This window comes from Carassius gibelio, chromosome A24 (assembly GCF_023724105.1).
Source record: "Carassius gibelio isolate Cgi1373 ecotype wild population from Czech Republic chromosome A24, carGib1.2-hapl.c, whole genome shotgun sequence".
In the NCBI taxonomy this organism is placed as follows: Eukaryota; Metazoa; Chordata; class Actinopteri; order Cypriniformes; family Cyprinidae; genus Carassius; species Carassius gibelio.
The window spans coordinates 1,854,343-1,915,290 of NC_068394.1; the positions used below are offsets into that span (position 1 = coordinate 1,854,343).

The 60,948-nt window shown below is 37.7% G+C and overlaps 3 protein-coding genes and 4 gene segments (V, D, J or C); 4 read left to right on the forward strand and 3 right to left on the reverse strand.

Moving 5' to 3' along the window:
* Positions 1–1,387, reverse strand: part of LOC127946234 (receptor-type tyrosine-protein phosphatase eta-like) — a 9,911-nt gene extending 8,524 nt beyond the window's left edge. Inside the window, exon 1 of the mRNA XM_052542668.1 lies at positions 1,170–1,387. Within this exon, the coding sequence (XP_052398628.1) occupies positions 1,170–1,200 (31 nt within the window). The 5' untranslated portion in view covers positions 1,201–1,387. The remainder of the gene's footprint in view (positions 1–1,169) is intronic.
* Positions 1–17,718, reverse strand: part of LOC127946084 (receptor-type tyrosine-protein phosphatase eta-like) — a 31,494-nt gene extending 13,776 nt beyond the window's left edge. Inside the window, exons 1-7 of the mRNA XM_052542399.1 lie at positions 17,678–17,718; positions 17,493–17,578; positions 12,978–13,712; positions 11,368–11,622; positions 11,023–11,280; positions 9,532–9,825; positions 8,566–8,817 (exon numbers count right to left, since the gene is read on the reverse strand). Of these exons, the coding sequence (XP_052398359.1) occupies positions 8,566–8,817; positions 9,532–9,825; positions 11,023–11,280; positions 11,368–11,622; positions 12,978–13,712; positions 17,493–17,523 (1,825 nt within the window). The 5' untranslated portion in view covers positions 17,524–17,578; positions 17,678–17,718. The remainder of the gene's footprint in view (positions 1–8,565; positions 8,818–9,531; positions 9,826–11,022; positions 11,281–11,367; positions 11,623–12,977; positions 13,713–17,492; positions 17,579–17,677) is intronic.
* A 14,340-nt stretch (positions 17,719–32,058) lies between these two features.
* On the reverse strand, positions 32,059–41,913 carry LOC127946233 (receptor-type tyrosine-protein phosphatase eta). The gene is made up of 11 exons (XM_052542667.1): positions 41,757–41,913; positions 41,571–41,656; positions 38,932–39,570; positions 37,157–37,411; positions 36,812–37,069; positions 35,249–35,611; positions 33,907–34,158; positions 33,526–33,792; positions 33,309–33,406; positions 33,074–33,141; positions 32,059–32,881 (listed from the first exon to the last, which is right to left on the reverse strand). Exons 2-11 carry the CDS (start codon positions 41,599–41,601, stop codon positions 32,866–32,868), a joined length of 2,247 nt encoding a protein of 748 aa, XP_052398627.1. The 5' UTR covers positions 41,602–41,656; positions 41,757–41,913; the 3' UTR covers positions 32,059–32,865.
* Positions 41,914–49,621: 7,708 nt separating this feature from the next.
* On the forward strand, positions 49,622–51,234 carry LOC127945862 (Ig kappa chain V region 4135-like). The segment is given in 2 exon segments: positions 49,622–49,820; positions 49,910–51,234. Coding segments are annotated over 2 exon segments (402 nt in total).
* Positions 51,235–52,620: 1,386 nt separating this feature from the next.
* Positions 52,621–53,627, forward strand: LOC127945871 (immunoglobulin kappa variable 1-8-like). The segment is given in 2 exon segments: positions 52,621–53,212; positions 53,293–53,627. Coding segments are annotated over 2 exon segments (366 nt in total).
* A 2,683-nt stretch (positions 53,628–56,310) lies between these two features.
* LOC127945859 (probable non-functional immunoglobulin kappa variable 6D-41) lies at positions 56,311–56,915 on the forward strand. The segment is given in 2 exon segments: positions 56,311–56,455; positions 56,545–56,915. Coding segments are annotated over 2 exon segments (405 nt in total).
* A 1,855-nt stretch (positions 56,916–58,770) lies between these two features.
* LOC127945866 (immunoglobulin kappa variable 4-1-like) lies at positions 58,771–59,383 on the forward strand. The segment is given in 2 exon segments: positions 58,771–58,935; positions 59,025–59,383. Coding segments are annotated over 2 exon segments (375 nt in total).
* The last annotated feature ends 1,565 nt before the right edge of the window (positions 59,384–60,948 follow it).

A 60,948-nucleotide genomic window follows, 5' to 3' on the forward strand; every position in this document is an offset into this window, starting at 1 on the left:
TGTCAGAAAGAACTAACGTTACTGGTCATCCGCGAACCGATGCAACCGGTTCTTGACTCGTGAACGAGTCATTATCTGGCTCGGCTCGGTGTTCATTTCTCTCTTCACAGCAGTTCAGTCAGCACACGCAGTCTCGCTTGATTCGCTCAATGATGTGCCAGCTTCATCAAACCTGCCATCTACAGTTCTGGCAGTGGTTTGTAATGGAATGATTCGTAACATTATTATAATTGTAACGAGTAACGATGCAGCACATAAAAAATATATCGGAGTAAAAGTATTAAACTCAGCGAAAATATGTACCGAAGTGAAAGTGGAAGTAGGAGAAAAAAATAATACTCTAGTAAAGTACAGATACCGCCTTTTAGTACTTAAGTGCAGTAGTGAAGTAGTTCTACTTCGTTACTATACATCTCTGGCTGTGGGAGTTTCACTTTTTATTTCTCGTGAGTGTTTACATTCCTCTGCAAGCACACATGAGCCTGGCTTTACAGAAACTCGCTGAAAAACCTTCTGGAAAAATTTAGTATCTCAGTACCTGGAAATACTAAGATTTGCATAACCAAGCCTAAATGATGAGCAATATTCCATATATTTGCATTGATTTTACAGTAACTTTCCTATTTTAAACGTTCATATTTTATATTCCTGGTATAAATACACTACCAGCAAAAAGTTTGAAAATGATTAAGATTTGTTAATGTTTTTGAAAATCTCTTCTGCATTTATTTGGTCCACGAATACTGTAAAACTGTAATAATGTGAAATATTAATATTGATTTGAAGTAGATGATTTCTATTGTAGTATATTTTAAAAAATAGTTTATTTCTGTGACCAAAGCTGAATTTTCAGCATCATTACTCCACTCTTCAGTGTCATATGATCTTCAGAAATCATTCTAATATGCTTATTCGCTGCTCAAGAAACATTATGATTAATCTCAATGTTGAAAATTATTGTGCTGCTTTATATTTTTGTGGAAACCATGATAATGTTTTTTCAGGACTCTTTGATTAATCAAAAGTTTAAAAGAACAGCATGTACTGATCCATCTTCATTCATCCTTGCTAAATAGAAGGATTCTTTTTTCTCTTTTTTGAATGGTAGTGTATAACTGTTTCCACAAAAGTATGAAGCATATAAACCTCTGTCAGGTTTACAGACTTACCCAGGAGAAGCGGCAGCCACAGTGTATTCATCTCACATCTGCTGCTTGTTGATTCGCTGGTTGTCGATCTTAGGTCCGGTCGAGAACTTTTGGATGAATAAAAAACATCATCAATTAACAACAGGGAAAGAACCAGAAAGACAAACTAGACTCTTCAGATAAATCAACTGAAATACTCACTGCACACAATACTCTCCTGTCCACTGATGCTCCTGATCTGATCCTGAGCTCTACAGTCTGACCTCTAACAACAACTTATTCACAGAGTGACTTTGCATAAAAATTCCTAAACATTCCCAGTTGAGCCTGCAATTGCAAATAACTGGAGTTTGATGCTTCATTTGGACTCTTGAATTTGAGATTTGGTTACTGTAACAGCCCTGAAAGACAGCGGAGACCAGGACAACTAGATGAGCCCCAGATACAGATCCCCTGTAAAGACCTCGTCTCAGAGGAGCACCAGGACAAGACCACAGGAAACAGATGATTCTTCTGCACAATCTGACTTTGCTGCAGCCTGGAATTGAACTACTGGTTTTGTCTGGTCAGAGGAGAACTGAATCCGGGTGCAGTGACCCTCTGATCTGGATACAGACTGGATCTGGTGTCTACGGTGACCTCGGAATAAGAGAGAAACAGACTAATATTAGCGTAAATGACATTTTTCTAATGATGTAGCAAGTACATAGGGTGTTATGGGATTTGTTTACCTAATTAATGCAGCCTAAAAATCCTTTAATGGATTTGGATATTAGAAACATATTAGTGTGTTATGTGCAACCCAGGTTAAAGAGATGGGTCTTTAATCTAGATTTAAACTGCAAGAGTGTGTCTGGCTTCCGAACAATGTTAGGTAGGGTTGGCTATTCCAGAGTTTATATGAGCTAAATAGAAAAAAGGATCTGCCGCCCATCAATCAGCGTATGAATCTCAACAATGGTGACCATCAAAAAAAAAAGCATGCATTGACCACAATGCATGCTGACTCCCAGCATGCATTGTGGCATGAATAAATCATGCATCTGAATTTTCCTGTTATTGTCATAAACTTTTTTGTTTTGTTTTATGATGTCCAGAAATTATCTGTTTTCTGAATATTTTGTTGATTGTCGCAATTGTTGAGTGTCCAAATGTGCACCTAGTTTAAAACTCTTGCAAAAAAAAAAAAAAAATCACAGACAGATCATTTCTGTATTAATACTTTAGGTGATGTTTCTGTCATATTAGTGTCTTAAAGGGTTAGTTCACCCAGCACAAATATTTATCTTACAAAAATGGATTGGATTCACTACAGGGGGCCTTTATTTAATTCCCTGGAGCCGCGAGAGGGATGTTTTATTACAGATGCGTGCACTTTATTTCATGTCTTATGTCTCATGCTCGGGTGACCTAACCCTTTCAATTTTTACATTTTGATTACTATATTTTTCAGTATCTGGTTTATTCTCTTACCAACATAATACAGACTTTTATCATATCATCGTATCGCATGTGGTTTTCATCAGCCTGTTTTATCTTATTTGCATTCAGCATCCTGTAAGATGAGACCTGAAGCCTCATTTTTGAAATGCTGCATAGAAATCAGGCATGTAGTCAAGAACAGACTTCCAAAACCAAGACCTATCAAGAGTGCAGAAATTGTGATAATTAAGTGATAAATTGAGTGATTAGTAACAAACATCTGATGTTAACCAGCAGAATCACTGAAGGAGGAACAAGAAGAACAGAAAAAAGAGAAAAACAAAGTGACTTCCAGCCAAAGCCTTAGAAATAAAGTAAAAGTAGACCTTAGATCTCTCAAAATCTCAGCAGAGAATAATTAACAACTTCACAAACAGCTTTACCGACTTCATTAATTTCTAGGGATGTAATGATTCACTGATGGATGGCTGTATTTTTAGTCCAGTGCCTGTATATAATTGTTTATTATGATATAATATAATTAGTATTGACCAAGTTCAGAGGCTGTGATATGTGGATCAGCTTACCATTTTGTGTATTTCAATATGAAAAATAACGTTCACATCGATTCAATGGATTTATTGCATTTTGAGAAAAAAAAAAGTGTCATGGATTTATTTCATTTAGGGAAGAAAAATTATAAAATTTTATAATAAATCTTTGAAAACCAAAACCTGGATTGTTTTTTTGTTTTTTTTATTAATTATAACCTAAAGACGCTTTGTGAAAGTTTGAAACAGAAAATAATGGTTTTCTTCTTGCAACTTTTTTTGTAAAGAAAACAAATTTTTACTCAAATTAATCAAAATGGATTTATTGCATTTAAAAACCAAACTCTTCATATATACATTCATTGGCCTACATAAAATTATAGTATTTGACATTTCTGTCACTTTGACTGAAATCGACTGAATCTAAATCTGAAATCAATCGAATTGATTTCTGACATAACCGCGGCACTCCAGAGCAGATGGTGGCAGGATTGCATCATTTGAGAGAGAAGACAAAGCGCTGAAAAGGAGAAATTGAACTAATTGCCACTAATTGTAATGCGGAATGACAAAAACGTGTATGCGCCCTTGCACACAAACACAAATATTCACTAGTTTTTAGCCGCATAAAGGCCACATTATAAATACAGATAAACATTACTTAATCTATCTTAGTTCTTAATAGGCCTACAAGGCTAGTTAAACATTAACCTAAAACAAATTCATGAACTGAAACCGGCTGAAACGGCCTTGATAAACTGAAACTGAAAAGGGCTCAGGCTCACATATAGCATTCCTTTCTTATTCTGCACCAAACCACAAATGTTTCCATATTCATGATGTATTTGAATGGTATTATGCTTTGAACTTCACTGCATGCAATTCATCCTTCGCATGTACAATGTTTGGAGAGTGAATGCAAAATGGATTGTATTTCGGAATGTGTTTGGTTGACTTATTTTATTTTGATAATGAACAGGCTGCAACAAACAATAACAACAAAACACTGTGTTTTACAAAATAAAGAAAACAAACAGATGTCTCTTTCTGCCATAAGCTATTGATTTCGTTTCCGTTAACATGTTACACTTGAACAATAGTCAAAGACTCTGCATATAGAACTTTTTGCAGTTTTCCTTTCATTTCTGTGAATTAAGTCAATTATATTTTGCAAATAGGACTAGGCCTATTTATTTATTTTATACATGGTATTTTATTCCATTTTTCTCCATATAATTGCTTATATTTGTTATTTTAAATCAGCTTTATAAGATAAATATATTTTGTTTCAATTAACTTTAAAAACCTTCCCTAAATGGCAAAACATCCACAGAGCTAAAGTACACATTCAATTTTTCAGCTGTCTCTTTTTTGTGTGAATAATTTAAATATTTCTCAATAGGCCTTTGTTAATAGGGCTTATTTCCATACATTTACCTACATTTGTTTGCTTTGTGCAGGTTATGAATGAACTGCATCAGTGAGCATGTTTTAATGCACGTTTAAGCCGATTATGCTTAATAAGCCGAAAACACACTTGTTCATATAAATGCGGTAACCTGTTTTCTTTTATCAAAGTAAGGTCATAAATTACTTAAACCTAAGCCGGTCACAACAGGTAGTTTTTTGCCTCTTACTTCAATTTCACATGGCATTTAAATGCAATAATCTGCTTTCTGTTGGCTTATTGAAGTGTGCATGTGTGATGTGCATGTGTCGTTAGTGGAGATTTAACCGCAACTAGACCGAGCAAACGTCTTGCAGTTAAAAAAGAAGGAAATATATCACGAAAGCAGATTTTTTTCATGACTCAGAAAATGATAAAGATGTGTTCTCATCTCGTGCTGCATTTATAACTTCACGAGAGAATACAAGCTGTAAGTTTCCCGACATGTTGCAAGTTGACATGTTGATAGCTTAATTTAACATCACAACTGACAAATGCAGAATCATTGATCAAATTGAATTTATTTGTGAATTTAATTGAATCATTATTAATTTGCAAACAAATCGTTCTTATATCGAATTGAAAATATGAATCATGAATCAAATTAAATAGCTGTCTAGCCAAAGATTCACAGCCCTACTAATTACTAACCAGATTGACATTATTTTTTTTATTTAATTTCATGTTTACAAAATGTTTCATTTGAAGTCACCATTATGGTGATTAGTGCTTAATAGTTAGTAATTAGTAATTGGCCTTTGACTTTTCAACCTTAGTTTTTCTTAAACTGGGGTGACTTTGGGTTCATAAAGCACATTAGTTATGGCAGAACTAAGAGAAAATATGAGTAGGTGATGATGGCTGTGTATTCATCATTAGAATCATATAATCTGACTCTGTAAACTAATCCAGTGTTTAATATTGGACTGATTAGATTATCTTTCATTAATTTAACATGATGATCTAAATTAATTTAGAAACACTTTGTGCTTTGAAAGTTTTAAACGACTGTATTATTAAAACACACAGAAATCAATAATTGACAAAAGAATAACAGTAACTCAATCAATCAATCAATCACCTTTATTTATATAGTGCTTTAAACAAAATACATTGCGTCAAAGCAACTGAACAACATTCATTAGGAAAACAATGTCTCAATAATGCAAAATGATAGTTAAAGGCAGTTTATCGTTGAATTCAGTGATTTCATCTCTGTTCAGTTAAATAGTGTCTGTGCATTTATTTGCAATCAAGTCAATGATATCACTGTAGATGAAGTGACCCCAACTAAGCAAGCCAGAGGCGACAGCGGCAAGGAACCGAAACTCCATCGGTGACAGAATGGAGAAAAAAACCTTGGGAGAAACCAGGCTCAGTTGGGGGTCAGTTCTCCTCTGACCAGACGAAAACCAGTAGTTCAATTCCAGGCTGCAGCAAAGTCAGATTGTGCAGAAGAATTATCTGTTTCCTGTGGTCTTGTCCTGGTGGTCCTCTGAGACGAGGTCTTTACAGGGGATCTGTATCTGGGGCTCTAGTTGTCCTGGTCTCCGCTGTCTTTCAGGGCAGTAGAGGTCCTTTCTAGGTGCTGATCCACCATCTGGTCTGGATACGTACTGGATCCGGGTGACTGCAGTGACCCTCTGATCTGGACACAGACTGGATCTGGTGACCTCGGAATAAGAGAGAAACAGACTAATATTAGCGTAGATGCCATTCTTCTAATGATGTAGCAAGTAAAACAACCACATAGACCTGCAGCACTACACTGAAACAGTGACTGCTTATATCAAAAAGTGCACTGAAGATGTGACAGTCCCCAAGACCATCGCCACATGTGCGAACCAGAAGCTGTGGATGACAGAAGATGTTTGTGGGCTGCTACAGACCAGAGATGAGGCATTCAGATCAGGAGATAAAGTAACCCTCAAAACAGCAAGAGCCAATCTGTCCTGTAGCATCAAAAATGCAAAACGGTCATATACCTAAAAAAAATTCACTTTAAGGACAGCAAAGACACACGGAGCCTGTGGCAAGCCATTCAGACCATCTTCTGACTACAAGCCCCAGCCACAGGCCAGTGATAAGAAAGTAATTATACTGAAAACTTGCATAAAGTAGTGAAATAAAGTGAACAAACCCATGTGTAATATCTTTATTTATAATGAAACCGATCCCCAAAGTTAATCCAGTAGTAATCCATCATGCAAATTAAAACTGGAATTCACATGAAGCTACAGCAAATGTCTTTAAGAAAAAGTTATTCATGTTACAGTTTTGGAGATGAATTATAGCTCCCACAACTATGGCAAATATCATCACACCACTCAATTTATAGTAAATATGTCAATATGCAATTTGTCAGAAGAAAAAAATACCATACAGATCCAAATACGAGCACTTAACAGCCTCTTAACAACCAATGCACTTTCCAAAAACATAATGATTTCATACTGTATATTAACTGTATAGTCTATACCCTCATCCCATAACTCACAAAAAAAAAAAAATTGTATGATTTATAAGCTGTTTTTCTAATGGGGTCCAAAATAAATTACCCCCCAAGGTCAAACATATCAGGTTTTGCTATCCCTGTGAGTACATTTGGTTCCCGTTATCAAGGGTTTAGCAAAAACTTATATTTATTCTCTAAATGTTTCCTCTTCTCTCACTTGTTTCCTAATCTAAGCTAATAAAATTGTCTTTGACATCTATTGTTGGCTCTTTGACAAACTGCTTTTGTTCCTCTTTTGTAAAATGCATTAATGGAAATGTAAGAAAATAAATTTCTGAATTCACCAGGCATGAAAACACACAAAATTTCAGTATGTGATCTTTTTTCTTGATTGAAGGCCACGTCAGAGATTCAAAGGATGTCTTTGCTGTGAAATGAGAGTCAGAGTTAAATTGAAATTGAAATAATAATTTTACATTTTGAAAATACTAATATGTAAAAAAAAAAATACCCTTGACAACAAATGTGACTTTTTAGAGATTCAGCTATTTTTACAAAGTAGTTTTTGCTTTAAGCTCCCAGTGGACCAAGTCTTCAAACTCTTCATAAAAAAATGTTTTCAGCTGAAAGACAGAATGAAAATGTTGTTTCAGTTAACTTTTCCAGCTATTTGCACAAAGCTGTTTTAGAATGTTTCTTAAAAAATAAAACTTGCATTAAAGATTAAAGGTTTAAATAATAATTAAAAAAATTACTGTTAAATTTTAATGCAAGTTTTTGTAATCAGGATAACAGTGCAAATGCACAAACTTTAACAATTTATGAAATGTAAATGTTGGTCATTGTGGTCTTTATTTCTCGTGTGCATTCATTCTATAATAATTCTGTTACTGTAAAGTTGGAACAAGCTTGATGTAGTCTTTGAACATTTCTTCACCTTTTCAAACAGTTCATTGCGAGTATTAGTTTCATTACAATGAAGTGTGGTTTGAGAGGAACACAACATCGTGAGGACCAGTGTCCTCTTCTCAGGCTCTGGAAACAAAGAAAGACGATTTTTAACACCAGGAAATCTGTCAGAAATAATTACTCAAAATGCTCATGTAGCGCAATAGAAGTAAACAAACTTCATAAACAAACCAAATGTCATCTCTTTACCTGTGTTTGTAGTAGTATTGGCTGGATCGCTTTCCATATTTCCAGCCGAGACCGTGACATTAAACATATATTTTGTTCCTGGTCTTAAATTAGGAATTGTGATATTTGTCTCAGTTGTAGCTATTTCATTAGTTTCATCCCAGAACGAAGTGTTATATTTCACTATATATTGAATCGAGGCACCCTCAGACTGAGCTGGAGCTTTCCAACTTAGCTGTATGCTATTTTTGTTAGCGGTGGCCTTTAGGTCACAAGGTTTAGCAGGCCCTGTGAATTAATTTGTGAGATTTTAAACAGCTGAACTTGAAAGATGATGAAGACAGTGATTTAAACTACTGGAAAAATGATCTGAAAGATTTTGATGGCAATGTATTGATTACTCACGGGTGTAATCTGATTTATTAGCAGGTACACTTCTAAGGTCACCATTAAGAGTGACAACTGAAACAGTGTAAAACACTCCTGCCTTCAGATTACTGAACGTGTACAACTTGTCTGTAGTATTATCTGACTGATTATCCTTTGCATCAGCACTTGTAATTGTCACTTCAAATTTTTCATAATTCCCATCTATTTCCCAGGTGGCATTCATATATTGAAGGGAAGGTATTAAAGTGAGGTCCACAGATTTCGGGCCTGTATGGAGAGGAGTCAAGTCAAGTTATATAGCACTTTTAACAATTTAGCAAAGCACTTTACAGTAGTAAATAGGAAAATAGTGTGTCAATAATGCAAAAGGACAGAAGTAAACACTCAGAGGAGAGGAGAGAGCACAAGTTTGTCAGAAATGCTTAAGAAATGCTAAAACAGTGTTGAACTAAGCAGCAGTCAAACACATAAAAACTTGTTTGTGGAAGCCTGTTTCCATCATGGAATAAAAATTAAAGGGAAAAATCTAAAAGTGGCAATTCTGTGAAATAAAATGAATTGTGATATAAAATATGAATTCTATGAAAAAAAAAAAGTCTAAATTGTGAAGTGTGAGTTGTAGTCAATCTTGTGAGATAACACACAATTCTAGGAAAAAGTCTGAATTGTGAGATATAAACAATTCTCAGTTACAAAGCCTGAACTGTAAAATAAAAATACACAATTCTGAGAACTAAGTCTCAAGCAATTTTGCTAGGAAAAAAATGTCTGAATCGTGAGAGATAATCTCAATTATGAGAAAAAAAAAAGTCTGAAATGTGAACTCACAATTACCTGTTTACTTTTATATTCCATTCTAGAAACAATCTTCCATAATTGTTTGACTGCCAACTTCAGTTTTATCTAATGCGCTAAGCTTAGCATGATACATCAAATGCCTTTAATTAGGGAAGGAATGTAATAACTGAACATGAGACTCACGTGTGTATGTTGGGATTCCAATCATTTCTCCTGACAGAGTGTTGCTCTTTGTTAGCGCTGCCACACAAAGACAAAATTTGCTTCCAGATGTTTTATTACTCTCTGAGATGCTTGTTTCCTCTGTTTCTTCGCATGCACTGTCAGTGATGCTGCAGGTAGTACACAGGCAGCTGGTACTCTGTTCATGAAGACAATAGCAGTATCCTGAATGTCCTCCCTCAGGCTTTTCCCACGAGGCTGTGATTGTGCTATCTGTGTATTGTAATTGTTTTAGGTTCCTGACAATTGAAGGTACTGAAAAGATACACCAACAAAAGTAGTTAGTCTATCAAAATTAGCTTCTCTCAATTGTTGCTTTGACATTAGCTATGTGTCCATCCACCTGTTTTAGCCTATATGAATCTGATTTTATCACAGGCTGGATGGAAGACAACATGCACATAAGCTACAATGAAAACACATTTGCTGAATAAATCCCTTGATGGGCAACAGAGGACGTGATTGGATAACTGGACTAACCAGTAGATGTATCGCATCACACAGCATCTCAAAAAAATCATTAAAGAATAATTAAAGAGTTTATAGTTTTTCATCAGTGCACTCTCCGAGCTCTCAGAAGTTAATAACACTAAAAGATATTTATGATGCATGAAAAAGTGGCTTCCCCTAATGCTATTCCTGATACATGTGTTTTTCGCCACTTTTATTCTCTACAACTAGGGTTAGTCTATTATCATTAATGAAAATCTGAAACAGATTAAAAACATTTATGTTAATAAAATAAAAGCCGAAATAAAATATAAATATTAATTGAAAAACTTAAACAAAATAAAAATGTAAATGTTGCCTTGGCAATAAAATGAAAAAAAGTTAAAGATGAAACACTGAAATTGTTAAATAGGAAAAAAAAAAAAAAAAAAAAAAAAAAATATATATATATATATATATATATATATATATATATATATATATATATATATATATATAAAATAAAAAAAAATAAAACAATAAAAAAAACTAATAAAATGACAACAACCCATACCAAAATGACTAAAACTGTAATTATAAATAATATATAAAAAATAAAAGCTTATTCAAAATGTAAATAAAACTATTAAATGATAAATTAAATGCCTTAAACATAGGGGATGAGGATGGTGCTTTGTTCAAAATTGTTTTATGTGATATTTCAGTTTTTTTTTTTTTTTATGTAGGTACCCTCTCTTCTACATTTGTTCTGTCAACATATACTGTCTTATCCAGTAAAAAAAAAAAAGGCAAAAAAAAATCTTACAAATAAAAATGGCAAAGAACAAAACAAAACTAAAATTAACTGGAATTAACCTAAAAAAAATAAAAATAATAATAATTAAAAGCTCATTTATCAATAAAGCTATACTAAAACTCAAATTAAAACAAACAAATTATGCTTTCTATGTTTAGAGCTTGGGATGGATGAATACAATCAGAAATGAAACTTTCTGCACTTACTGGTGTAATCAGAAACGTTGCTCGGCACACCTCCAATCGTCTCATTCACTACAGCTTTAACTGTAAATTCATACTCGGTTCCTGGAATAAGATCCGTAATAGTGCACCCTTCATTATTACACTTGTGTTCTTTAGTGTTCGATGCATTTATGAATGTTACTGAGTAGAAGTCAAGGTTTCCATCTGGTTTACTCCACTTGAGGTTGACGCTAACATTTGTCACACTCACCACCGTCAGATTTTGCACATCAGAGGGCACTAAAAAGGGACAGCGTGGGTCATTTTGATCATTAGTCGTGTTGAAATCATGTTGCACACAATGAAGTCAAATCCGAGTCTACTTACAAGTGTAGAAGGAGATATTCTGTGGATTGAGATCCCTGTCACATTTCACAGGAAACACCTGAACTTTGTACAGAGTTCCTGCTGTCAGAGTCTCTATGTTCTGAAAGAGTTTAGTCTGGATAAATGTCTGGGTTTTGTCCCCAGTGACCTCCACTCTGTAGTGACTGATGTTCTTAGCACCGGGTCCCTCAGACCAGCTCACATTGCCTGTGCTTGTGGTCACGTCGGAAATGTTTATCTGGCCAAAAAAGCGCTCTATGGACAGATAGATGCAAAGACGAACATTAGCAGAAACTAACAAGTTATTTACACTCTTAAAAATAAAGGTTCAAAAAGGAGGTTTGATTTTGGGTTCCTCGAAGAACTATTCAATGAAGAAGTTCTTAAAAAAAAACAAATTTTGTAGAACATTTTAATAATTAAAGAACTTTTTTTCAGACTTAAAAACAAAAGTTTCTCCATAAAGAACCATTTTGGGTTCCCTAAAGAACCTTTCAGTAAACAGTTCCTAAACAAACAACATTTTATAAGAGGGAGAAGTGTTTTATTAATCTAAAGAACTTTTTTCACTATAAAGAACCTTTTGCTGAATAAAAAGTTTCCATGGATGTTAAAGGTTTTTCATGGAACTATTAAAGCCAATAAAGAACGTGTAGTATTTCCATTCCACAAAAGGTTCTTTTAAAAAAAAAGTTCTTAATGCTAAGATGCTTTCGTGCAGGTGTGCTTCATGTACGTAATCTAATTAAATCGGAAAATGTTTGTGCTCCATGTGTGCAGCATCTTTGTTCGGATCATAATTATAATGCAGTGGTTGACTGTAATTTTAAATGGCTACAGATCTTGGCCTGTAATAGAGCAATAAAGAATAAAATAAAAATAAAATAATAAATTAATCAGTACAATTTGCCTTTAAAAAAAAAAAAAAAAAAAAAAAAAAAATCCTTTTGGAACCTTTCTTTTTAAGATTGTCTGAGTGCTAACAATATGAATCTATGGCTGCATTTACACTGCAGGTCTTGATGCCCAATTTTTTTGACGACCCGCTTACATCATCTTTCAAAAGTGCATTTACACCATACACTGCTGAAACTTCCAAACGTAGATGTTCTGACCCAGAAAAGGAAGTAAAACAGCAGCAAATAAATAAAATAAAATTATACAGTGTTTTGCTTTCCACAATATTTTGAAAAGTCAACCAAAAAATCAGCAAAACATTGGTCTCATACGGCGGAGAAAAAAGAGGAGCCTGGGCGAATTTCGCACCTATAATAATAATAATATGATCTCAGTTGGTGGTTTCCACCACGTCACTTTTTTAATGATGTACGACTTGCATTTACTGGGGAATATCCAATTTGTCTGCTTACATGGCACACACAAATGCACGTATATCCGATTCAAATCCGATTCATTATAACATATGAATGAGGTCTGAATCCGATCTGAGAACATCGGAATCCATTAGTTTTTTTCCTGCTAAAATGTTCACCGGTCATATCCGATCTGTGCCACATGAGAGGAAAAAATCGGAATTGGGTCACTTGAACCATGCAGTGTAAATGGGGACTAACAATACGATGCTGTGCTCTAAAACAAAGGTCTTATACCTTCATAACAGATGAAAGGTAGACTTCTGTTGCAGTCTTCTTCCTTCCACATGCCGAAGCTGAGCAGGACCACACAAGCATCCTCGATGTACTCTTCAGGATCTGGCTCAGGTTCAAAGATGCAGTTGCTGGTGGTGCTGCTCTCAGTTGTTGTGCCATTTGTTTCAGCATTAAAGGTGGTGCTGTATGTTGTAGTCTCAGGGGTATCAGTTGGTGTTCTATTGCATATAGTCATGGAACTTTCAAGATTATCACATGACATATTTAAGCAAAAAAGCATTTTGTAAAGTATGGGGCATGTATTATTTTCTTTGTTTGTTTGAAATTCCGAAGCAGATACCGAAGATAACGAAGCAGAAGTGGCTGTGGAGGTTTGTGTTGAGGTCATTGGGGTAGATTTTGCGGTAGTTATTAGGGTGCTCAGTGGACTTTGTGTAGTTGAGGAACATACAGGAATTAGTTTTTTTTCTTTATTTGGAACAGGATGACCAGGGTACCAATTCTGATATCTAACAGGATCCCCATTGGACCATTTGGCCCATGGGAAGGAGCCATTGTAACTCTTGCGTAGTCCAACCCAGGAGTCGAAAGAGGGGTCCTGGACAATGAGGTGGACGTTTCTGCTGGTGATGGTCGTCAGTTCTTTGAAACAGGATTGACAGTGAAGTCTGCCCTCGTCCCATGTGGCATTGAATGACTGGGGAAAGTACTGCTCCTCTGCCCAAATGACTGAGCCTGAATGTGATCATTTGAGAAACAAGTTGTCGTGATTAAAAATAATTAACTACAAATTCAGCGCTGTACTACGGTAAAGTTAAATTAAATATATAAAGTTAAAGAAAACTAGGAACAAATAATAGATTAATGAGACCACGAATGCCTGTTAAATACAGCCAACCCAAATTGTATCTCATGTTTAATCACTACAGACACACCAGAGTCATCGGAAAATGTCAGAAGGACTAACCAAGCTAAGGCTGCTCTGTGCGGATAAATTTTATTACAATCGGCTATTGTCTGTGTGAAAGTATAAAATTATAAAATACACCTAATAAGCCCAACACCCATGAACAGCAAAGCGGAATGAGTTTATGCCCTTGTATCACGCAAAAGTAACAATTCTAGTCATCCAATCAACATTCTGCTGTGAATTTGGCTCCACCCTTTTGGTACCCTTTGCTGTGCTAGGTACCCCAATGGAAGGGTAGCAAGAAAGAGGTACAGTTCACTATTTTGGTACCTTTCAGAACTTCTGCGTACCATACAGTACTGTACCGAACCGTAACACTCAGTGGAAACGAGCCAAAATTGCCAAAGTCAAATTAATTTAGTTGAGGCTTCATTACATCATAACCATTTTGAAATTTCAATGGTTCACCACTGGGGGCAATGACCTCTGTAAACAGGTGAAACTTACTGAGATCGCCCTCAGTGGCAATCAATTGAACAAGCGTCTATGTAGTTATTACCTGATCCTGGATCGGTTGTACAAATATGTACTGTAGATGTTTTAATGAAACGTTTGTATAATTAAAAGGAATAATAGTAGTTAATAGTATCTCATTTTTCTGTTTAACTGAACCATCAATAGAACAAAGACAACAAGGCCTGAAAAAGAACACACATCTTGCAAACTCTTAATATTTCAGAGAATTAGATGGTTTGTTAATTGCATTTAATACATTAAACTTTCAATGAAACATTTGTAATGTTTTTTTTAAAAGCTTTTTTTATGCATATTTGGCCAGAGTTTTGTTGTATTTACACTGTTTGACCAGCAGTCACCAGTGTGTTGTGTTTCAGACATTTCGAAACAGTGAATCATTTTACGACACAATTAGTTAAACTGATTCGAAGCTTTGAAAAGCATAATTTCTCCCATCTTTAGGTAAAAGTATTCTTAATACATTGGACCTTTTATAGAAAGTAGTTTCATTTTAACTGTTGAGGCATGCTTCACATTTATGTACCTGAAAGAGTCTGTAATGTTTGTGCTGGGCAAGCTTTATTTTCATAGTTCCACTAGGTGAGCTCAGAAACTGCCTAACCTAGCTTTAAAAATGACTGAACACCTCAAATGTAGCTGTTTTTAATTATTTTTTATTAAAATCTCTCCCCACCATCGACAAGTTCTTCTGGCTTTCCGAGGTTACACTGTTAAGGCAGGCGTACACGGTGCGATTTTTGCTGTCGTACGAGTTCGCATGCTATTTTTTTCAATCGTGTGGAAACCGCGTATGCTCGTATGGTCGCAGCTCGTATCATTTCCGATGAATTACGAGCCAAGCAGAGTGGCTTACGAGCACTTCCCGACCTACCTACGCTTTATGTTTTTTTTTTGTAGCAACGTGTTCCAGTGTCTTTTGATTTCTCTCTCTTTCTCTCTCTCTCTCGCTCTCTCTCTCTCACACAAGCATTTGTAGTTTACAGGGACTCTCCATAGACGTAACGGTATTCTATACTGTATGTCCCCATACACTACCTCTATCCATCATGGAAAATGCATGTTTAAAATTTAAAATTTCTATTAAACACCGTATATAATTTTTTTAAGCCATTTGGTTTACGAAGGCATAGGAATCGTCCTCATATGCTTACATTGTAATACCTATTTCAGATATTTATAAACCATATACAAGAACACACACACATAGACCAAACGTCCCGGTTTCCTATTGCTGAAAAATAACCTGTACGTGTAGGAAACAGTCACGGCTCGTATCAATATTTTATATGCAGTTATGAGAGAGGGAGAGCAGTTATATTAGGCGCGTTCCACTTGAAGCAGCGCTGCACAGAATGATCACTGTATGACATCAAAGTACCGCGAGAGCGATTCGAATGCATTGGATATGTGTGCTTTAATGTCATAAAGTGATCCTTCTGTGCGTGCAGCGGTTCTTCAAGTCGAACGCGTCTATCAACTTCGTGCGATTGCTTCTGGAATTCGCAGGTTGTAAAATCGTGTCGTATATCATCTCGTCCGTACGATTTCCAGATAAACTCACTCGTGCCATGTGCGTGGACATACGATCTTCCGACCATCCGAATTCACACCGTGTACGCCCGCCTTTATACAGTAGGGGGTGCTTTTAATACAGCTACAGTACAGCATCTCAGGACCAAGTGCTAAAACATGGGTTCAATATGTGTACCCTGGCACATCTTCATTACGTTGATATAGGTACAGATTGCTGTATTTATATTATGTTGCTTCAGGTAAGTATTGTGGTGGTTCAGAATTCTAATATCTGGGGACTGTCGCTAAAAGTTATTGCTCTATCATGTTGAAAATATGACCTACACCAAAACCAACCCTAAACATACTCTCGATAGTGTTAACAAGTGCAGATGTTTTGTCAAATCGTACTTACACGGGATCTCCCAGCATATTAATTTTGTTTTGAAGTAATTTGATATTAAAGTTATTTTGCAAAAATTATGCTTTATTAATTGAAACTCTGTGAATTTGAGTGAATAGGAATAAAATATATCAGAGTTTTACTGCTTCTAGTGTTCATTTATTTTGGAAACTGCAGCAATATATATATAAATAAATAATTTCTTGGTTCACCTAGAAAGTGTTACAAAATGGCATACCTTTACTTTGACATAAAATTAAATAATGTTACTTACATTACAAGTACGTATGCATACCACTTTATTTGAGGAATAGAAAATATGAAGAGGACGTCTTGCATGTTTGTGCCAAGTAAATATATGCATTTACAGGCATGAGTAGGCAATTGTGTGCCTGAACCTCTTTTATTACATTGTTTTATCTTAAAAATCCTTCTGGAAAAACTCCCTGGCTCACCTGAGGCTTGCATAACCAAGCATAAATGATGAGTGATATTCCATATAGTTGCATTGATTTTACATTAACATCAATAGCTAGTGAAACTTTAACAGTTTTGTAAGTCTAAAATGTGCTCTAATGCAACTGTCTAATGACAGTGTGACAAAATAACACCCACCAGATTATGCCTGTAAATTAATATATTTACTTGGAACTTTACGAAACATGCAAGACATCCTCTTAATCCTATTTTATATTCCTCAAATAAAGTGGTATACATACAATACCATAAATACAGTAAACAGTAATAATTAAAAGTAGCTGATTTCTATTGTAGTATATTTTCTAATATAATTTATTTCTGTGTTAAAAGCTGTATTTTCAGCATCATTACTCCAGTCTTCAGAAATCATTCTAATATGCTGATTTGCAGCTCAAGAAAAATTTCTGATTAATATCAATGTTGAAAATGATTGTGCTGCTTAATATTTTTGTGGAAACCATGATATATATTTTTTTCAGGATGAATAGAAAGTTTAAAAGAACAGCATGCATTGATCCGTCTCCATTCATCCTTGCTAAATAAAAGTATTATTTATTTATTTATCTATTTTTTATAAAAAGAAAATCTTCACCCCCAATTTTTGAATGGTAGTGTATCATTGTTTCCACAAAAGTATGAAGCATATAAACCTCTGTCAAGTTTACAGACTTACTCAGGAGAAGCGGCAGCCACAGTGTATTCATCTCACATCTGCTGCTTGTTGATTTACTGGTTGTCGATCTTAGGTCCGGTTGAGACCTTTTGGATTAATAAAAAACATTATGAATTAACAACAGGGAAAGAACCAGAAAGACAAACTAGACTCTTCAGATAAATCAACTGAAGGTACATACTCACTGCACAAAATACTCTCCTGTCCACTGATGCTCCTGATCTGATCCTGAGCTCTACAGTCTGACCTCTAACAACAACTTATTCACAGACTGACTTTGCATAACAACCATAAATATTTGCAAATAACTGGAGTTTGGTGCTTCATTCGGACTCTTGAGCTTGAGATTTGGTTATTGTAACAGTGTGTTTAATAAAACACAAATGAAGCCAGGATAAAAATCAGATGATTTTGAGTGTCTATTGGTGGATTATAATCAATATATAATCTATATAATAAAGTCAAGTCAAGTCATATACACCTATGATGCTTCGAAGATGAGTAGAAGATGGATGTATTGTATGTATACCACTTTATTTGAGGACCAAGTAAATATATTAATTTACAGGCATGAGTGGGCAATTGTGAATTATTATCTGAAGAGCACCAGAGGTTTAGGTACGTTAAAATATCTAGAAATCTTTAATAAACGTGTGTTATTTTGGCACACTGTCATTGGACAGTTGCATTAGAGCACATTTTAGACTTACAGAACTTTTAAAGTTTGACTAGCTATTGATGTTACTGTAAAATCAATGCAAATATATGGAATATCACTCATCATTTATGCTTGGTTATGCAAACCTCAGGTGAGCCAGGGAGTTTTTTCCAGAAGGTTTTTGAAGATGTAAATGATGAACATATAACAATGTAATAAAAGAGGTTCAGGCACACAATTGCCTACTCATGCCTGTAAATGCATATATTTACTTGAAACTTTACAAACATGCAAGACGTCCTCTTTATATTTTATATTCCTCAAATAAAGTGGTATGCATACTTGTAATGTAAGTAACATTGGACAGATGGATGGACAGATTTTCATTCTTGGGTCAACTAACCCTTTAAGACACTAATATGACAGAAACAGCACCATAAAGTATTAATACAGAAATTATCTCTCTGTGATACTACAAAGGTTTTTTTTTAAACTAGGTAAACATTTAGACACTCAACAATGGTGATAATCAACAAAATGTTCAGATCATGTCTGGACATCATAAAACAAGCTACTAAAAGTCACAACAGAAACAACTTCAAAAATAAAAGCAAATTGTTAAAGTTCATGACAATAATAGGAAAATCCAGATGCATATTTTATTCATGCCACAATGCATGCTGGGAGTTTTGACATTAAATCTCTAACAATCTCAGGGTAAGGATAATTAACAACTTCACAAACAGCATTAATAGTTTTACTAATTACTATATATATATATATAGGCCTTTTTGTTTTTACAAAGTTTATTCTCTTACCAGCACAATTCAAACAGTAATTTTACCATAACATCTTATCGCATGTGGTATCATGGAGCTTGGTTTAGTGCATCTAATTTGCATTTAGCATCCTGTTATATAATTATAATTATGTGATATTGTTGTTCATTTTCTTGTTCATGATGAAATTTTCTTTTATTGCTGTAATTAATGTATAGCATTAACTTGATGACCTGTTGAATTCATTTCAGAAGCGATGACTGATGGATGTATTTTTAGTCCAGTCTCTGTATACAAGTATTGATTATGATATTAAAGGATTAGTATTGACCAAGTTCAGAGGCTGTGATATGTGGATCAACTTATTATGTTGTGTTTTTCATCAGTTTCAATATGAAAAATAATTGTCAAATTGATAAAATTATTGTTTTTGACATTTCTGTCACTTCTGAAATGATGGCTACTCCCCTTGATGTGACAAAAAATTAGCTACACTGAAAAAAAAAAAAAAAAGAATATAGCAGGTCTTTGAAATGAAAGCAAAATTAAACAAAACAATTAATTTATATTTCTGCTGTGAACATGCTTTAATCAAGTAGATTTTAATTTCTCATATTGAGTGTTGTCTGTGCACATTTCTATCACTTTGATTGAAATTGATAGAATCTAAATCTGAAATCAGTCTAATTGATTTCTGACACAACCTGGGCACTCCAGAGCAGATGGTGGCAGTATTGCATCATTTTAGAGAGAAGACAAACTGCTGAAAAGGAGAAATTAAATCAAGCAATAAAATTGTGAAAAAGAGTGTGCATATACACAAAAATCCACTGCAACGTTCATATTTATGAAAACGGTATTTGACGTGTTTAAAAGTACTTATATCCATGTCAGGGTCTACACAGGGTCTAGCAGCTAGATGTTGAACATTTACGCTGCAAAAATAATACAAGTGTTGTATGTGCAAACACCAAATTCATCATAAACAACAAAGATGCAGTGTAAAAGATTAATTTTTGCAGAGTATTCAGATTTTTATTAACGGTTGTTTACATCCATTTTTAAATGAGTCTCTTTCTACCTCTGTGGTTCCCACCTCCTTTAAAAAAATCTGTCCTCATCCCTGTGCCTAAGAACAATAAACCCTCTTGTCTGAATGACTATCATCCAGTTGTCCTCACATCAATGACCCTCTTCAGTTTGCCTATTGCCCAAACAGATCCACTGATGATGCCATCTCTCACATCCACTCTTCTCTTACGCAAATTGACAGCAATAACGGGAACTATGTAAGGCTGTTATTTATCAACTATAGCTCAGCTCAACACTATAATCCCCATAAAGCTAGCTTCTAAACTCATAGACCTCGGCCTGAATTCTTCACTGGCAGACCTCAAGTGGTGAAACTAGGCCAGTACACCTCCAGCTCCATCACCCTGAACATAGGAGCCCCACAAGGCTATGTCCTGAGTCCCCTGCTCTACTCTCTCTACACACATGACTGCGTGTCTTCGCACAGCTCCACATCTATAATCATATATGGCCCTCATTCACAACAATAAGGAGACCACATACTTGGATGAGGTAGAGAAACTAACATCATGGTGCCAGGACAACTGTCTCTCTCTGAATGTGAGCAAAACTAAAGAACTGATTGTGGACTTCAGGAAGAGACAGCAGCAGCCCTATACACCTCTTATGATCAGCGGGACCCCTGTGGAGAGGGTGAGCAGCTTCAAGTACCTTGGTGTAAACATCTCTGAGGACCTGACTTGGACTACACACATTCAAACACATTTTAATAAAGCCAAGCAAAGACTGTACCATTTGCGATAGCTGAGGAAATCCAGGGTCTAACCAGCAATCCTGAAAACTTTCTATTCAGGGGCCATAGAAAGTGTATTGACTCAGTGTATCTCAGCTCCAGTCAAGACTGGAAAGGCCTGCAGAGAGTTTTGCACTTAGCTGAGCACATCTCAGGATCTACTCTCCCCTCTCTGCAGGACATCTACTTCAAACGCTGCAAAAACAGAGCTGTTAAAATCATCAAGGACTCCATCCACCCCAGTAACCATCTTTTCACTTTGCTGCCATCTGGTAAGCGTCAAAAACGTCAAAAACAAAGAGACTCAGGAGAAGTTTCTTTCCCCAGGCCATCAGGCTCCTAAACTCAAAAGCAGCCTCTTAACATCTTCATGTCTCCACTTAATATTCACTTTATCAGTAAGATATTCATCATTCACTACCTTACACTGACATACTGACAGTGTCGACCTGTGTGCAAATTCACCTCTTGTACATCCCTGGGTATTACAGTGTACTTTCATGCACATTATTTTCTATTCTATATTTAATTCTACAGTGTACATATTTTTTATATTTTATTATTATAATTTTATTGTTTACTTTTATTTCATTCTTCATTCATATTTAGGTATATTTTCACCAGTCAGCTGAAGTTTGAAATTTGAGAATCATTTGCAATTTATAAATGTCACATCTGGACGATTGTTTTTTATGCACACGTTCGTTTTCTCTAAATGGCACTTAAGCATTTTTAAGAAATGATCTTACAACAAATTTAGGACAGTTTATATGCAACCTTTTATAAATGAGGCTTCTGGTGTCTAAATTAGTTTTGGTTTGAGTGTATATTAGAAGCTTGAGGACATCTTCTACACAAGCCATCATTAACCTGCAGCTTTCTCCTGCACACACACTGAAGCAGGGTTGAGTATTTGGATGGGAGACTTTCGGGGAAGACCAGGTTGTTGCTGGAAGAGGTGTTAGTGAGGCCAGCAGGTGGAGCTCATCCTGTGCTCAGATTGGGTCCTAATGCTTATAGTGTTAATAAACTGTACTGTAAAAAGACACACATGTAGTTAAAATAAACCCCAGAGTCTTTCTCTGGAAGATAGAGATGTAACCCTGCTGTAAAATAGTCCCTACATCACATTGCCCAACTTCCCCAATCCCCCCGCACACAATCATTACATGGATCTGTCACAGTGTGACAAATGGCGTGTGGAACTTATTCCCGCTGAAGCAGTGTTCCCGGGGGAACGCTTTGAGTGTAACTCTGTTCCCAGGCCTGTGTGTGTGTTTGTTGCTGTGACAACCCCAAATGATGGATTGGCAACAGGTGTGGGGGATTTACTCAGAGTTTGCGTGAGGCCTCATCAACAGTGGAGAGGATAAAAAGCAAGAGAGAGAGGTGGTGCGTGTGGTTTTTCTCCCTTGTGAAAAGTCGTCTTATTGGGTAGTAATAGTTACTGGAGGACGGGTGAATGAAGAGGACAGTGTTGCTTGATGAGGGATTCGAGAACAACAGCAGGAGAGCGAATTACCCTGTTTGCATTGGAGAGGAGCTGAGTAACTGAGAACTGAGTCTTGTAATTGCACACGTTTGACACTGAATTGGATGTGGTTTGGAGTGTTTGGATCACGATCATAAATATCACTGAGTGGATTGTATTGATTCATTACCGATCTCTTACCTCTCCCTCCTCTATAAATGGTGATGTGAACTCTGCCTGTGACTGTGAAGAAAAACATCTCAGAACATCCTCAGTGGCAGTGAGGATTGCGCCCTCCCCCTTCCCTTCGGACAGAAACCCGAATGTGAGTGCTGGCTTTAAATTGCACGTCGTGAAGTGAGTTTGCAGTGGCTAAAATTGATGTTTTCCCCCACAATATATGTTTGAAGTGGAATTGTCGTGTGTGTGTGTAAGCTACATTCCTGTTTGCCATGCACTCTCTATGTGTCATGAGGGCTGACTGTCAATAGTAAGAGTCCTGCGACACTGATTTGTTCCAACTGTCTGGATGTTGAGGATTTATCATCTGGGATGTGAATTAACCCCTCTGTTGTGCTAATAGGAGAAGAGATGCCCTGTTGAAATATTTACTATCTGCCTCAGAAAAGCTCTGTGCAACCTGTTGACTTCGAGTCTGCTGTATCCCTGCCATTCAACTGTATGGTGAGAAGTGTTCGCTCCTTCCACTGCATGGGAACTGTATACTTGCCTGAAACATCCATTCTGTCCGTCTCAGAAGAAGCCCCATTCAGCCTGTTGACTTCGAGTCTGCTGTATCCCTGCTATTCGCCTGTATTGTGAGAAGTATTCGTTCCTTCCAATGCATGTGAACTGTATACTTGCCTGAAACATCCATTCTGTCTGTCTCAGAAGAAGCCCCATTCAGCCTGTTGACTTCGAGTCTGCTGTATCCCTGCCATTCAACTGTATGGTGAGAAGTGTTCGCTCCTTCCAATGCATGTGAACTGTATACTTGCCTGAAACATCCATTCTGTCTGTCTCAGAAGAAGCCCCATTCAGCCTGTTGACTTCGAGCCTGCTGTATCCCTGCTACTCATCTGTATGAGGAAGCCCCATTCAGCCTGTTGACTTCGAGTCTGCTGTATCCCTGCTATTCATCCGTATTGTGAGAAGTGTTCGTTCCTTCCAACGCATGTGAACTGTATACTTTGTCTGAAGCATCCATTCTGTCTGTTTCAGTAGAAACCCTGCACAGCCTGTTGACTTAGAGTTTGTTGCATCCTTGTGGCCCACCTGTGCTGAGAGAGGTGACTGTCCTTTGTCACGAACGTGAGAGGGGCACGCTTTGTCTGGAATATCCACTCTGACGGTGTCAGGAGAAGCCACCTTACTGAAGACCGTGCACCTGCCGTATACGTACTTGACTGATATCATTCGCCTCAAATTCCGTACCTGTGGAAGAAGGAAGGAAGGCTGGAATTACATACTTACCGGAGGAGACTTACCGGACCCCTCACTTGCCAAACACATCCCCACCTCAAGGCTGTGTATCTGCCGTGTACGGACCTGACCGATATCCATCCGTCCCAAATTCTGCATCTGTGAAGAAGGGAAGGGAGTTTGGAAGTATTTAATTACCAGAGGAGACTTACCAGACTGCGGGCTTGCCGATTGTATTCCCACCTGTGAAATACCTACTTGACCACCCATCTGTCCATCTATTGCGGGGCCCGCACAGAGGAAGAGGGCGGGAGAGTCCCCGGTCGCTGCATTGTTTACCTTCAAGCCCTGAGGGTAACAAAGAAGATTTTAGTTTAGGATTCCCAATTTGTTTTTACTTCAAAATAAAACTTGTTAAATTTATTCTCTGTCTCCGACTCTTCCCTCTGATACGCTCCTCGAGGTGGTCCTGGTTTAGGGGAGGGCGCAGTCCAGCTTGGCCCCCCCTGACCTGTGACAGATTGGCGTAGTCGGCAGGGTACTACCTCGAGTTGAGCGACCAGAGGTCGAGATGGCAGAAGAGGAAGTGCTTGGGGCACGGCAACCCGTCGTGCCAATCTTTATGGGGGCTCCGTGGGCTCCGAAGTATGGAGGCCCGGGATCCGAAATGAGCTTGTCGATGTGGAAGGTACAGGTGGAGTACCTGGCAGGGCTCCAAGGTCTGAGTGCCCCGCAGCAGGTTCAGTTTGTTTTAAACTCTTTGGAAGGGGAAGCGAGGAGAGAAGTTCAGGCAGCACCGGCAGCAACTCGAGCGACTGTCCAGGCCATTTTTGACTTCCTCACGGGACAATATGGAGACACCACCCCGGTAGCTGTTCTGAGGACGCAATTTTTCAATTCTCGGCAAGGCCCTCGGCAATCTGTTCGGGCATATACCCTACAATTACGGGAACAGTTTTCTAGACTTACAGGGAGACAGGATCATGGCCTGGGGGGCGAAGAGGTTTTACTACGAGATCAGTTTTTAGTGGGGCTGCGGGAAGGCCCTGTGCGTCAGAGTCTGCGGGTGCAATTTCGACGAACCCCGAACCTGACCTTTGAAGAGCTTCGACAAGAAGCACTGGCCCTTGAGTGTGACCACATGGAGAATGTAGATCCTCCCAGCTGCCTAGCCACGAATGTTGTTAGCACCCCTTCGACTACTACGACATCTGACTGGAAGCAGGCCCTCCGGGAAGAGTTGAAGAGAGATGTGCGGGAACAAATGTCTGACCTATCTAAATCTTTTATGGAGGAGCTTCGGCGAGAGCGCCTCCAGTTGTCCTCTTTACCGCGGGAGCGGGCTTACTCTGATGGGAACCGTCCTCCCGACCGCCGTCCATCCCGACCTTCTGGCTCGCGATTTCAGTGGGATGAGCGTGGGCGTCCCATCTGCAACGGCTGTGGAGAGCCGGGACATTACTTCCGTCAGTGTCCTGCTCGACGTGCATCGCAAGGGGGTTTTTAGAGTTTCCGGCCACTGTGGGTCAAGTGGTCGGGACCCCCTTATCAGACCCCTCTCTGCCTACAACTTCTAGGAGCCGCCTGGTGGGCTGTTGCCCAGTGGTGGTGGTTCAGGTCAATGACCAGAAAGTGCAGTGCCTCTTGGATACAGGCTCCCAAGTGACCCTATTCACCGAAAGCTTGGCCCATGAGTTGTTTGGCACCGAAGGTCGTCCACCTGCGGAAGCCCCCTGGTTGACGCTACGTGGGGCGAATGGTCTTGACATCCCGTATGTGGGATACCTTGTGACTGATCTAAAGATTCAGGGAGTAGTGGTGCCACAGAAAGGAGTGGTGGTCGTACGAGACACATGCCTGGGGTCTCATCGTGCCCTGATTGGGATGAACGTCATTTCGGACTGTTGGGAGGAGCTGTTCCGAAGTAGACCGGCTCGAACAGCTGCAACATCAGCCGGGCAGGAGTGGGACCGCATTAGGGCCGACTGCCGTCGAGTATGTCTGGCCGAACAACAGGGGGATCGGGAAAGCACGGGAAGAGTAGCCTGCCGTTACGCCTTGTCCATTCCAGCTCAGAGTGAGGCTTTGGTCGGGGTCAGGTTGCCTCCTCGACTTTATAGTCCGGAAGATTGGGTCATGGTGGAACCCCATGAAGATGGTCCCAAGGTGGAAGTTGCTCGAGGATTGGCGACTGTTCAGGGGGGCCGGGTCTCAGTGCGAGTCAGGAACACGAATCCTTTCCCTGTTCACTTGTATCGTCACCAGCGTTTGGCCCGGGTGACCTCAGTGAGGCCCCAGCAGGTTCGTGAACAGGGTGAAGTCAACTTCAATCGGGTAGGCCCGACAGTGGTAGAGGTGGCCCTGACACGAGCAGGTTCGGGGGCGGGAGAGATAGGAGGAGGGTTGCCTACCCACCTGATGGGGGAGTCTTTACGGGGTGAAGGACTAGGAGAAGAGCAATTGGGACAACTCCAAGAGTTCTTGATGGAATGGCAGCACTTGTTTTCCACTCACGATGAGGATTACGGCCGCACGGATGTGGTGCGACATCAAATCCCAACTGGGGATGCTGCACCCAGCCGAGAGCGCTATCGACCCGTGCCCCCGACCTTGTATTCAGAGGTCCGCACCCTTTTGCGAGGGATGCTTGACAAGGGGATTATTCGAGAGAGCAGTAGCCCTTGGGCTGCCCCGATAGTACTGGTTCGAAAGAAAACTGGTTCCTGGAGGTTTTGTGTGGATTACCGAAGGCTGAATCAAGTCACCAAGAGGGATGCTTTCCCGTTGCCTCGAGTTGAAGACTCTCTCACGAGCCTCACACAAGCCACCTGGTATTCCACCCTTGACTTGGCCAGCGGTTACTGGCAGGTGCAGATGGACGAGCATGACCGGGAGAAGACTGCATTCACTACCCCCTTTGGCCTATATGAATGGGACCGGATGCCGTTTGGCCTTTGCAACGCCCCAGCCACGTTCCAACGGCTGATGCAGCGTTGTTTAGGCAACCAACTGATGGATTCCACCCTCGTCTATCTAGACGACGTCATTGTCTACTCCCCAGATTTCAAGTCCCATCTCGAGCACCTAGAGCAAGTCTTCCGTTCCCTAGAGCGATATGGGTTGAAGCTCCAGCCAGACAAGTGCCAGCTCTTCCGCAAAGAGGTTAAATTCTTGGGGCATGTGGTGAGTGCAGCGGGGATTTCAGTTGATCCCGAGAAGGTGGTGGCAGTGCAGGAGTGGGCTGCGCCCAAGACGGTGCGCCAGGTTCGTTCATTCCTGGGCTTCGTGGGTTACTATAGGCGATTCATTAAGGATTTCTCTAAAATCGCTAGGCCGATCAACCAGTTGCTGGGAGGTATGGGACGAGTTCGTGGCCGAGGGTCCCCTTCAATCCAATGGGATCCGGCCTGTGAAGCTGCCTTCCAGAAACTCAAGCAGGAACTACTACAGGCCCCGATCCTAGCCTACGCTGACTTCACACAACCCTTCATCCTGTATACCGATGCTAGCCACCTGGGCTTGGGGGCTGTCTTGGCCCAGAAGCAACAGGGAGAGGAAAAGGTAATCGCCTATGCAAGCCGAAGTTTACATCCAACGGAGAAGAACGACGCCAATTACAGTTCTTTTAAGCTTGAGTTACTGGCAGTGAAGTGGGCGTTGTGTGAAAAGTTCAAGGATTACTTGTGGGGAGCCAAGGTACGGGTCGTCACGGACAATAACCCGTTGGTTCATTTGCAGACTGCTAAACTGGGGGCGGTGGAACAACGCTGGGTGGCCCAACTGGCCAATTTTGATTATCAGCTCCAGTACCGGCCAGGAAGAGAACACACTAATGCCGATGTACTATCAAGGTTACCCGGCGAAGGATCGGCAGGTCAGGTACCAGCACCAGAAGCGGGGTCCGATGAGGGACTGATGGTGGGAGTTGTAGAGGCACCAGGGCAAGTATCGGAGGAACCCCCCCCTTGTTGGGGGTGGGACCCACAGCGATGGAGGCGGTGGCAGGGCGAAGACGGAGATGTAGCGTTGGTTCGAACGTGGCTAGAACAGAAGGCCTGGCCTGAGGGTGTGGAACGCCGGACTCAGACTCGGATTGTGCGGGGCCTGCTGGGACAGAGGGGGAGACTCTATTTGAAGGAAGGTGTGCTCTGTAGGGCCCTCCAGGACCCAGGTCGGGGCGATGAGGTCTGTCAAATCGTGGTCCCTGAAGGGCGTTGTCAGGCTTTATTGGAGGCATATCACACCAAGATGGGACATCAGGGGCAGGAGAGGACATTGGCACTGGTGAGGCGACACTTCTACTGGCCCGGAATGGAGGGTGCCACGAGGACTTACCTTCAGAGGTGCCCACGCTGCACGTTGTTTAAGACCAAGAAGGACGTACGGGCACCGCTGGTTCCGATGCAGGCCAAGGCACCGCTACATATGGTGGCCATGGATTATCTGACTTTGGGACGGCCAGTGGATCGGATCCAGAACATCCTTGTGGTAACCGATCTGTTTACTAAGTATGCTTGGGCCATCCCAACTGTGGACCAAACCGCCATTACGACTGCCAACGCCCTTTGGAGGTATGTGATCCAACCATTTGGATGCCCTGAAATTTTCCACTCAGACCAAGGAACCAACTTTGAGTCCAGGGTGATCCATGAGCTGTGCCAACTGTACGGATGCAAGAAGACCCATACGACTCCCTATCACCCCCAAGGGAACGGGGGGTGTGAGAGGTTTAATCAGACCTTGCTGAGTTTATTAGGAACCTTAGAGGAGGAACAGCAAGGCCATTGGGTCGACAGACTCCCGGCGATGGTACAGGCCTATAACAACAGTGTACACAGTACCACTGGTTACGCCCCCACCTACCTGATGTTCGGCAGACATGTGAGACTTCCGATGGATATGCTTCTGGGGACCACTGCAGGGGAAGAGGGAGGTAGTTTGACAGATTGGGTGACGGGACATCATCAACGCCTCCAGTCGGCATACGAACGAGTCTCGGGCCGGATTAACCGAGCAGCGTTGAAGAACAAGAGGTTGTATGACCGGACGGCTCGAGAGGCACCGTTACTACCAGGGGAGAGGGTGCTGGTGCGGGATAATCGCCGACAAGGGAAGGGAAAATTGAGTGACCGGTGGGAGGCTCAGCCGTTTGTCGTTTTGCGACAGCCACACCCAGACCAACCCGTATATGCATTGCGGCCAGAAGGAAAGGCGGGCCCCGAACGGGTGTTACATCGAAATTTGATCCGCCCTTGCCCAAACTACCCAAAACGTGTTGTAGAGAATCCACCGGTTGAAACGTCCGGGATGCCCCCGCTGGTAGGATGGGCGGTGATTCCAGGAGGCCTGGGCCTAGGGCTACGACCTGAAGCACCCATTTCCCCACCTCGACGGTCCCAGCGTGAGAATCGAGGTCAGCCTCCAGCTAGGTTTGGAGACTGGGTGTCTGGAGACCGTTCTCAGGACTAGAACGGTTTGGCGGGGGGGTATGTCACAGTGTGACAAATGGCGTGTGGAACTTATTCCCGCTGAAGCAGTGTTCCCGGGGGAACGCTTTGAGTGTAACTCTGTTCCCAGGCCTGTGTGTGTGTTTGTTGCTGTGACAACCCCAAATGATGGATTGGCAACAGGTGTGGGGGATTTACTCAGAGTTTGCGTGAGGCCTCATCAACAGTGGAGAGGATAAAAAGCAAGAGAGAGAGGTGGTGCGTGTGGTTTTTCTCCCTTGTGAAAAGTCGTCTTATTGGGTGGTAATAGTTACTGGAGGACGGGTGAATGAAGAGGACAGTGTTGCTTGATGAGGGATTCGAGAACAACAGCAGGAGAGCGAATTACCCTGTTTGCATTGGAGAGGAGCTGAGTAACTGAGAACTGAGTCTTGTAATTGCACACGTTTGACACTGAATTGGATGTGGTTTGGAGTGTTTGGATCACGATCATAAATATCACTGAGTGGATTGTATTGATTCATTACCGATCTCTTACCTCTCCCTCCTCTATAAATGGTGATGTGAACTCTGCCTGTGACTGTGAAGAAAAACATCTCAGAACATCCTCAGTGGCAGTGAGGATTGCGCCCTCCCCCTTCCCTTCGGACAGAAACCCGAATGTGAGTGCTGGCTTTAAATTGCACGTCGTGAAGTGAGTTTGCAGTGGCTAAAATTGATGTTTTCCCCCACAATATATGTTTGAAGTGGAATTGTCGTGTGTGTGTGTAAGCTACATTCCTGTTTGCCATGCACTCTCTATGTGTCATGAGGGCTGACTGTCAATAGTAAGAGTCCTGCGACACTGATTTGTTCCAACTGTCTGGATGTTGAGGATTTATCATCTGGGATGTGAATTAACCCCTCTGTTGTGCTAATAGGAGAAGAGATGCCCTGTTGAAATATTTACTATCTGCCTCAGAAAAGCTCTGTGCAACCTGTTGACTTCGAGTCTGCTGTATTCCTGCCATTCAACTGTATGGTGAGAGGTGTTCGCTCCTTCCAATACATGTGAATTGTATACTTGCCTGAAACATCCATTCTGTCTGTCTCAGAAGAAGCCCCATTCAGCCTGTTGACTTCGAGTCTGCTGTATCCCTGCCATTCAACTGTATGAAGAAGCCCATATTCAGCCTGTTGACTTCGAGTCTGCTGTATCCCTGCCATTCAACTGTATGGTGAGAAGTGTTCGCTCCTTCCAATGCATGTGAACTGTATACTTGCCTGAAACATCCATTCTGTCTGTCTCAGAAGAAGCCCCATTCAGCCTGTTGACTTCGAGCCTGCTGTATCCCTGCTACTCATCTGTATGAGGAAGCCCCATTCAGCCTGTTGACTTCGAGTCTGCTGTATCCCTGCTATTCATCCGTATTGTGAGAAGTGTTCGTTCCTTCCAACGCATGTGAACTGTATACTTTGTCTGAAGCATCCATTCTGTCTGTTTCAGTAGAAACCCTGCACAGCCTGTTGACTTAGAGTTTGTTGCATCCTTGTGGCCCACCTGTGCTGAGAGAGGTGACTGTCCTTTGTCACGAACGTGAGAGGGGCACGCTTTGTCTGGAATATCCACTCTGACGGTGTCAGGAGAAGCCACCTTACTGAAGACCGTGCACCTGCCGTATACGTACTTGACTGATATCATTCGCCTCAAATTCCGTACCTGTGGAAGAAGGAAGGAAGGCTGGAATTACATACTTACCGGAGGAGACTTACCGGACCCCTCACTTGCCAAACACATCCCCACCTCAAGGCTGTGTATCTGCCGTGTACGGACCTGACCGATATCCATCCGTCCCAAATTCTGCATCTGTGAAGAAGGGAAGGGAGTTTGGAAGTATTTAATTACCAGAGGAGACTTACCAGACTGCGGGCTTGCCGATTGTATTCCCACCTGTGAAATACCTACTTGACCACCCATCTGTCCATCTATTGCGGGGCCCGCACAGAGGAAGAGGGCGGGAGAGTCCCCGGTCGCTGCATTGTTTACCTTCAAGCCCTGAGGGTAACAAAGAAGATTTTAGTTTAGGATTCCCAATTTGTTTTTACTTCAAAATAAAACTTGTTAAATTTATTCTCTGTCTCCGACTCTTCCCTCTGATACGCTCCTCGAGGTGGTCCTGGTTTAGGGGAGGGCGCAGTCCAGCTTGGCCCCCCCTGACCTGTGACAGATCAGTATTTACACAGCATTAAAAAACTGTGATCAGTTATATTGTGAACACAACAGCACATCTGTCAGTGAAGTTTCCAGTGACCTCAGTTTATTTTCTTCAAACTTCAAACTTGTCACTGCAACGTTTGCATGGAGAGAGTGTTTTACATGAGTGATAAAGCGTGGTACAAAAACCTGTGTCAGTCAGAGTCACAGTGACTGAACTGATGCTGCAGCTGCTCAAACACTATCACTCACTACTGACACACAGAGACCAAACACACAACTACACATGAGCTCACAACTGAGACAGGAGTCAAATACACACAGGTGAGTGGGCCTGTACAAACCACCTGTAGTAACACACTCTCCTCTACGCGCACTAGACACTTTTCACACACACTGTTGTGAACAAAATCCCACAAATAACTCAACATATGTTTTTTCTCATGTACTGCAAATCATCTTGCACTGCTAAGGTTTTAAAACATTTTCGTCTTAATTATTTTATTGCATTAATTATTTGTGTGGTGAAATGTTATGTAATAAGTGGTTTGACTGCAACTTTTCCCTTAAATGTCCGTCTAGTTTGAACTTGCTGCTTGCTAGCAACAGCTGTCTTCAAGGAAGCTTTGCATTCAAGTATTTCAACTCAAATCAATATTTTGTGTCTAATTATTGACTTATGAGTATATTTAGATTATATAGTATATTGTAGGTTAGCTGCATTTAGGTTTATCTGTTTAACTTAAATGGTTTATCTATGCTAGTTTGCATAAAGTAGTGGAATAAAGTGAACAAACCCATGTGTAATATCTTTAATTATAATGAAACAAATCCCCAAAATAATCAGCAGTAATCCATCATGAACATTAAAACTGGATTTCACATAAAGCTATAGCAAATGTCTTTAAAAAAGGGTATTCATGTTACAGTTTTGTAGATAAATTATATCTCCCACAACTATAGCAAATATCATCACACCACTCAATTTACAGTAAATCTCAATATGCAATTTGTAAGAAGAAAAAAATACCACACAGGATCAAAAACGAGTAAGAAACTAAACAAAACCTTCAAGAAGCTAAAAACAATCACTTAACATCCCATTAAACCAATACACTTTCTAAAGACATAATGTTTTTGTACTGTATATTAACTGTATATTATATACCTTCACCCAATAACCCACATAGAAAACTTTTAGCATTTGGTATGATTTATAAGCTGTTTTCCTCATGGGGACCAAAATAATAATAATAATAATAATAATAATAATAATAATAATAATAATAATAATAATAATAATAATAATAAATCCCTGTGAGGTCATTGGTTCCCTTAAGGCAGGGTTTACCAAAAACTTTTCATTCTCAAGATTTCTACTCTTCTCTTACTTGTTTCCTAATCTAGTCTAATAAACCTGCCATTGTAAATAACAAATATTGTCAGCTCTTTGACAAATTAATTTTGTTCCTCTTTTGTAAGATAATTGCATTAATGTAAATGTAAGAAATCACCAGGCATGAAATCACACAAAATTTGAGTATGTGATTTGTCCTCTTAGTCCACGTCATAGAGATTCAAAGGATGTTGTTTCTGTGAAATGAGAGTCAGAGTTAAATATAAATCATACTCATTTGTATTATATATATATATATATATATATATATATATATATATATATATATATATATATATATATATATATATATATATATATATATATACTGTATATACTGTATATGGCAACAAATGTGACTTGTTTGAGATTCAGCTGATTTTACAAACCCAGTTTTTGCCCAACTCATATTCCAGTGAATCAAGTCTTGAAATTTTTCATAAGTTATGTTTTTCAGCTGAAAGACAGAATGGAAATGTTTATTTCAGTCAACTTTTACAGCTATTTGCAAAAAGCTGTTTTATTTTTATTTTATTTATTTTAATTTTTGAGCCTTAAAGGTAAAAGGTAAAACATGTTGTAAAGTTGCAACAAGCTTGATGTAGTCAATGAATATTTCTTCACCTTTTCAAACAGTTCAAACCGAGTTTCAATTTTGCCACAATGAAGTGAGTTTTTAGAGGAACACAACATCGTGAGGACCAGTGTCCTCTTCTCCGGCTCTGGAAATAAAGAAAGAAATACAGTTTTAAACACCAGGATATAGCAGCACAATCATGAAGCACAATAGAAGCAAACAACAAAGCTAAATCTTTGCTTCAGAAATAAAGTAAATGTCTACCTGTTTTTGCATGAACAGTTTCTGGAAGGCTCTCCAAATTTCCAGCCACAACACTTACATTACACTCATATTTTGTTCCTGGATTTAAACCAGTAAAGGGAATGCTTCTATAAGCTGTCTGATTTTCATGAGATTTTTTCCAAAAAGCAGTGTAACATTTGACCGTATATTTAATCGAGGCACCCTCGGACTCAGTTGGAGCTTCCCAGCTTACTTGTATTGTAGTTTTGGTAGTGGTGGCTTTTACCCCACGAGGTTTAGCAGGCCCTGTGAATTGATTTGTGAGATGTTATACAGCTGAACTTAAAAGCTGATGGAGACAGTAATTTAAACTACTTTACAAATGATTTGAAAAATTGTGATTGTAATATAATTACTCACTGGTGAATTCTGATTCATAAGCAGGATTACTTCTCAGTTTACCATTAAGTGTGACAACTGAAACGATGTAACTCACTCCTGCCTTCAGATTATTGAACGAGTAATTCAAGTTTGCAGTAATAATCTGGAGAGAATAACTGTATGCATCCGTTGTAATATTAACTTCAAATTTTTCATACTTCCCTTTTACTGTCCAGTTGGCAAAAATGGTTTGGGAGCTGGGGTTCAAAAAGAGGGTCACAGTTTTTGGTTCTAAGAGAAGACAATAGGAGAGGAGAATACAACAGCGTTGAATGCAGGCTTGAACAAAATCTAAGCAGTCATAAAAAGTTTCTGAATAAAAATTACAAAAGGTAATTGTGAAATTGTTTTAAGAAAAAAAAATTATATGTAAAGAGGCGATTCAATGGAAAAGTCTGAATCGTGAAATGGAAACTAAAGTGTGATTTGTAGCCTAAATTGTGAGAATTTGCAATTGTAAGAAAAAGTTCGAATCTTGAGATATAAATTTGCAATTGGGAGACATATGTAAAAACTAAATTCTGAATTGTAAAATAAAATTCACATTTGTAAGCAAAATCTCTTAATTGGGAGATATTAACTCGTAATTATGAGAAATAAGTCTGATTTTTGAGATATAACCTCAATTCTGAGAAAAACAAAAGTCTTAAATGATAACTCTCTCTAAGTGTACTCTATTATAGAAACGATCTTCCATAATTGCTTGACTGTCAACTCACAACTCACAGCTTTACCTAATTCAATCAGGACCACTTCCGTCAAGTATATTTAATGACAATTATAATTGCATACAGTTATTGTTAGCGGTATGGTTATGTTCTGGGAAATGTGGCTCTGCAGCCATGCTTGGACAGAGCGGGGAGAGCAGCAAGACAAACCCCATTGGGGTACAGAACAGAACCATTATAAGCATATATAATTACAATTCACAATTACATGAGTTGTAAACAAAATGTCATGGAGACTGCTTCCAATGAAGACACTGTAAAAAAAGAACAAGTTAGATTGGATTACAGGTTCAGTTGGTGGAGTTGGTGTTGGAGGAGGGAGTTAATTGCAGGCAGCAATGCGATGGAGAGACACTGAATAATGGGAATTTAAATAGACCGCAGGTGATAGGTGTTAAGACTGGATTGGTACACGTCAGGAACAGCTGACTGTCAGCTGATGCAAGCGTGACTTACGTGGCCTGACTGAACTAACGCGATGCTGGATTTCACTAAGCTGACAGTCAATTAGAAATGGTCAATTAGAATTAACAGTACATGCATGATTTCCCTTTAATTAGGGAAAGAATGTAATAACTGAACATGAGACTCACTTGTGTATGATAAGATTGGGACCATTTCTCCTGACAGATTGTTGCTCTTTGTTAGCGCTGCCACACACAGACAAAACATGCTGCCGTCTGATTTATTAGCCTTTTTGATAAATGTTTCTGTACCATCCACTGTTTCGCAGTCTGTAATACTGAAAGTTGTTGTATTACTGCTGTTTGTGATGTTGTTGTTTGCTGTATTGCTGCTGTCTGATGCGATGTTGCAGTAAGTACACTCGAGGCTGTTATTGACTTCTTTAAGACAATAGCGGTAACCTGAATGATTGCCAGTAGGAGGATCCCAAAAGACCATTATGACTGTACTGTCATTGTCTGCTGATCTTAGGTTCCTGACAGTTGAAGGCTCTGAAAAGTAAATACCAAAAAAAGCAGTCAGTCTATAAAAAAGCATGTAGTTTTATCCAAAATTTGCCTTGTATTCAAGGGAATGCATGTTACTTTGAGAATAGCGAATTTTTCCATCCACCTGTTTAAGCCTATATGAATCTGAGGTTATCACACACTGGATGGAAGTGCCAAGTTGTACATAAATTAGAAAAAAAAAAGCATTTTAATTGAAAAGATGACATGCGCACAAGTTACAATGAAAACACATTTACTAAATAAATCCCGTGTTGCGCAACGGAGGATGTGATTGGATAACTGGACTAACCAGCTGACCAATCGCATCACACAGCATCTCAGATGTGGGTTGCCAAAATCAGTCATCAAAATGATTTGGTATAAGTATTTCATCAGTACACTCTCAGAGCCGCAAGATATTTATGATGCAAGAAGAAAGTGGCTTCCCCCAACGCTATTACTGATACACGTGTTTTGTGCCAGTTTTATTTTCTCCAACTAGTGTTATCTGTTATCATTAACAAAAATCTAAAACATTAATAACAAAAAAAAGCTAAAATAAGATATAAATATTAATTTAAAAACTTAATACAAAATAAACAAAATAAAAATGAAAATGTTGCCTTGGCAATAAAATTAAATCAAGTTAAAGATGAAGCACTGAAATTATTAACTATATAATAAAAAAATAAAACTACCTGAAATTGAAATAAAATAAATTAAATTAAATTAAAACAATTAAAAACAACTAATAAAATGACAATGGCACATAGCAAAATGACTGAAATGTAATTAGAAATAATATATATATAATTTATTCAAAATATTAATAAAACTAATAAATGCTAAAATAACACTGTCTTGTTGTCTTATACAATATTTCAGATTTGTACATAAGTTAAATTGTAAGCTTAATTTATGTAGGTGCCCAACACCCCACCCCACCCCCCACCTTGTTTTCTGACAATATATACTGTATCTTGATCTTAAATTTAAAAAGAAAAACTTGATTAAAAAAAACTACTAATAATAATAAATTAATTAGTTAAAACCTTTTAAATGTATTTATTAGTTAATTTATCAAAAAAGATGTACTAAAATTGTACTCAAATACAATTAAAACCAAGAAGCAATGCTTTATTTGGAAATGTTTAGAGCTTGGGATGGATGAATACAATCAGAAATGAAACTTTCTGCACTTACTGGTGTAATCAGAAACGTTGCTCGGCACACCTCCAATCGTCTTATTCACTACAGCTTTAACTGTAAATTCATACTCTGTTCCTGGAATAAGATCCGTAATAGTGCACCCTTCATTATCACACCTGTGTTCTTCAGCTTCCGATGCATTTGTGAATGTTACTGAGTAGAAGTCATGGTTTCCATCTGGTTTACTCCAGTTGAGGTTGGCGCTAACAGTTGTCACACTCACCACAATCAGATTTTGCACACCAGAGGGCACTAAAAAGGGACAGCATGGATCATATTGGTCATTAGTCGTGTTGAAATCATGTTGCACACAATGAAGTCAAATCCGAGTCTACTTACAAGTGTAGAAGGAGATATTCTGTGGATTGAGATCCCTGTCACATTTCACAGGAAACACCTGAACTTTGTACAGAGTTCCTGCTGTCAGAGTATCTATGTACTGAAAGAGTTTAGTCTGGTTAAATGTCTGGGTTTTGTTCCCAGTGACCTCCACTCTGTAGTGACTGATGTTCTTAGCACCGGGTCCCTCAGACCAGCTCACATTGCCTGTGCTTGTGGTCACGTCGGAAATGTTTATCTGGCCAAAAAAGCGCTCTACGGACAGATAGATGCAAAGATGAATATCAGCAGAAACTAACAAGTTATTTACACTCTTAAAAATAAAGGTTCAAAATGGAGGTTTGATTTTGGGTTCCTCAAAGAACCATTCAGTGAAGAAGTTCTTAAAAAAAATTGTAGAACATTTAAATCAAGAACTTTTTTTCAGTCTTAAAGGAACACTCTGACCTTTTTAGGACTTAAGTTTATTCACAGTATCCCCCAGAGTTAGATAAGTCCATACATACCTTTTTCATTTCTGTGCATTCTGTAAGTGTTATTTGACGCACCCACCGCTAGCCTAGCTTAGCACAAAGACTGGATGTAATTGGATAATGGTAGCATAGTAATCCCAATAAGTGACAAAATAATGCAAACATTTTCCTATTTACATGTTGTGATCTGTATAGTCGCAGCGTGTACAAATAACAAGGCTATATGAGACAGAGACCATTTTTAATCGTATAAATACTGGGAACTATATTCTCACTAGGCGTAGGAGCATAGCTAATGTTACAAGTAGCCATAAGGTTTTTCATGGAAACATCAAAGCCAATAAAGAACGTTTAGCATTTCCAATCATTTCACAAAAGTTTTTTTGTAGTGGAAAAATGATCTTAAGTATTGATGCTAAGATGCTTTCGTGCAGGTGTGCGGATCGTAATTATAATGCAGTGGTTGACTGTAATTTTAAATGGCTACAGATCTTGGCCTGTAATAGAGAAATGAATAATAAAATAAAAATAAAATAATTAATTAATTGGTACCATTTGCCGGAAGAAAAAGTATTAAATCAGAAATGAACAATCAAGATCAGTGCATTTCTAAATTTAAGAATGTTCAAAATAAAGAAATTACAATTACATTACAATAATATAATTAGAATATATTTCTCATAGTTTAACCTTTTTTTTTCAATAACCACATTAAAAATATTCATAATATTCAGTTGTTTAATTTGTTTTTGTTCACTTTATGATAAAAAAACAGTAATACAGTAAATAACAGTAAAAAACAATAACTGTTCAAGTAATGTGTTGTATTTGTTGTATTATTATTATTATTTGATTTCTCAGTAAACTAAATATTGCATTTACTAGGTACCTTTAGAATAGACTAATGCAATTATTTTATTTAAATAGCTATGTACCTGAGTAAATGTCTTTTTTTATGCAATACTCTCATTTACATTGTATGTATCATTTGTTTTATGTTATAAAGCTACGCATCAGCACAAACTAAAACCTTGCCTTGAGCACCAAACTGGTCACCATAACCGGCCCTGTATATAAGGAACAATGTTTTAAATTATTGAATAACACTTCAGCTGTTTTAAGTATTTTACGAGTTGATTAATTCAGTTGATTAATTTATGAATGCCACTGCCCACAACCAAGCTTGTTTTTTAACATTGCTGTGAAAACCTCCTTTTGGAACCTTTCTTTTTAAGATAGTCATAATACCAACAATATGAATCTAACAATATGATGCTGTGCTCTAAAACAAAGGCCTTATACCTTCATAACAGATGAAAGGTAGACTTATGTTGCAGTCTCGTTCCTTCCACATGCCGGAGCTGAGCAGGACCACACAAGCATCCCTGATGTACTGTCCAGAATAGGGTTTGCAGTTGCTGGTGCTCTCAGTTGTTGTTGGGGCATTAAAGGTGGTGCTGTATGTTGTAGTCTTAGGGGTAACAGTGGATGTTCCCTTACACATACCGATGGAAGTTTCAAGATCACCACATGTCATATTTAAGCAAAGAAGCATTTCGGACAGTATGGGGCATGTATCATTTTTTGAGGATACAGAAGCAGACGTGACTGTGGATGCTTGTGTTGAGGTCATTGGGGTGCTCGGTGGACTTTGTGTAGTTGAGGAACATATAGGAGATGGAACAGGATGACCAGGGTACCAATTCTGATATGTAACAGGATCCCCATTTGACCATTTGGACCATTCGCCCATTAGGATGGAACTATTGCTGCGTAGTCCAACCCAGAAGTCCGAAGAGAGGTTCTGGGCAATGAGGTGGACGTTTCTGCTGGTGATGGTCGTCAGATCTTTGAAACATGATCGACAGTAAAGACTGCCGTTTTCCCATGAGGCATTGAATGACTGAGGAAAGTACTGCTCCTCTGCCCAAATGACTGAGCCTGAATGTGATCATTTGAGAAACAAGTTGTCATAATGTTTGCATACATCTTAAATATAATACTTTTCTTAATGCTCTGATGCTCCTCATTTAGGGGTCACACTTATACTCATACTATATGCTGTAGAATATGTATATATATATATATTGTGACGGGAGGAGCACACGACAGACACAGTGGGCGTGGCGTCAGGCCCCGGAGAGGCTTTTATTAACAGAAATCATAAAATGGGATAAACTGTAGCAGGTGGAGTTAGAGAGTGTTTTTCCAGTGTGGAAAAAGAAATTCAGATTCTGTTACAGTAGTGCAAGACAAAATTCGAAGACTTGCCAAATTACACAGAGACAGACAACGGGGTAAAACGAGGGCAAAAATAAACCGTGTTCTTATAAGATGGAAGAATTTAAATGGAATGTTTGAGTTTGAAATACGACAAATGTGTGGAGTTTCTTCTTTACAGCTAAGCTAAACTTCAAGTTAAAAGTAGGAATGGCTGTTTTCGAAACACTGTTTCATGAAGCTTCGGACCTTTATTAAACTTTAGTTTATAATTTCTGGTTTGGAGCGCGTATCAAACTGCCAAAGACACATGATTTCAGTAAATGAGGCTTTGTTACGTAATAACTGTTTTGAACAGTTATTCCTCATTTATTGTGCAAATGTAAATTTGCAATGCAAATATTTACATTATTTTTTTAGTGGTGAAAAAACTGAACCTATTAAATATTGAATTGACTATCAGGTAGTGGTTGGCAACGCAATTAGGGCTAACATTAAAGCAAAGGAAGCTCTGTGAATCAATATGTACCTTCCTATCGTAGAATTGGGTGAGTTATTGTTGGCCCATTTTCTCTCTCTCTCTCTGCCCTCTGTTACCTCTTTTTCATTTTTGATGAACGGACTTCATTTTTGATGATAGTTTACCATCTGATCTTACTTACTGATTAGAATATTCCTGGAAATTCAGAAATAAGCCGTTATTTATTATTTTTTTTAAATTCTTTGGTAGATACATTTATAATTTACATTACTACTAGTACTGTTACTACTCTGGGGGCTCCCAAAGTGTGTTGGACCTTATAATCATCTTAACCCCCCCCCCCCCCCCCCCCCCCCCCCCATTTTTAGTCAAAAGTGACTGAAGAGCACCAGAGGGTTAACTATGTTAAAATATCTAGAAATCTTCCATAAAAATGTATGTTATATTGGTGCACTGGCAATAGACAGTTGCATCAAAGCACATTTTAGCCTTACAGAAATATTAATGGTACAGTAGTTATGGATGTTACCATAAAATCTTTGCAAATATATGTACTATCGCACATTAGCTTGGTTATGCAAATCTCAGGTGAGCCAGGGGATTTTCCAGAAAGTTTTTTTAGGGATGTAAATGCAAAATATATGAAAATGAAATAAAAGAGGAACAGGTGCACAACTGTCCACTCATGCCAGTAAATTAATATTTACTGGAAACTTTAGAAACATTTTTAGAAACATGCAAGATGTCCTCTTAATATGTTATATTCTTCAAATAAAGTGTTATACATACAGTACTAGTGAAAAGTTTGGAATAATTAAGATTAATTAATGTAACTGAAAATCTAATTTGTTCAACAAAGCTGCATTTGGTTAAAAAAATGACTGTAAAAAGGAAATAATGTGAAATATTAATTATGAATTAAAGTAGATAATTTCTATGATTTCTGTGATCACAGCTGTATTTTCAGCATCATTAAGTGTCACATGACCTTCAGAAATCATTCTAATATGATGATTTACTGCTCAAGAAACATTTCTGATCAATATCAGTAAAAAAAAGAAAAAACATTTATTGTTCCATTTGAACGTATCCTTGCTGGATAGAGGTATTACCTTCTTTTCTTTTTTTCTTTTTTTTTGGAATAAAAAGTCTTGCTCACCCCAAACTTTTTAATGGAAGTGTATAATTGTTTCCACAAAAGTATGAAGCAAATAAACCTCTGTCAGGTTTACAGACTTACCCAGGAGAAGTGGCAGCCACAGGGTATTCATCTCACATCTGCTGCTTGTTGATTCGCTGGTTGTCAATCTAAGGTCCCGTCAAGACCTTTTGGATTAATAAAAAAACATGATAAATTAACAACCTTAAAGGAACCAGAAAGACAAACTAGACTCTTCAGAAAAGTCAACTGAAGGTAAATACTCACTGCACACAATACTCTCCTGTCCACTGATGCTCCTGATCTGATCCTGAGCTCTACAGTCTGACCTCTAACAACAACTTATTCACAGAGTGACTTTGCATAACAACCCTTAACATTCCCAATTGAGCCTGCATTTGGAAATAACTGGACTGGGATGAAACATTTGAAAATGTTTGTGAACGTTTTTTAAGCAGTGTACCTAATTGAAAATGAATTTTGATTTAACTTTAATGTATCTCGCTTAAAGTCACCGTTATATGGATTAATGTTTAGTTTGGTGCTTTAGTTGGACTCAATATTTTATTTAGTTTTCTTTGGTTACTGTAACAGTGTGCTTAATAATACACATTTACAACAGAAAGAAACCCAAGATAAATTGAGATCAGATAATACTGGGTATCTATTGATTGTAATATAATCACTAAGTGGTCTGATTTCCTGATAAATTTTCCTGAAAAAACAGTAATATTGTGAAATATTATTACAACTTAAAATAATAGTTTTCTATTTGAATATACTTAAAAAAATTGCTGTGATGCAAAACATCATCACATCATCACATCATCATTCCTCCAGGCTTCAGTGTCACATGTAACATCAGTCTATCACATGATCATTTAGAAATCATTCTAATATTCTGATTTATTATGAGTGTTGGAAACAGTTCTGCTGTCTAATATATTTGATGAATAAAAGGTTAAAAAGAACTGCATTTATTCAAAATAAAAAAATAAAATACAATTCTAATCATATATATTCTAATAATATATTTTCTTTGCTATATCTTTGCTATATTAAGAAAACTCCCAGCATGCATTGTGGCATGAACAAATTACAGTATGCATCTGAATTGTCCTCTTGTTTTCTTAAACTCTTAACTGTTTGCTTTTTTATGTTGTTTCTGTTGTAACTTTTAGTTTTTTAGTAATTTTTTCCATTGTTGTGTGTTGGTATCTAAATGTGTCTAAGGGCCCTATCTTGCACCCAGCGCAATTGACTTTGTACACCGACGCATGTGTCATTCCTATTTTGCACCTGCGCAAAGCGTGCTTTTCCCTCCACAGAAGCACGTCGCTAAACTAGTGAATGAACTTGCGCTCCCTGGGCGGTTCAGCGCAAAAAAGGAGGCGTGTTCCGGTGCAAACAATCCCTGGTGCTATTTTGCTGTTCCATTAAACAATTGCGCCACTGACCAGAAAAAACCTAGTCTAAAGTCAGTGGCGCGTTGCGCGTTGTTCATTATGCTATTTTAAGGGCGCATGCTTGACCATAATGTATAGCGTGCACAATGCGCATACACTTGCTCATGTAATCTACACAGATGCAACAGTTATTTTTGCAAATCATAAATTGTTACACTAAAAAAATATTAACACATGAGATGACGGAAATCATTGTGGTGTGCCACGAAGATGTGAAAAAATAGGCATAAATCTAGCTTACAAATTATTCAGGCTAATTGTAGTAATTAAGGATCAGACCTGTTTGAGGTCATATATGTATATAAGGACATCTGACAAATTGGTTTGTCCGTCAAGAACCAGGAAAAAAAATCGATGAAACAATTGTGGCTATTTCCTCCCACGCCTGTTTAACCGACGCTATTTTGGGTGGGTTTCTCCCATCGCCATACAACACAACTTCTCTGTCTTTCACTGCTCTTACAAGAACATCAGTCTCCTCGGCTGTGAACCGCTCCTGGCGTGCGCCTGGTAAATACGCCATAATAATAGCAATCCATAATGGAACTTGCGCACCTGCTTTTAAAGGGAATGTTGGATGACGCTCTGATTGGTTTATTTCACGTTACGCCCAAACCACACCTATGAATAATGAAGCTACTTCAGACCAACCCATTTTAGATTTGCGCCGGGCGCAAGAGCCATTTATCCCGCCGGGAAAATAGCAACAGCGCCGAGACCCGCCCACAAACTTACTTGCGCTTTGCGCTTTGACACTTGCGTTTCAGATCGTTAAAATAGGGCCCTAAATGTGTCTCAATACCTAGTTTAAAACTCTTGTAAAAAGGCAATCACAAAGATTTGATTTCTGTACTAATACTTTATGGTGATGTTTCTGTCATATTTGCATCCTCGGTGTTTACATTTTGTTTACTCTAGTTTTCAGTTTTCAGTTTTTTTTTTCTCTCTTTTTTTCACCAGCAATGCAAACAGAAACTTTTATCATATCTCATCGCATGTGGTTTCATGGAGCTTGTTTTAGTGCATCTTATTTGCATTCAGCATCCTGGAAGATGACACCTGGCAACTCATTTATAAAAAAAAATAAGAAATCAGGCACGTAGTCAAGACCAGAATTTCAAAACCAAGACCAAAGAAGAAAAATAAGACTAAAAAATGACTTTCAGCCACAGCCTTAGAAATAAACTGAAGTAAATGTAGACACTGAATCTCTCAAGATCTGGGATAATTTACCCTGCGAGGTCTAAGGCTGTTTTGGGGTCCTTGAGAAGTTTTGACATGCCCTGACTTTTTTGCTTATTTCAGTTGCTTATAAACATATACATGGTTAAAGTCTGAAAACACTGTATTCAGTTCAAACTGAGCTACAATATTATGTAAATAGCATGTTCAGGATTGATAGAAAACAAAATTTTTGCGTGGTTAATGAAAAACTACAATTTTGAAGTCACTGAAGTGAGGTCATAAAACACATACAAAACATTTGTTCACTAGACTGTCAAACCTTGAGCATGTAGCTTAGAAGTTTTGCTTCAAAATTATGTGAAAATCATCTTGTTTACGCCATGAACTGACCATGAATGTTAGTGTGATTAGGCCAGTATAATGAGCTGCATAATGAGCCTTTCAGTCAGGTTTAGTTTGGATCGAATATATGCAGGCTTGGTGAGCAGAAGTTAATTTCTTTACAAAAACATGATAAATATTGCTGTTCAAACACTTTTGACTGCTATTGTGTCATGTTGAAATACATAAATGAACATCACATACCTAGCATTTCCAATCTGTGTATTGTTTACGTGCTCTGAAGGGCATAAAACATTTTTAAGAGACACATGGGAGTGTGTGTCTCGCTTGGTCTGTGTTCCAGGTTCCTTATTTGCATTAGCTCGCTTTGCATAAGGTTCTTTTGCAATGTAATCTACACATCTAAAATAAAAAAGTAAATATGCTGTTTACACAAATAAACTACATTATTAATATTATTGTGATGGTCACTAATAGTAGTAGTATTTTATATGGGGGAATAATAAGACATTTACCACATACCACATTTATTATCAGTGATAGTTACAGCTTATTTGATGCATTTATACCTCAGACAAACGCAAACACCAATGAATACATCAGAGCAGATATCCATGAACAGAAGCTTGGTTATATTCATAAACACAAGCATGCTTTGTATGTAGGCCTATACAATATACTGTATATTGTTATAAACAAAAATGGCTATATTCATGAACAGAGAATAGCCTATTACAGGAAAGTTTTGTATAATCATTCTTACTGACATTAACCTGTTAGCCAGCACCCCCCATTATTAGACTCACAGCTGCACCTAACTTAAAAATGTAACAGTTCCTTACTTCAGTGTGTTACACACCTAATGTTGGTGTCTTTGGTGAAAAGAAAACCCTTTGGGCTGTACTTTTTATCAACCAGAGTTTACAATAATCAAAAGTATGAAAAGTTATAGACACTGAAGTGCCTTGAAATTTTTTTTTACCACGCTGAATTTATTTTTTTAAATGATATAAAAATACATTCAATCAGTACTGGAGCAATCTGGAAAATGGATTGAAAGTCAAATGTCTCATGAGTTTATATTTCAAATCTGAAGGAGATACCATGAAAAATTAGATTCCTGCAACCTTTTTCCATAAACTATGTCTAGTACCCCCCCCCCCCCCCAAATGTAAACAATATTGTAATTTATATTGTACAAATGTTGTTTATTGTAATAAATATTGTAAATGTATTGAAGGATTCCACAAACTATTTTATTCATTAAACATACCACTGCATATTTTGAAATTATAAAACACTAGACAGAAACTTAGACATCATATAAGTAATTCATTTGAGCACTAGAAAAATACAATGAGAATAATTTGAGTAGGAAAAATAAACACAATTTAACTTTGAATGCCAATTACAGAACATCCTGAGATTGCTAGAAATGCAGCATTTACAATGAATTACAATGAACAAACGTGCTGACGTGTTGATGGTTAGTTATAGAGATGGTAATGATACAAATGCGTAATAATACACTCTATTCACTTAGATGGTGTTCACATTGATACCCGTGATTACGCAGTAATAGTGAGCTGATTTGCATTCAAACAGATGGTATTAATGCATATACAGTCACATTCAACATAAAACACTCACTCACACACATATGAAAAATGTTTAAAAATAAAACTAATAAAGAAAAAGCTGTGTGACTACAAAACCATGCCATTTTTTACTACCAAGATGCAGTTTTTGAGTGTTAGTTATTCCATAACGGACACAAACAGTTCTGTCGCTGAAGAATTAAAATGTAAACAAAGAAATTATCATCCATATTACAAAGTTATAGCTTCGTTTGACTAAACACGCTCCATGAGATGTCGTTCAGTGGACCCTTACCTTCCTAACTGAACCAGGATTTACAGCTGTGAACGTGTTTATGGCTCTTTATTACGACGAATCTGTTGTGTACTGCATTTTCATTCTTTCATGTTTTAATGTGTACTGCTTGCACAAATGTAGCAAATAAATTCTTTATAAGCTTTCCATAGTTTGTCAAGATTACATTTGTTTTCATTTAATCTATTCGTAAATATTGACACATGCAAACATGTGAAGTTGAGGACGCCGGCATCAGGGTGTAGGATAAGAGGTTAAGCTATCAACATTATAACTCATATTACTTTCATATCGTTTTGCTGTCTATGTTATAGAACATAAAAAGAAGAAAAAAAATAAACTTCCTGGCATCATGAAACATTTAGATGATGTAAATGAAACTTCATCATGTTTCACTTGATTATACATTTAGACAGGAAATATAGTTTGAAAAAAGTCTAACTAGTTAAATGTGTACAAGTTATGTGAAAACTAATACAAGTAGATTGATACAAATAAAATAGACTTACTCATGTTTTTTTTTATCTCTGCTGGATCAAGCCGCTTTATTGTTTTTTCTTAGGTAATCCAAAGCTTTGTCAAATGATGTCTTAGTCCTCTCAATGCAAAGCAAACAGTAAAATTAAAAAGACTTGAAGATCAGTAACACTGCTTTGTTTGCTGTAATGTGAGCGTTTACACAGCACAAGCTTCACATTGTCTATTATAATATCAATAGGGAGCTCAGTGCGTTGTGTTGGATTACTTTATCACAGAATATTAAAATGAAGACATGTCAAGCTATCTATAGATATATCTCTCACATTGTTTTTGTTGACCATTTACTGAGTTACAGACAGTGCACCCTGTTTGTTTTCTTTATTTTGTAAATGGACAAAGTTTTGTTGTTATTATGTGTGTATACAAATACAAGTACACCCTTTATAGATACAATTGATGTATTGCTCTTATCTGTACGATCAAAACTAAAAGTGTAATTTAAGTTCTCTTCGGGGTTATCAGGAGAAGATGCCACAAAACACGTATCCTCGTTAGTCGACTCCAGAGGGTTAACGACTTCACAAACAGCATCACCAGCTTCCCTTATTACTAACCTGATTGACTTTTTTGTCAGTCTACAAAAGTTCTAATTTGGCTATTGTACAAGTTAACATATTGATGTTTTATTGAAAATGTTTCATTTGAAGTCACCATTATGGTGATCAGTGTTTAGCAGTTCATAATTAGTAAATAGTAGTGGGCCTTTCACTTTTCAACCTTAGTTTTTCTTGAACTGTAGTGAGAACATTATTTATGGCAAGACAAACCAAGAGATATTAAGTATTTATCATTATAACCATCTAATTTGACTCATTAAACTGATCCAGTGTTTAATATCTGACTGTTTAGATTATCTTCTATTAATTTAATGAATGAATTTAGAAACTTCTTGTGCTTTTTGTCATATTCAGAGCTGATCTGTTTAACAACCAGAGGAAAACTAACATTATAAAACAAGGGTCAAGAGCACAACCAAGTGTGACAATAATCACCATAATGGTGACTTCAAACTAAACTAAATTATTTTCAATAAAACATAACTTTTAAACCCATTTAAATGTTTATTTTTGTGAGAATTTATGTCAGAAATAAAGTGAAGCTGGTTAGAAATTAGTTAAGCTGGTAATGTTTTTTTTTTGTGGAGTTCAGTTATTTCATATAAAACAGTGGCTGGAAGTCGGTCATATAGACATTTCTTATTTAAAATTATTAGATGATATTTAGTCACACCTAATAGATAACACTTCTTATAAAACACTTGCAATTGGTTTGTGAAAGGCATTTGTATGCATGTTATTATAGCAGTTACACAGCAGACATCACCAGAACACTCTATTTCAAAACAGTGACTCGTTTAGCAAAATATTTGCTTTTAAGTTTTGAAAAGCTTTGTTTCTCCCATCACTAATCTCAACAGTGGTGACAATGAATGAAAAGCTTCATGCTGAAATGCATGCTAGTGCAAAACTCACCCATGGCTCCCAGCATGCACTTCAACACTGCTTCAGTGTTTCTTTAACACTCTGTAGTGTGGACACACATGAACACTGACAAGTGCTTTTAAATGGATGATTTTTCTTCGTGGCTCTTCAATGGTCTTGACCACACATTTTGTGTAAACACAAGCCAGCAGCATCAACCTGCACCTTTCTCCTGCACACACACTGAAGCTAAGCAGGGCTGAGACTGGTCAGTACTTGAATGGGAGACTTTTGGGGAAGACCAGGTTGTTTCTGGAAGAGGAAGCTCATCCTGTGCTCAGAGTGGGTCCTAATGCCCCATTGTAGTGTATATACACTGTAAAAAGATAGGGGTGTAACCCTGGTGTAAAATAGTTCTTCTACAATCCCCCTGCACACAATCATTAGAAGTAGCTAGTTAAATGACATCACAAGTGAAGTACTTTATTTAGTTGTTACAGCTTGAGTGGATCCATTAGACATCACTATAATGTCCTACACAAGCACATATTCATATTCTGAATATAGTGTCATGAATTATTGAATCGGTCTGTTTGCTTGGTTCAGATGTTGGGAGTTATGTCAGGTATATAGCAAACATAATAACACATCTGTCAGTGAAGTTTCCAGTGATCTCTGTTTATTTTCCTGTTCACTGAAACAGAACAACTTAAAATTGTTCACTACTGCAGCATTTGCATAAAGAGTCTGTTTTACATGAGCGACATGCTTTCAGTGCTCTGCATGTGTTTATAACTCTGTCATGTCACAGTGACTGAACTGAGGCTGCAGCTGCTCAAACACCATCACTCACTAAACAAAGCAGAATTTCATGGATATAAACTGAAATATAAAACCTTCATTGAGCTTTTTGTGTGATACATATCTAAACTAATCTGTAATTCTCTTTCTTACTAAATTCTTCTTAAACTATCTGTGAGGTTCATCATTTGGCCACATGTTCTTGTTTCATCATGAATCTGCAGGTGCTTTCATGTTCCATTGAGTGAATTTGAATCCCCCCCAATTGCAAACAAAAAAATAAATAATAATAAAAACATCCCTGCATTTGGCATAAAATGTTGTCATATTTCTGTCCAACTACAGTCAAAAATATTCTCAAAATCTGAATGAGAATATTAGATTAATATACTAAAGTTTGTCTTGAAAATGTATTGAGAAGTGAATGATCTGTTGCAATTCATAACAGATTGGCTATTAGAAGAATTATTTTTTTCATTGTAACTGTATTTTGTGTCTGTTAATGAGCGACTGTCTTCAGGTAAATGATGTGAGTGTGTTTGCATATTGCTCAGATGCTTCAGTGCTCTGAGAGTGTTTATAGTGCTGTGAGTTTAACACTTCATCACTGACATACACAACAATCTTCATCAACATGACCTTCATCATCATCTTCATCTGGACTCTCACAGCGTTTGCTCAAGGTTTGTGCAGCACAAGTTTGATATCAATTCATTTCTTCAAGTATATTGTCAAAGTTTTGAGTTGATTTTCTTCTTGTTGTGTGTTTCAGAGAGTAGAGGACAGATCAGCGTCACTCAGAGTCCCTCAACAGCAGCTCAACCAGGAGAAACAGTGAAGATCAGCTGTAAGACCAGCAAGGATGTGTTTAATGATGGTTCTGATGATTATTTATCCTGGTACTTACAGAAACCTGGAGAAGCTCCTAAACTCCTGATTTATTATGCAAACACTCTCGAGTCAGGAACTCCATCTAGATTCAGTGGCAGTGGATCTAACAGTGATTTCACTCTGACCATCAGTGGAGTCCAGACTGAAGATGCTGGACATTATTACTGTCAGAGTTTTCACTGCAGAACAGATTCTGATGGTGATTGTGTGGGTGACTATGTGTTCACACAGTGATAAAGTGTGGTACAAAAACCTGTGTCAGTCAGAGTCACAGTGACTGAACTGATGCTGCAGCTGCTCAAACACTATCACTCACTACTGACACACAGAGACCAAACACACAACTACACATGAGCTCACAACTGAGTCTTTAACTGATATCAGATCAAAACAATTATTGTGCAATATGCTGATTTGGTTTTGTACATCACATTTTGCACATTAAACTCTCAATCATTAAACTAGCTTCTTCATCTCAAGCTAATGATGAATTTCTTACTCATAACTCATTTCTGATGAGCAGAAGTGAAACTGTTCCAGTTCAGAGCGTTTAACCGATCAAACAGAGAAACTGTGAGTTTGAGCTGAAATCAGATTTGCATTTACAGCTTTAGTGATTCTGATGATCTCAGAATAGAGCAGCTCCGTCTCCAGAGACCATGTTCAAACCCCAAGAGCTTCAGTTCACATTTACTGCTAAACACAGCTGTTCTCAACTATTACAATCCATCAACAGCAGCTGAAACTTTAGTGAAGGAAGGACACACTGATCAATGATGCAGTCGGACACAAATGGAAGGCGTTCAGAAGCTTTATTGAATGAACAGCAATGGCAGCACATTGAAAGACTGCTTGAGTATTGAGCTGTAAATCAGGAGACTGCTGTGAATCCTGCTGCTCTTCACTGGAGAAACATCAGCACTCGGAGCTCTTGAGGAACGAGGTCTCCTGAGCAGCTCCGTCATGTGTTACTCTGCAGACGAAGCGCTCGGCGGCTTCCCAGCGTGCTTTGCTGAGGCTCAGGACGCTGCTGCGGCTGTAGCGTCCGTCCCGCTCGCTCTCTGCGCTGGTCTGAACCCCCTGGGTGACCTCTGACCCGTCCAGCGTCCAGCTCACCTGCGCCCCCTGTGGAGAGTAAGAGCTGAGCAGACAGAGCAGTGCGGCTGAGTCTCCAGAGATCTGCAGAGAAGAGGGAGGCAGCAGAGACACGGAGGGCTTCACGGAGGGACCAGCTGAAACACACAAAAACACAACTGAAGCAGAAATCAAACACTGTAAATATTAGTAAAATAAAATAAATAAATGATTATTTCAATATTAATTGTACTTTCAAAATATTCTGCTATTCAGACACTCACAATCATAAACATCAGCCAATTTGATAATTTCAAAAGTTTAAACGCTTAATTTTCAAGTTGCATGTTGTCTGGTGATAAAACCTTTATTGGTTCATTTGACAAGAATTATAGAAAAAAGATTATATATGTATATCAAGAAATATTTGAATAGATTTTAAGGTACAGCCATTGATACATGTAATAACGTGATTATTCTTATAAAATGAAAACATTTAAAAACTATATAAATTATAAAATGTTTTTAGTGATGAAATGAAAAAAACTTTCTAATTTTTTTTTTCAAAACTACTTAGTTACAGAATATCTATTTTTTGGGACCCACTTTATATTAAGTGGCCTTAACTACTATGTACTTACATTTTAATTAATAATTTAGTACAATGTACTTATTGTGTACATACATGTTTTTACATTGTACTTATATTTAAAAAAACGACATGTAATTACATCTGTATTTAATTTCTGTAATTACATTTATAATTACACTGTTGAGCCATACTTTACACCTTAACCCACACTTAAACTTACCCATACCTCCAACCCTCTCCCTAACCTTACCCCATCCCACCTCAATAGCAGCAAACGTGTTTTACAATACAATATGAACACAATAAATACATTGTACTTCTTTTATGTAAGTACATAGCAGTTAAGGCCACCTTGTGGGACCATAATTTCAATAGTAATAACAAACTTAATAGTTTAAATGACTGATTTTTAACATGCTTATTAACTAAATTTATCTGGTTATGATGCCTACACAGTTATATTTAATCTGTATTATTAAACTTTTTCATACATCTAAAAACCCTTAATTGATAAATTTGCCAATAATTATAGACAAAATTATCAGAAATAATTGAATATATCATAAATGACTCAAAACTCTATACTAAGATACAATAATGTTACAGATAATAAGTAAAATTATTCATGTAAAATGATAAATTAGATTTTAAAACAATATGAAATGGACAACTTAAGTAAATTATGAAAATAATTGAAATATTGCAATTATTAAACTTTAAAAATTGTTTTAAATAAATTAATAATTTTGTCAATTTCTTTTCTGAAATAATCTAAAAACGAATAAAAAATGAATCAAATATCACACATTTTTATAATAGAATTAAAGAGACTTACTGATCGTCAGTTTAGTTCCTCCACCAAAAGTGTACCACAGTGTTTCATTCTAGTGAAAGCGTCGTACAAAAACCTCCTTCACACTCAAATGAACACACACACACACACACAAACACACACACATTCACACACATGGATTATTGGACTAAAGTGATGAAAATCTCTGTATTGATACATTTTCTTTACACATCTTCATTTGGGTTTCTAAAAGATCATATATTTCTCAAAGCAGTTTTAATGAGTTCTGATGACCTGTGACCTCTGAAATGACCTTTGCCCTCACACTGAGTTCACAGGGACATACTTGTTTCTCTGAATGTTTCAGCTCTGTCACTGAATCAAGAGAAAACCTGCAGTCTGAACCAGAGACTCACACAGAATGAAAAAGACATGATTTCCAGATTTGTAAAGAAGTGAGAACTCACAGCACTGGATCATGAGACTAAAACAGGTTTAGAGGCTCAGGTTTCATCTGCATGTGGGGATGTTCATGTCTGTTTTCCTCCAGGAGGGTTTTTCCACAGAGAGTCACTTTGCATCAGCACATGCTTCAGCGCTCCGAGTGTTTATAGCGTTCAGACTCAACACTTTATAACACACTGCTGTTTACCGCGGTACAAAACCAACAAACACAATGAATCTCTTCAGCAGCTTCATCTGGATTCTGGCAGCTTTTATTCCAGGTAACAGAAGTCAAAGATGCTCATTTTTGACTCTTTAATGTTGATTTGATTTGATTGAACACATATAATGTTGTTGTCAGCAGCATCCAGAGGAATCACTGTGACTCAGCCTGAAGCTGTGACTGTTTCTGAACGACAAGACGCCACGATAGCGTGTAAAACTGATCCTGGAATAACTAACTGGGGTTTAGCTTGGTATCAGCAGAAACCTGGAGAAGCTCCTAAACTCATCATTACTGGAGTAAATGATCTCTATGATGAGAGTTTCAGTCGATTCAGTGGGAATGGAGCACGAGGTGGGACTGATTTCACTCTGACCATCAGTGGAGTCCAGACTGAAGATGCTGGACATTATTACTGTCAGAGTTACCACAGTGGTGGTGTGTTCACACAGTGATAAAGCGTGGTACAAAAACCTGTGTCAGTCAGAGTCACAGTGACTGAACTGATGCTGCAGCTGCTCAAACACTATCACTCACTCAACAGTAAAAAACACATCAATATTATCTTACAATAAACATCAGTTTTGTTGAGCTACAACATTTATTTTTGATTATAATTTTTCTGAAGTTATTTTTGTCTCCTGATATTTTCAGTCCTTCATGTAGAAATCCATCCACTTTCGATCTTCAGTGGATATTTTTCCATCCTTCACTATATTTTTGAGTTTCTTCATTTTTGATTTATCCTCAATCTTTCTAAACTGCATCATCAGCATCATAAACATGTTCTGCTTCATCAGTTTAATAAGTCCACCATTTATTATTATTATGATTTATTAAGTTCATGCCACATAATGCAAATATTAACAGCATCATATATAATGTTTCTCAATTTCAGAACAAATGATAATGAATATAATTTATATAAATATTCATGCAGGAAAGATTAACAATGATATAAAGATTAATTTTCAAATGAAAGAGCAGATTACCCAACAGCTGCAGTTAACCATTAAAAACATATGTATATCACCATATTTACATTTATTTGACAAAGATATATAAAGATTGAACATGTATTATATCATGTGTGACGTAACTCCTCATCAAACTCAGAGACTGACAGAGATATGTGTGTGATGATCCTCATGTCTGTTAAAAACCTGCAGAACATCCATAGATTTAATATAAAATTTGGGAATTAAAGTCTAATATGAGAGAGTCAGATTAATCTACTAAAGTTGATCTTAAATTCAATACCGCCGATCCCTGGGTCAAAATACCCATCTTGGAAAGTATGTTCAAAATAACTGTGGTTATGTCTTAAGTGGAAGATAACAGTTGAGAAAAAAATAGATATGTATTATATTGGATGCATGAGCGTCTAATTTAGCTACTAATTGATGTAATGTAAATCCAAGAAAATGAAAGAAAGAAAATCACTCACTGCTCTTGACTGAATGACTTTGTAGTTTTAATAAGAATTAATGAACAGTCAAACCAACAATTATTCAGACACCAGATTAAATTTTTTATATTGTTTTTGTTTTTACTAGTAGGTTCAGGAAACTAGTGAGTATAGCAAAATAAAGCGTAAATTTAGTATAGCAAAGTAAATTTACTGTCAAACTATATTTGCTGTATTGTATTGCAGTATAGCATGACACAATATCTAATGGTGGTGTTACGGTTTAACTTGTTACCGTGTTATCTGGTGACCAACTTCCTGGTTCAGGTCTCCGCTGCAGATGTGAATCATGTGATGGAACGACGGCAGCAGATTCAGCGTTTCTGAAACCACAGACTGATGTGATATTATTAAGTGTCTAATAAACACAGACTTGCTCATTGCATGAATCTGATATTCTTGTAAAGATTACAAGTTATTGGTATGATAACCCGTAGCGGCTGAAGTAAGTAGGATAAACAAAAAATTAAAATAAAGTTAGTCTGTGTTGGCACAGGTTTTCGAACACAGTCACGAACCACCGAGCTACCGATCTACACCAGATCAACTCCAGATCTCTGGATTCAAGACAGCACTTTCGGCGTCACATTGTGCAGCTGCTTAATCGAGGAAATGTGATCGTGTTAACTTGTGACCTGTGTTTACCTATTATGAAAATAAACCATAGCAGAACCCTGGCCTGACTACATTTTATGGTTTATGATGTTAAAGAACATTTCATGACGTCTCAGACAACTATAAATTTGTGGCTACTGTGGGTTAATTATAAACGCTATCCTTAACTCATATTTACCATAGTAAAAACATGGTAAATTTTTTATTCCCATCATTCCATGCTCCTTCTTAGTATCATCAAACCACGCGATTGTTATTGTTTTGGTAGTGCGCCCTCTACTGGAAGTTACTACAACCTGTACCTTTAACTCTGAGTTCTTGTCATATTTTATTACCATTTTCTAAACCATAGCAAATAAGCTGTGAAAATGTGAGAAATGTGGAAAGTGTCTGTATAAATTTAGTTTTGTCTGTACAGTATATTAGATTTTTACAGTGAAGACTATGCAGTACTATTTTACATTTAATTATTTGGTTTCTGTACCTGGACACCTACAAGTAAAAAAAAACTGTGACCTTCTCTAAAGTTGCATGCGATATTGGTATAAACTTTTCTAACATCAATAGCATTTGAAGAGAATTATATACTGTAATTAAAACAACTGTAAACTGTTCATCTAGGTGTCATCTATAATGCACACCTATTATATTTTTGATATTTATTAAAATAAACTCTAAATCGTATGTAAATTATGCTACTTTTTCACAACCAAATGGACTCAGATGCAAACTTGAAGCTCGATAGCATTTGAGGAGAAAGACTTAGAGTCATAAAAACAACAGTAATGTGTTCATTACAATGCACACCTTTTATATTTTTAGTATCTATTAAAATAAATTGTAAATCATTTAGGTAAAAAATTAGGCCCGTGTATCAATTTCAGGCACATTCCTTTGAAACTTTTTTAGATGATATAATAAGTTTTAATGTCAGAAATAATTTCTTCATCCCCAACGCATCTAATATTTTCTCTGACTTTCCAGGTTACAATCTGGAAACACACAATCAGTGACAGGATGAAATGAATGAGCAAACTTCATTTAGAAGCTCATTTAAATACAGGATCAGTTCATTTGCATATTGCTCAGATGCTTCAGTGCTCTGAGAGTGTTTATAGTGCTGTGAGTTTAACACTTCATCACTGACACACACAACAATCTTCATCAACATGACCTTCATCATCATCTTCATCTGGACTCTCACAGCGTTTGCTCAAGGTTTGTGCAGCACAAGTTTGATATCAATTCATTTCTTCAAGTATATTGTCAAAGTTTTGAGTTGATTTTCTTCTTGTTGTGTGTTTCAGAGAGTAGAGGACAGATCAGCGTCACTCAGAGTCCCTCAACAGCAGCTCAACCAGGAGAAACAGTGAAGATCAGCTGCAAAACCAGCAAGGATGTGAACAGGGATAAAGATGGAGATGATTATATATTCTGGTACTCACAGAAACCTGGAGAAGCTCCTAAACTCCTGATCCGTTATGCAAAAAAGCTTCAGTCAGGAACTCCATCTAGATTCAGTGGCAGTGGATCTAACAGTGATTTCACTCTGACCATCAGTGGAGTCCAGACTGAAGATGCTGGACATTATTACTGTAAGAATTTACACTGCAGAACAGATTATCGTGGTTATTGTGCGGGTGATGTTGTGTTCACACAGTGATAAAGTGTCGTACAAAAACCTGTGTCAGTCAGAGTCACAGTGACTGAACTGATGCTGCAGCTGCTCAAAGGAGGATCTGAAACTCTGTTGTTTTTGCTCTTTCTCCTCATATTCTGACTCTCTGTAGGGAGAATAGAAATGCTGGAAACTGGACTGATTGAATCTGCACAGCTTTGAGGTTTTGATTTGATTCATTGTGCTCTTATAGATCCGTCACATGATGGAGATTGAAGCTCAACATCTGTCTCACAAACATATGCAGCTGTTTTCAGTCACAGATACAGCTGCTATAATCAATGATGAATGACAAAACTCTAGGATACTTAAATTCAGCACAGAAATCACAGTTCAGTAACATATTTCAAATCAGCAATATAATCTGACATGAATGATATGTAAACCTTGTTTCACAGCTCTTCAAACTCTCTCTTTCAGGTCGGTTCAGCTTCACATTAAAATGTTAAATGTTTCTCCATCGACTGTAAAACCAGCGATCGATCTCAGTTACTGTACACAACTGTTGAAACATTTGGGGTCTTTCTTACACAAATGTAATATTTACAAGTGCATTTATAAAATGTCCATACACATATGTATGTTTATGTATGTGGGTTCATTCTCCCAGAATAATTAAACATACAAGAGCTTTAACATTAACCCCCCAAACATAATGAGAGGTATTACTGCCTGACGAAGAACCCCCCAAAAACCAACCATGTTCCATTCCTGCAAAAGAGAAAAGACAATGTTATTGAGCTATTCTTAATGAAGACTACTGGCTAGCAGAGGGGTATTCTCCCCTCAAAAGGAGGGAGAGAACAGCAGGCCCCTCTTTAATTTGAGTAGCGAGGGGTGAACAGCAGACCCCTGCAGTCAAAGCAGCGAAGAGTGTTCTCTACAGCAGGCATAAATAGCAGGCCCTAATTGTTGATTAACTAAATGGTTAATCCATTCCGGTTTTAAGCGTACGGATCCAAACAACAAACATTCCTGCTTAACGACTGATGATTCCACTGTTTCTCGCTGACTACAGCACGGATGAATTCTTGATTACATCGTTTCCACTGTTTATGATGACGATATCTGAGAGAGTCCAGTCCAGTGAACACATGATCTGAACACAACTGTAGCGTTCAACACCATGTGTGTGATTAATTATAATCACAATAATACCTACCCTTTGCACACAGTCTCTGGACCTGAGTGACTTTCATTTGTCCTTTTTAGTCGTGTCAACCTTCATTAAAATCATTAAAATCAGTGCAAAATCACAAATCAAGAGCCATAAAAGACAAAAATATGTCCATGGGACTAAATTGTAATGACATTTTTTATTTATTTTAAATAGTCATTTATCACTATTTATTTAAACATTTAATCTTTACATATTTTACATATTACATATTCTTTTTTCATGTGGTTTAAACTGGTTGTAAATTTTATGCTTATTTTAAGTTCACACTTATTGATAAACCATGATTTGAGCATGAAAATGTTCACATGTGAGTCAGTCAGTAAGAGTGTGTCTCAATCAGCTCCTTAGTTCACTAGTCAGTGCACTACTCAGGGATGACATCATGCTCAAAACATTCCCACAATGCACCATAAAAGCCAGTATGCATCACTGCTGTCTATAGTGATGTTTCTTAAACCAACTGAGCTGAAATACATTTATTTTATTTACGAAAACATTAATAATCAAAATGTTTGAAGTCATTAAATAAATCCATAATCATATTTTAATCCTGTATTAAACCGACAGATGATAACTAGTCAAAATAATTGTAAAAAAACAAAGATTAAACTGTGATCTACAGATACAATCAGTGACAGGATGAAATGAATGAGCAAACTTCATTTAGAAGCTCATTTAAATACAGGATCAGTTCATTTGCATATTGCTCAGATGCTTCAGTGCTCTGAGAGTGTTTATAGTGCTGTGAGTTTAACACTTCATCACTGACACACACAACAATCTTCATCAACATGACCTTCATCATCATCTTCATCTGGACTCTCACAGCGTTTGCTCAAGGTTTGTGCAGCACAAGTTTGATATCAATTCATTTCTTCAAGTATATTGTCAAAGTTTTGAGTTGATTTTCTTCTTGTTGTATGTTTCAGAGTGTAGAGGACAGATCAGCGTCACTCAGAGTCCCTCAACAGCAGCTCAACCAGGAGAAACAGTGAAGATCAGCTGCAAAACCAGCACTGATGTGTACAGATGGAGTGATGGGGATGAAGGTTTAGCCTGGTACTTACAGAAACCTGGAGAAGCTCCTAAACTCCTGATTCGTTACGTAAAAAAGCTTGAGTCAGGAACTCCATCTAGATTCAGTGGCAGTGGATCTAACAGTGATTTCACTCTGACCATCAGTGGAGTCCAGACTGAAGATGCTGGACACTATTACTGTCAGAGTTTACACAGTGGTGGTGTGTTCACACAGTGATAAAGCGTGGTACAAAAACCTGTGTCAGTCAGAGTCACAGTGACTGAACTGATGCTGCAGCTGCTCAAACACTATCACTCACTACTGACACACAGAGACCAAACACACAACTACACATGAGCTCACAACTGAGTCAGGAGCGTCCAGTGTGCACTATGGGGGATATATTCAAGAAAGGAGGTTCAACAATCTCGGAGTTAAAACTTGAACTCTGAGTCAACTTACCCTGAGATTGGAAACTCTGAGTTTTGAGTTTCTGAACAGCTGAACAGAGTTAGTTCACTCCAGTCTGTTTAGGCTGACTCTGAGTTTAACGTGTTCATGATGACTATGAAAAGCCATAATCTCTGAGCTCTGAAATTATGATTCAGCATGGCAACAGCTCCCGCCAAAAAGACTTCTGCATACTACGGAATACGTAACTTTAATTCTAAATCAATTGCTGCGTCCGAAATGGCAAACTGAATGAGTAGGTACTTAGTTTTTTTTTTTTTTTTTTTTTTACAATCGACAGTTTTTTCAATACATTTAACAAGTTTGCTAAACTCTTAACGCACCAACACACCTAAAAACACACAACGGGCAAAACAGTTAATTTCATGTTCAAAATCACACATTGTAAACTAAACCCCCCAAAAAATTTCAAAATACAATAATAAACCAACACAATACACAGTGTCTAACAAAACACTGCAAACATGTTCCAAAATCAAATAATTATTCAAAACACTAACACATGTTCTCTTCCAACAGAAACATTTACTCAATCATAAAACAATGACAAAAAAAAAACAATATCCTCAGCTCAAATTACAGAAACTGTTTTTATTTATAATTTATGTCATTATGTGAAAATACAAAATTTACAGAACTGAAAAATCCACAAGCGCAACAACTTCAAATATATGTCTGACTGCGACAGGTTTAATATTTACTATCTGTAAATATTTTGATGCTGATGCAATTTGCTCCTTTTGTGCTCTTGTTGAAGAAACAGCTGTCCTTTTATTGTGATTGTAGTATTACCAAAACATTTTGTGTTTTTTATATTTTTAACGCTACTGAAATGTCCCGCAGTAGAATCCTGAAATATTAAACACCTGATAGCATCAATAACATCACAACCCTGTCTAATATGGTTTTCCTCAGCGTTATCTGCACAAAGCAGAGGTGGATCAGCTGCTTGAAAATCTGGTCTTTGGACACTTTAAAAATGTATTACTACTTAGAAATTAACAATAATAATGATAAACGTTGACTAACAATTCTATATTTTTTGCAAAACAAACAAATTGTAATTTGTTTTTTTCATATGCCATGGCTATGCATGACTTCACACTAGACAGATGCAGCCAAGGTGAATACATCTAAATATTCAGTCAAGTAATGAATGAATGCATGTGTTAATTTACAGTTTACAGTAGCTCAATAAATATGATTTTAACACACGGAAACTGTGTTTTGGTTTATAATACTCACATTTGTAAACATTCACCGCTGCTCTCCGATGATGTCGTTCGATGATGACGTATCCTCTCGCATGGCATCCTGGGATTGAAAAGTATCCATCGATGAACACTTCAGAATCTGGGCTGAAG

Coding starts and splice junctions, on each gene's coding strand:
- LOC127946233 (XM_052542667.1), bottom strand. CDS start 41,601: ATGAATACCCTGTGGCTGCCACTTCTCCTGG. Junction 35,612..36,811: donor CAACGTTTCTGATTACACCA/GTAAGTGCAGAA, acceptor TTTACTTTTCAG/AGCCTTCAACTGTCAGGAAC. Junction 34,159..35,248: donor CCCAATCTTATCATACACAA/GTGAGTCTCATG, acceptor GTCTTCTCTTAG/AACCAAAAACTGTGACCCTC.